This window comes from Rhineura floridana, chromosome 2 (genome assembly GCF_030035675.1).
Source record: "Rhineura floridana isolate rRhiFlo1 chromosome 2, rRhiFlo1.hap2, whole genome shotgun sequence".
Lineage (NCBI taxonomy): Eukaryota > Metazoa > Chordata > Lepidosauria > Squamata > Rhineuridae > Rhineura > Rhineura floridana.
Window position 1 is genome coordinate 67513741 of NC_084481.1, and position 72089 is coordinate 67585829.

Consider the following 72089-nt stretch of genomic DNA (forward strand, 5'->3'; position numbering starts at 1 on the left):
TACGTATATAGCAAATTCAGAACTGCTGAGAAATGATAATTTGACCCCTGCTGGTTATTAAGAACACATACCATATATTTCTTTCCATTTTTGGTGAAAATTACTGATGTACTATATTCTGATTTCTTGCAGAGCAGTTCCTTTCATTGGGTTGGTGCAGTTTTCATCAGCAATTTAAAAGATTAAGGTTTTCTTATCCCATTAAAAACAATTTCATGGGAAACAAGTACTGGATAAATAGTGTTGTGCATAACTGAAAGCATCAGTGAAGCCAACATTTTGCTAGCAGTGCAATATTTGCAGATGGAACTGCCTGCTAGATGCTATGTCCAATGTCTATTCCTGTAGTTATCAAATATCACAGTGTGGTGCAGTGGTCAGATGAGGGCTTGTCAAACTTCAACCTACCCCATATGACATTGCAACTCCATGCACAATCCTGCCTGCAGTAAATGCCACACACACCCTGTTCCACACTGAATCCCCCCCATAGGAGTTTTGTCAGAAGGACAGTGAAGGTTCTCTTCCAGTGTTTAATCTCACAACAGGCCTGTGAGATAGGGCATGTGGAGAGATAGTGAATGTATCCCTATGAGATGCTTGTCATATATTTAACCAGTAAATCCACTAGGGTGGATCACCCCCACAACCACACATATACGCCACACTGCAAGCCCTGGGTTGTATTCAATTAAGTCCTACTCAGAGTAGACCCACTAAAATTAATTAATCTTAGTCATATTTAGGATGGGCTTTACAAGGCTTGTTTTATTGTTTTATATTATTTATATTATTATTTATATTATTTTTAAATTGTTTTTAGATTTTTAAGTGCCTTTTAAGGTTTTAAGGTTGTGCATAGTTTAATGGTATTTTATGTTTTTCTATGTTTTTAACTACATGTAGTTTTATTTGTAAGCCGCCTGAGTTCCAGTTTGGAAAAAGGGCAGGGTAAAAATAAAGTTTCAATTCAATTCAGTGTTTATTAATTTCAGTGGGTCTACTCTCAATAGGACTAGAATTGAATACCACCCCTGACTTCACCCCACGTTACAAACTCCCACTCAGTTCAACAGTGATACAACCATATGGACCCTTCTCACATGGACCCCATCTCACACTGAATCCCACACAACCCATCCTTACAGCTCCCCCAAACACACTCCACTCCCACTGAAATTCTATCCCCACAGTCTCCCCCCACTGCTCCACACTGAACACCCTCACAAACACACAGTCCGAGACTGAAACATCCCACCACCACTGAACTCCTTCCCACACACCCAGCACCATACACAACTATTTTTGGAGGTTCCAGGCACTCCATTCTCCTATCTGCCTTTGGGTGTGTTAACTGTTTTGTTTCTTTGAAAATATTTAATTATGTCTGCTCTTACTTTTCTGGTCTCTTCATGTATAGATCTGGCCTTGTTTAGGGCTCTGAAGGAACCAGGTCTAAAATTAGGCATTTTATCCAAGAGCAACAGAAGTGTCCTAAGCTCTGTCACCTTTTTTCCTTCTCCCCCTTTTTTCTTACAGTGGAGAGTTCTTCAATTGCACATATGAGCCTAAGTGGAATGGTAGATGTGTTGGCCTTAGATAAAGGAGATCTAGAATCAAGGCATGTGATGAAACTCACTGGATGACTTTGGGATCAGTCACTGCTTCATTTCACATATTGCACATTACTTCCTTCCCTTCTCTCTTCCTGTCACCTGTCTGAATCCAGCCAGTTATAGTGGGTGTGAACCAACAATTCCTAGTGTTCCAGCTTGGGACTTCATGGCCTCCATGATGTGATGTGAGCGTGAATCATGGGATGGAGGCGAGGCTGGAATTAATTCTTGCTTTGTTAGAGTAATGGTTACATCAAAAGCAGTGCGCTTCATAGACCTGTCTATGCTAACTCACTAATGTCTCTACCTCAGCTACCTAGGCATGCTCTGTAGTGTGTGGAATAAGTTGACCCAGGACCCCAATCAGAGGGGCGCCACCTTAAATTGGAAAGGTCTTTGCTCATAATCTCTGACTCATAATCTGACTCACGCGGAGCGAGGGGGGATGATCCTCCAGCTGTACCTATGACAGCACAGGCTTGCTAGGTGCCGACTCAACTTCTGGGGCCGGGGAGCAGGTTGGCGGGGAAGCATTTGAAGTGCCAGGTGGGGAATCCTGGGGGGGTGGAGTTGGCATGCAAGCAAGGTCGCTTCCCAACGGCTCTGTTGGGGCGCTTGCAGATGGAGTGGGATCTGTGTCAACGGGAGGGCTGTCTGTGGGAACTTGCAGGCTGTCGGCATCTCCCCCTCCCTCAATGCCTCAAAAGCCTCCTCCTCCTCCTACACCTCTCCCTGGTCTACCTGTGGGAGCTGGGGCTCAACAAGGGCAGAGCAAACCCCCTCAACTTGGTTTTTGCTCCAGATGGAGAAAGGGGTGGTGTGGAGATGGGGGGGATATCACCACATTGTCATGGTCAGACCACTTCCTGGTGAAGTTTAGACTTATGGCTCTGATCCTTCCCTGCAGGGGTGGTGGACAGATTAAGATGGTCTGCCCCTGGAGACTAATAGAATCCACAGGATCTTTGAATGTTCTGGGGGAGTTCCTGGTAGATAGAGCAGGTGACCCTGTTGAAGCCTTTGTCATGCTGTGGAACAGCGAGGCGTGTCGGGCTCTTGACACGGTTGCCCCGGAGCGCCCTCTCTGGCATTGTGGGGCCTGGTTTGCACCGTGATACACCAGTGAGTTAAGGGCAATGAAACAAGGTGGACGACGGCTAGAGCACAAGTGGTGAAAGACGTGCTGTGAGGCTGATTGGGCATGAGTAAAACATCATAACCATGCCTTCTGTGTGGCAGTGAGGGCAGCGAAGAAGGCCCACTTCTCTGCCTCCATCACATTCTCAAGTAGCCGTCGAGTGGAACTTTTCCATATTGTCAGGGGTCTGTTTACATCAACTCCAGGAAAAGGAGTTTTAGACCCTTTGGAGGCCCATTGTAAATTGTTTGCAAGGCACTTTGAGGGTAAAGTTGCTCACCTCTGTAGCAGTCTTGATGCCCCCACATCTACTGTAGTCCCTGATGAGGTGTCCAGTGCAACGTCTGCTGCAACTTCTTGGAAGCGGTTTCAGTTGATGCAGTCTGATGATGTAGATAAGGTGCTTGCAATGATGCGGCCAGCAATGTGTCCTCTCTACCCTTGCCCTTCTTGGCTTATTAAAGCTTTCCGAGGGGGTTTCACCAAGTGGATCCAGGGTGTGGTCAACGCATCATGGTGGGAGGGAGTGGTTCCAGCCACCCTCAACGAGGCAGTGATCTGACTGCTCTTGAAAAGGCCCACCCTGAACCCATTGGTCTGCAACAATTACCAACTGGTCGCAAATACTACCTTCTTAGGGAAGGTGATTGAGACGGTTGTGGCGCAGCAATTGCATGTACTCTTGGATGAAACAGATTATCTTGACCCATTCGAGTCTGGGTTCAGGCCTGGTTATGGGACTAAATCAGCCTTTGTCACCCTGATGCATGACCTTTATTGGGAGAAGAACAGGGGGAGTGCGACCCTGTTATTCTTATTTGATTTCTCAGAGGCTTTTGATACCATTGACCATGGTATCCTTCTGGGTCGACTTGGCAAGATGCGTATTGAAGGCACTGTTTTACAGTGGTTCCGATACTATCTCCAAGGTCATTTTCAGAGAATAGAATTGGGTGGCTGTCTTTTGACCCCCTCGCAGCTGTGCTGTGGGGTGCCGCAGGGTACCATCTTGTCCCCCATGCTGTTTAGCATCTATATGAAGCCCTTGGGAGCAGTTTTCAGGAGTTTTGGGGCAAGGTGTCAGCAGTATGCTGACGATACCCAGCTCTATTTCTCCATAACATTTGAATTGGGAGAGGCCGTGCAAGCCCTGGACCAGTGCCAAAAACTGAGTCTGAATCCTAGCAAGACGCACTGTGGGTTGGTGGTTCTCAAGTTCGGATGATTGGTCGGTTGCCTGCTGTGGATGGGGTTGTACTCCCTCTGAAATATCAGGTCTGTAGTCTGGGGGTGCTCCTGGATTCATCTTTGTCGCTAGAGGCCCAGGTACCCTCAGTGTCTAGGAGTGCCTTTTACCAGCTTTGGCTGGTGCTGTTTCTGGACCAGGATAGCCTGACCACTATTGTCCACGCACTGGTAACCTCCAGGCTGGATTACTGTAATGTGCTTTATGTGGGGCTGCCCTGGAGGCTGGTACGGAAGCAGTAGGTGGTGCAAAATGCAGAGGCGAGACTGCTCACTGGGGCAGGGTATCGCCAGCATGTCACCCCGCTGCTGAAAGAATTGCACTGGCTGCCCATTTGCTACCGGGCCAAGTTCAAATTTCTAGTCTTGGTGTACAAAGCCCTATACAGCTTGGGACCAGGATATCTGAAAGACCATCTTATCCTTTATTTACCCAGCCGATCACTGCGCTCTGCAGGTGAGGGCCTCCTGCAGATACCATCTTATCAGGAGGTTCGTTCCGCACAACATAGGAAATGGACCTTTAGTGTGGTGGCACCTACCCTGTGGAATTCCCTACCATTAAATATTTAACAGGTGCCATCCCTGTTATCTTTTCGGCGCCTATTGAAGACCTTCCTCTTTCAAGAAGTCTTTTAAGTTGAGACCTTATCCCAGTCTGAGTCTGTGTTGGAACTGCTTTTTAATGTTTTTAAATCTTTCTTTAGAAACACTATGTTTTTAACCTTTTTTGAAAAGATGTCTTGAAAGCTTTTAAAAATGTTTTTAAAGATGTTTTGTTTTAATCTATTTTTAAGTCTGTTTTATGATATTTTAAAGTGTATTTAGTGCTTTTGTTTGCCATCCTGGGCTCCTGCTGGGAGAAAGGGTGGGATATAAATCAAATAATAATAATAATGATGATGATGATGATGATGATGATGATGATGATAAAAAAATACATGTGGACAATCATGTATGATCAATAATGATGTCTAAAGGCACCGCTTTCACCCCATTGAGTCCTAGTTGTTTTGCAGCCATAAGTGGTGGCATTCAAAGTCAAAATACTGTGTGACATTCAGCAGGTGGAAGGTGCACATCTATAATTTATTGGATTCCTTCAGGGAACCCAATTCCATTGGATTACCGCTTGCCATGATTATCACAAGCTATTTTTAACACTTTCTAAAATCACCATGTGATCCAAGGTCTCTTCACATTTTGAAGTAAAATTACAGGTTTTGGAGAATATTTTCCCCCTGGATCTGTACAGCAAACACACCTACATGATATTCCTTTGAAGAAAGAAATGTGATAATAGTAATCAAAGTTAGAGCAATACCTGTAAAAGACAAATAAGTATATCAAATCTCTGTAGTTCCACGCAACACACCTCTTCTTGTAACCTGGGTGCTTGCATTTTACTTTCATTATAATTAAGGACACTCATGTGAAGTGTAACAACAGGTTTCTGCCATGTTTTACCCCTAGCACTTGTACAATTAAAATCTTCACGGAATTGTTCACAAGCTTGACTGTGCCTGACATGGGGCATTTTCTTTACTTTTATGGGTTATGGTTGAGTAATCTATGATGTTTAAAAATAGAGAGCCACTGTTGCAGCTCTTTGGGGAAACCCTGCTGGTTCCCTGCTTTAGACAAGAGGATGAAAGGAGGGCAGAACAGAGCAGCATTTAGGCTTAGAACAGTTTAGGATTCTTGACTGTTGAGGAGAGCAGGGAAGGCACATCTAAAACAAGGCTAATGTCTATCCCAAAAAAAGGGTAAAACACTCATATACAGTACTTCACCATTTTCTACTTAACGAGGAAAGTGCTTTCCACCGTGATTTGCCTTATCTGCAACCTTACAGTAGGAACTGTTTTTTATTCAATAGAATAACAGTTTATGGTGAGAGACTCACAAATGCTTTTGCTGGAGTCAGTGGTTACTTTGTATAACTCGTAAGAAAGCTTGCAAAAGACTGAGATGGACATCATCCTTATTTAATAGGGCAGCTTAATTTATTCTTTTGAACGGTGAGCTTCTTGGATAAAATAGGTTTGCTTTCATGGAGTTTTTAAACATTTATCTTGGGAAGGGTCCTCATTTCATGAAGTCATTGAAAAAACAAATCATTTCATGGGTAAACCTCAAAGGTTTGCAACCTCACTTATTTCCATACACTTTCCCCCCCCAAACCTGCACATTTAATAAGCTTCAAAACGATGTCCTACAGTACCTCTAATTTTCTTGTCATGTTTTTAGTGGCAAAGATAAACCACTCCAGCAGATTTGTCTGCATAGTTGTAAGAACTATGGAACAGTCTCCCCGAGGAAGTACGCCTGGCACCGACTCTGCTCTCCTTCCGGCGCCAGGTCAAAACCTTCCTATTCTCTGAAGCATTTTAAGTTATACTGATTTAATTTTAAAAATGTTTACTGTGTTGGATTGTTGCTTGTATTTTAGTATTGTTTTGTTATTTATTGTATTTTTATGTTTTATGTTCACCGCCCAGAGAGCTATTGCTAGTCGGGCGGTATATAAATTTAATAAATAAAATAAATAATAAAAAAAAAATAAAGAATGAAGACAAATTGCAGTTCATTCATTCCAGCACTCACTTATTGTGATGTAGATACTGGAATGGTTATTTACTATTTCATTAGAATGTTAAAACTTTGAATACTGTTGTGTGCACCCCAATCTCTAAGTGGCGTGAGACTTCCAGGGGTTCCTGCACTTACCCAGGGTTTGCTTTTCTTGAAATGAAAGTCAACAGAGATTATTGTTTCTTTAGGATATATGGTTTGTTTCCTCATATATACAGCATGAGCATAATAAGATGGAGGGGTTCACAAGATTAACATCACAATACATTGTGCTTCCGCATCAGGCTTCTAGGGAGACACCCCAGAGCCATGGCTTGGGATTCAGCCTTCATAGAGGGGGAGGGATACTTTCATTTCTATGGCAACACATTGCTCTCCTGGCAGAGTTCCTTACCATTCTTTATTCAGATCAGCCCAACTACAGCCCATTCTGGACAGGGATAACCTGCAGTAATCTATGCTCTGATAACCTCAAGGTTGGATTACTGTAATACACTTTATGTGGGGCTGCCTTTGAAAATGGTTCAGAAGCTTCAATTAGTGCAGAATGCAGCTGTCCAGCTGTTGATGGGTTTGAGGCAAACAGAGCATATAACGCCAATCCTGTTCCAATTATACTTGCTACCTGTATACTTCTGAGCCCAATTCAGAATTCTGGTTGTGACCTATAAAGATCTTTATGGTTCAGGACTTCAATATCTTCTGGAACACCTCTCCCAATATGAACCTACCAGGATCCTTGGATCTTCTTCTGAGGCCCTTCTCCAGGTCCCCCCTCTGAATGAGATTAAGAGGGTGGTGACAAAAGACAGGGCCTTTTCAGTTGTGGTTTCCCATTGGTGGAATGCACTCCCCAGTGAGGTCTGCCTGTTGCCTTTATTGACATCTTTTCAGCACCAAGGAAGGACTTATCTCCCCCCCCAGCCTTTTAATAGACTAAGATGATACTGTTTGTTATTAGTGTACTGCCAAAGCTTTCTGTGGCTGTTATAGGGGTTGTTGCCATTGCTGCTGCTTTTTTTTTTTAATTTTAATGGTATGATATAGTTGTGTTTTAACCATCTTATGCTTTAAAGGTTGAAGGCCTTTGGGTAATAAGCAGCTAACAAATCTAATAAATAAACAAACAAACAAATGATGAAATCCACACCAATGGAGAAAGAAAAATTCTTGCCCCTGAGGGCTCTGTTGATGTCGGGCCTTTGTAGCCAAAAATCCCAATTCCAAAGAAATGGGATCCCAGGGAATGCAGTAATTATCACAATATTGCCTTAATATCCCATGCAAGGAAAATAATGCTAAAGATTCTACAACAAAGGCTTTTATCATATATGGAGCGAGAAATGCCAGATGTCCAAGCTGGATTTAGAAAGGGAAGAGGCACCACAGATGATATTGCAAACATACGTTGGATAATGGAACGGACCAAGGAATTTCAGAAGATAACCACCTTCTACTTTATAGACTACAGCAAAGCCTTTGACTGTGTAGATCATGAAAAACCATGGAACACTTTAAAAGAAATGGGGTTGCCACAGCATCTGATTTTCCTGATGTGCAACCTATACTCTGGACAAGAGGCTACTGTAAGGACAGAATATGGAGAAACTGACTGGTTCCCAATCGGAAAGGGTGTGAGATGGGTGCATTTTATCACCCTATTAATCTATATACAGAACATATCATATGGAAAGCGGGATTGCACCAAGATGAAGGAGGTGTGAAAATTGGAGGGAAAAATAATAATTTAAGATATGCAGACGATACCATACTACTAGCAGAAACTAGTAATGATTTGAAATGAATACTGATGAAAGTTAAAGAGGAAAGCACAAAAGCAGGACTAAAGCTGAATGTCAAGAAGACTAAAGTAATGACAAGAGAAGATTTACATACCTTTACAGTTGACAACGAGGACATTGAACTTGTCAAGGATTATCAATACCTCGGCACAGTCCTTAACCAAAATGGAGACAATAGTCAAGAAATCAGAAGAAGGCTAGGACTGGGGAGAGCAGCCATGAGAGAACTAGAAAAGGTCCTCAAATGCAAAGATGTATCACTGAACACTAAAGTCAGGATCATTCAGACCATGGTATTCCCGATATCTATGTATGGATGTGAAAGTAGGACAGTGAAAAAAGTGGATAAGAGAAAATTCCACTCATTTGAAATGTGAGTAGAGTTTTGTGCATACCATGGACTGAAAAAGGCAAATAATTGGGTTAGAACAAATTAAACCATAACTGTCACTATAAGCGAAAATGATGAAACTGAGGTTATCATACTTTGGACACATAATGGGAAGACATGATTTACTAGAAAAGACAATAATGCTGGGAAAAACTGAAGGGAGTTGAAAAAGAGGAAGGCCAAACAAGCGATGGATTGATTCCATAAAGGAAGCCATAAAGGAAGACCTGACCTTACAAGATCTGAACGGGATGGTTTATGGCAGATACTATTGGAGGTCGCTGATTCATAGGGTCTCCATAAGTCATAATCAACTTGAAGGCATATAACAACAATAACAGCAACAAATTCACATATTACTTGTGAATAGAACACTCAGATATAGAAGAGACTCCTTCATGTGAATAGCTGCTTGGCTATAGGAGCTCCACTTAATCAGGCACCCAGAAGTAAGTCCCACTATATTCAGTGGTCTTTACAAAGGTATGTGTATATAGGACTGCAACCTTGTTATAGCAATAGTGCTCCCCTGACTGGGGGGAAATGTGCATTGAAAAGAATGTACATTTTGCTTATCTTGTGTAACTAGGGCACACCATTTAAAATAATAAATGAGAGCAAGGCTGTATATTTAAGGAAAGCAATTTTATACATTTCAGTGAAATTACACCTTGAAAAATTTATGGAAATATGCATAATGTCACTGGGGTATAATAAATTTAGCAACAAATCTATGCAAAATATGGTTTAAATGTTTGTAGCCTTCCATTCTTTCATCAATTCATGTTAACAAGAATTAATGTTTGCCTTGTACGGTTCTCATGACAACCTCTTCTATGAGAATGAGGTATTAGTCTGTGTTGCTTCTTGTCAAGTGAAATGCTTTGTCCACTTATATTGACAAAGAGGCATAGCCTATTTGCAGTGGTATATGTGCTACCTCTCCTTCATCCATCTTTCAGCAGTGACAAAACAGCAGCTTGTTTTCTCCTTAGTCATAAAGTAAACTTTAGAGAGGAAATGTCAGTAACTACAAAGCAGTGATTGCTGTCATATGATAATTTGATTGCAAATCCATTTTTATTGGCAGGATCTTAAGAAAGCTGCAGTCTTATTGCATTATTTGAAAGTAATGACACTCCTCCTTTTGAACATATTCAATCTGAACAGGGAGTGGCAATTACTGCGTAGCTGTTTTAGGAATATAATGAAATCTGTAAATACATAGTCCAAAGCAGATTGCAAATCCACTAATCCAGGGCTCTCAAACTCTCCACCCCAAGGCTCCAGTTGAGATGGCTAAAAATTATTGAGGCCCACCAGTCACGACCCTGTCCATAAAAGATGAGGAATAAATATTTTCAGGCTGCAACTTTATATGTTTGTTTTACACACACACACACACACACACACACACACACACACACACTTTCTCCAAGGAACTCAGAGTGATGTATATGGTTCATTTCCTCCCTGCATATTTTAACTTCACAACATCCTGGTAAAGTAGTTTAGGCTGAGAGATGGTGACTGATCTAGGCTCACCCAGTGAACTCCATGCCTGAGTGATAAATTTGAACCTTGCTCTTCTCAGACCTGGTCTGATGATCTAACTACTGCAGCACAATGTTTACATGTTTTGCATTTGTTAAAAGTAAACTGTATGATCACCAAAGGTCATAAGCAAGCATGAGGAAGTTCAAGCCTGCTGGGCCTAAGTTGGCCTGATAGGCTGTTTTCCCCAAGCCTTTATTGAATAAAAGTTTAAGGAAAGTTGTGTTATTGTACATCATTATTCATTCAAACAGGTGACAGTGAAGGAGAGGAAATGGAGATGAGAAAATAGCCAGTGCTGGAATTCAGTATCCAGTCAATATGTGGCGTCTTTTCCGGTATCTTAAGAACATAAGAAGAGCCTGCTGGATCAGGCCAGTGGCCCATCTAGTCCAGCATCCTGTTCTCACAATGACCAACCAGATATCCATGGGAAGCCCACAAGCAGGACCTCAGTGCAAGAGCACTCTCTCCTCCTGCAGCTTCCAGCAATTAGTTTTCAGAAGCATACTGCCTCTGACTGTGGTGGCAAAGTAAAGCCATCATGGCTGATAGCCATTGATAGCCGAAAGGTAGCAATTTCTAGAGGGGTATCTATGTTAGTCTGTTATAGCAAAAACAAGACAAACGTCTCATTCCATCTCAAAGACTAACAAATGTACTGTTGACCTTAAAGTAGCCATTCTGGATGAATGAATTTCAAAGGGAAACTCCAGTGTGAAATCACTGAATTAAAATTTATCAACAAATTCAGTTCTATCACTCATGGTTTCAATTAAGATTACATTGCACGTATTGTTTAGCTAACCGATGCTAGAATGTGAATGCTACCTTGTTAACGGTCACTGTTACTTCTTTCCCTTTTACAGAATTGTCACTATCTGCCCATTATACATTTCATTTCTCTCGGACTTCACTTTTCTCCATCCCACCTGATGAAGTGGACTCTCGTCTGTGGTAGCTTGAGCTACAATAAATTTGTTAGCTTTTAAGGTGTCACAAGATTCTTTATTCCTGGATCCAAAAAGTTAAAATTCACTTGCTAGCCATCTAGGAAAGAAATATTAAACAATTTAATATTCTATTTGCCAGAGGTTTTTTTATTATTAAATAGACCAGAGGAACTATACGTATCCCATTTTGTAAGTCATTCAACCTGCTTCAGGAACAGTTTGTCCAAAATAAAACTATAAAAGCATATTGGTAAACAGAAGTGACAAGACATTATAATGATGTAGATGGAGTGCTGCTCACACTGGAGCAACAGGATATTAGATAGATATGGCAATTTCTGACAATCTTCAGTCTAGACTAAACTGCCACATATTAGCTAGGATTTTTTTCCTAAAGAAAACGTCATTTGTACCTTGGGGCAAAAAGAAAAAGAAACAAAGTTTTCTGGGACAGAGACAAACAGAAGGTAAACCAGGATCTTCTATTTGTAGATAGATTCCTTGGTTATTTCCAGTATTTTGTTAAGGGTTTTGACTCCTAATTTTAAAACCATTAAAGGGCTGCTTTTTCAAACTCAGGCTGCTGAAACGAAAAAGCTTTGGAAAATACCCAACGTAGAATTTTCTATGTAAGCACTGTAAGCTCAATTCTGTTGCTGAAAACAAATTCCATGCTGGTGCTGGACCTGCTTCCATCTTATGCAATCTGCTCTGTTTTTTTACTAGAGCCAGAAGGCACAACAGCCAGTACCAGGTGCAAAATAGTGGCTCAAGGTGGTAAACATAATTAGAATTGACTCCAAAATCCACAGTTGGGAAATACCTTTACTTGGACCAACCAAAATGTCATGAAAGTGGCAAACTTTCATGTTCTTCAGAACCTTTAATCAGGGAAGATGTTACTGCTGACAGTGCTCTGACAATGTCACTCTAGGGAAGGAGTTGGGAACCTTTGGCCCAGGGCCAATGTTGCCCTCTGTTTGGCCCTCAGGTCCCTCTCCAGACCACACCCCCTCCTACAGGCCACCCCCTCCTTGACTGCTTTTGGCTGGTTGTACAGTGTCCCTGAACTGTGATAATGTATTTTGCTTGCCTAGAAAAAGGATGGAAAGGAGTGGGTGTGTAGGATAGGGATGGGTCTGTTGGCCAGTGCCGCTTTGAAAGCATTGTGTTGGCCTAACAGGCTGGTATCAATTCGAGTTCGTTCTTTGTCTGTAAGTCACTACTTTTACCAATCTGTTTTTTTCCATTAGAAAAAATATTGATATTAATATTGATGTTTGTGAAGGAAATATTTTAAAAGGAATATCAATATTTTGAAAGGAGATGTTGATAAATTAAATATCAGTAAACTGAAAGAAATCTTGATAAAATATAGATATAAATATAAATATTAGCACAGTTTTTTTAAAAAAAAATCAGTTTGTGAAAATAGCCACGGACAATCACTACATAAAAATCCAATCCGCAGTTACAGTGAATAAGCGAATTAATGGTAAAATCAGTATCAAATCTGAATTGTCTGCAATACTAGCACATCCTTAGTGTAGGAACCTGACTTTTGTATGCTTGTAATTTAACCTACTGTACAAAGTCTCATCCACTGGTCTTCTCACTTTTGCCTCTTTCTGCACCCACCACTACTAGTATGTGACCCCTGCAAAGTAGCCCATGAGGGAATGTAGTCCTCATGTTGAAAAAGGTTCTGATCTAAAGTATTCTGAAAAAAAAATTAAGTAGTGGCTCAGCCCAAGTTGCCACCATACTCACCAGGTATGCCAGCTGTAGCCCATTAGTGTAGGAGACGGCTGTCAGATTCATATTGTAACTAGATGCATTATATTCTATACATGTTCATATTTACATGGCTCTCATTTAGACCTTCGAAGCATCTCTTAGCATCAGCTTGCCAGCTTAGCATGACGTAAATGGTTTATCTCAAAACAGTTTCCAACAGTCAGTAAGAACAGGAAGTATTGATAGGGTTAGGCTTGTGTGAGAATGGAAAAGTACAAACACAGAAATGTGAAGTAAACACTTAGGAACTTGGAACACTGATAGACAGCACATATACCTGATTTCTGGGGTTTAGGCCAATGTCACATGTGGAGAAAGGGGGACAGTCAGTAAGCCTGCATTTGATGTAGACCTTATATGGACCCCATAGTTTTAAGAACTGAATAAGAAGGAATAGAGCAGTTTGCTCAGGGTGAGCATGAATTCTCTTGATCTGTACCTCTGCTCTTATGGAATATGTGGGATCCAGATTAGAAATGTAAGGGATGATTATTTTGTGTCTTCATTCTGTACTTGTGTCATTTCATTCTTTTAATGCTTGTGTGAAGCTGTGCGCATGCATTTTCAAATAAAACCTTTATTAAATCATAATCATATTTGTTCTAATTACACCATAAGTCCATTGAGTGACTAAAAGATCCATGGAGCAGGTAAAAGTGGTAAGGAGGTTTTTTAGGAGCTTTTAGATCAAACTTCTGGTAGCTAATTAATAATCTCCTAAAATTAAATTCCTACAAGGCCCATCAAAGGACCCTCTGTCAACGACTCCTGCAAAACTGGAGATCACCCTGGCTCCAAGACTGCCCAACACTGTCCTAGTGAACTTGGACAATAATTGATATCTGCTCCATTATGCCAACCTAGGAAACTTGAAGGTGAAATAATGAGGTTTAAGCAGTTGATTTTTCCATTTCTGCTTTAATACATATTTCTGTATCCAAATTGTATTGTTATAAAATGTTCAAAGTGCAGACAGACTTAACTGTGCGTGCCTTCATGTCCGCAGCAACCATCACCACTATCTAACAACAATCTCTGTATATAATCTAAGGGATAAACAAAGACTCTCCTGAGTAGAAAATCAGTGGGTTCAACCCTTCCATTTTTTTGTGTGGATTCTCCTATAAAGAAAACTGTGGACATGTTAACACTAGGATTGCAAAAGCTCCCATAGCTTCATGCTAGAGTGATACTTTAAGCACTAAGCCTATCATGCAGGATGTGTATTATTGTTGCTAGTTAACAGCTGCCTCCATCTATGCATGATTCATCAGAGATATCCAGCCATAAGAAAAATAAACCTGGCTGTATCCTAGTAGTTACAGACAGCTGCATCCGATCTAGGTGCTGCTTTAGTCTGTGCCACTGGTGAGGCATCTGCTGGATATACCATCTGGGAGACCATTGACTTTCTAGAGAATGGGATCTGTTAGAGACAAGGGAATCAACAGCACACTGAAAAGAAGGTTTACTATTAAGAGTGCCCCTTTATCTCTCCTCTGTCTCCTGTTTCAGCTTTGTTTCCTGCATGCTGTAGCACCAGTTGTGAATGCTGATGAGACAATGCTTACTAACATCCTCAGGCACTTACTCATCAGTAATTAGTTTCTGTACTAAATACCTTATCTTTATATATTTTTGGTTCCAGATAGATTCACTAGGTCAAGCACATGCACATCTTCTTTAATAAAAATTGCTCATTGTGGGATTTGGATAATCACAAGGGCAATTTGAAATGAATAAGTGAGCCCTTGTTTTAGCCAAATCTTCTCTGTACCAAGAGATGGTACATTAATTGCTGAAATGATCAAAACGGAGCTTTGTGCTGAAGGAAAATGGGATTAGAGTGAATATACAATGAATAGCTGTGAAACAAAGTAAAAATTGTATTAGTTTCATAATCTAAGCCACCCAAATGTGTTTAGTCATACTTCACTATGCAAACTGGACTTGATTTATCTCCTTAACAAATAATCTGAGAAAAGTAATTTATTACTTGTAAATTGTTTAGAGCAGTGGTCCCCAAACTTTGTTTACCTACAGATCATTTGAAAATTGCTGATGGTCTTAGCGGACCACTAAATGATTTTTTCTGCCTGTAGTAGCAATTGTAATGGACCGTGCTAGATGTTAGATGCTGTTTTATTGTATTTTTATTGCTTCTTTTATTTCTCTTGTTGTATTTTAATTTGCATTCCATAGAATTCCAGTTGTAATAGAGGAAAATACAACAAAAGAAATAAAAGAAACAATAAAAGTACAATAAAAATCAATATGAATATTTAATGCAGACATGCCACTAACCACTGAATGAAGGTTATGAACCACTGATGGTCCACGGACCACAGTTTGGGAACCCCTGGTTTAGAGGTTTTATTACAATCAAGTAAATTTTGTTAAATAAAAACCTGATAAGGGAGTGTACTCAAAAGAGCCTATGGCACAAGGAATACGTAAGCTACTGTGGCATCTTGAATACTAACCAGCATATTTGGCATGAACTTCAGTTGAAAAATAATCAAACTTTCAGACCACATGTTTTTAGACCAGGGATAGGGTTTGCTGCATGGTGCCGATCTGCATGCAATTTGATAGGTCATCCTTTCTTTAGCGGGCCATCCTTTTTTTGTTTCCACTTTCTCTGGCACCTCCTGATTCAATCTGCTGCTCACGTTTGTCAGCGATTTGATCTGCAGGTGTTTTTTTCAGGGGTTGCAAAATTTATGTAATTATTTTCGTAGGTACTTATGTAAATGAAGTCATTTTCTGGCGGCTGAGAAAAACATTGCATAATTTTCAGGTTGCTGACATGAATGAATGATCTCAGCGTTCCATGTGGTTTTTTGGCGTTGGGAAAAACATTGTGTAATTTTTAGGTAACTGCCCTGAATGAATGATCGGATCACAATGTTCCATGTGGGTTTGTTGGCGGCGGGAAAAATATTGTGTAATTTTTAGGTAACTGCTGTGACTGAATGTTCCAAGTGTTCCATGTGGTTTTTTGCCAGCGGGGTAAAACATTGCATAATTTTTAGGTTGCTTATGTGAATGAATTGATCACAGCTTAGTGGCCCAGGATTGAAATAAGACACAGACACATATGTTGGGTTAAGTAACGGGCCACTTTATTAACCAAATTCATATTAGAATAATGAACCTGCAGAAGGGGATTTAAGTGTGGGAGCCAACTGATGAGTCAGGCAAAGCCTGCTTGCAGCTATTCGGTTGACCCAAACCCTGCCGGGGCAAGGGCCTGCCAATGTGCCAAACCCTTGCCCCAACCACACCCAGATGGTGCATAGGGAGGCCAACCTGCATCACCTCCCCCTGGTGCCTTAAAACTCCGAGTGGATGAGTCATGTTGGCTCCAAAGGCGACCTGTATCCTGCTCTGGGCTGTATAGCCCTGAGCTGCGGGGATCCGGAACCTCCTACCACCCCCAAAGGTGCCTAAAGGTGTCACCTAGCTGCCCTTCACCTTTAACGTTTCCCGCACTTCCTGCTAAAGCGACTGATTAAGATATTAATACCAAACAGCCAAATCAACCTAATAACCAAAACACTCGTGCTAACCATAAACACCCTTCCATCTAACCACAGTATGGAGTAGGCAAAAGAAACCCGCTGGCAAAAGGCGCAGGCAGGCAAAAAATTCCTAGTCAGCCCTGAAGGGACCAAATTAATCACACTGCAGCAGAGGGGAGGGTGGGCTCCGAAGAATCAAAGAGGGTGTGGGGGAGGCGGGCTTAAATAGGCTTGGCTGCACCTGCATCGTGCCGTGGTGGTACCTCACTGCCCTGGTATGCTCTCCCTCCATCAAGATGGCGGCTCGGGATTCACCCCAGGCTGCAAAGTACACCCCGCGACCCGGTAGGTCCAGAGCGGGATTCCACATGGTATTTTTTCCTATTTTTACATATCAGTGAGGCAGATAATCACCTTTGAGACTGTCTTGCCTCAGGCTTTCTCTCTTTTGGATATGGAATGTGCCAGTTTGGAAGCACTGATATCTCACAAAGGAGAGGACAGTACACCCACCCCTTTTCTGGAGTGAATGATTGATTGCTACTTGCACTGAACTAGTGGTTGGTGGGTAGCACAGTGTGTATGTGCATTGTTCATAATAATCTATTTTTTATAAAAGAAAGGGGGGTCCTGAAGAACCCTTTGGGAGAAGATATAATAACAATAATGCGATAACGAATTTTTTTCATAATATATTATGGACGAATGGAAATCCTGTGGTTGACACAACATCTTAATTACAAAAAAAATACGTAAAATAGGGGGAAGAGTTTTTTAAAAAATTATTGCCGATTACAACCACAATCCGCCACAAGAGATTGGTGCTGCTCCAAAGGAATAGCGAACTAGGGAATTCAGTCAGGATCTGGTCCCAGGTTAGATCTTTTTGAATATTCTGCCCCATCCCTATTTTAGACAAAAGTCTAAAGTCATATTTGGACATGCTGATTATGGTATCAATACAACATTTTCTATTTTAGCGATTAACTTTCCAGAATGATGAATGCTTGAAAGGAAAATATAAAGGAGAATACATTTTCTTCAGTCAGACTAAATTTTGGTTTTGAACTTTCTATTATAGGCTATGCAAGATATAAATAATGATAATGTTGGATATGGTTCATTGCAAAGGCTATATAATCACTAACTAAAAGACAAGAGCAGCAGGAATGAATGGGATGGGAGTGCTTTCAACTTCCCTCCCTGATAAGCATTATCCCCTCTATGTGCTATGTATCTGTAACAACAAGACCTGCTTAGTTGGACTTTGGCTCAGGGATGTATAGTGGTATCCTTACTCCTACGGTTATCCACATCCTTGTGTTAGCCCTTTCCCCCAAATTGCCATTTGTACATGTGGCATACATTCTGTGATAAGCTATTTAATATTGATGCCAGTTCCTAATGTGTCACCATCAGAGTGCTTCTATTGGGGGTGACTCTGAAAGGGTGACACGTAAGAGTTTGTCTTTTTGGGGCTTGCTGTATTTTGAAGTTGCCACACCAACAACATGTCTCTGGACAAAAATCCAATGCTTGCAAATGCCTACATGCATTACAAAGTTCATTTCAAATCTATACCTTTGAAGTTGAAGGCCACAAAAATTGTGTTTGTCTTTGAACAATTTACTTCCATTGTAGAATTGTGATGTTTAATCATTGCTGGCTCTGCCTAATGAGTTTCTCACATCAGATTATTCGTTGTGGGGTGAGAGAACTGGATTGTGGAAGAACACAGAAAAGGTGGTCCCTGACAAAAAATAACAATTTAAATAGCTGTATCGTTTTCCAGATAACTGAAAATTACTCTTTGGGAGAACAGTTTCTAATTTTTGAAAGGGAAAGTAATAACGCCTATTCAGTCTGCCTCCCAAGAGAACTAACAGCTTGTTGTCATTATGCAGTGTGGCCTGAAGAAGAAAAGTAGACAAGTATTTGAAGAGTGCTATCATATCTCCCCTCAGTCTTTTCCAGGCTAAACATGCCCAGTTCTTTCAGTCTCTCCTCAAAGGGCTTTGTTTCCAGTCCCCAGGTTGATTATCCTTGTGCCCTCCTCTGAACTTGTTCCAGTTTGTCTGCATCCTTCTTAAAGTGCAGTGCCCAGAACAAGATGCAGTGCTCAAGATGAGGCCTAACCAGTGCTGAATAGAGGGGAACTAGTACTTCACATGATTTGGAAACTATACTTCTGTTAATGCAGCCTAAAATAGCATTTGCCTTTTTGCAGCCCCTTCACACAGTTGGCTCATATCCAGCTTGTGATCAACAACAATTCCAATATCTGTCTTGCATGTAGTATTGTTGAGCCAAGTATTTCCCATCTTATTCACTAATAGGCAAAAAACCTTGTGGTTTAAGAATGTACCTATAGCCCACAGATATTTCTACCAAACTTTAAAAAGCAGGGAAAATGGGCAGCTATAGTGAATGCACCAGGGGAGCAGGAGACCTGACCTCCTCTCTGAGATAATGTATTGCCCTACAAATTTGTAAAAATGCAAACACAATTTGAATTGGTCTTTCACAGTCCAATCCACTTCCTGTGTAGCTTGAAAGAATTTGGTAATATGCCTCTGAGCATATGGTGTGTGGTGGCAACACCTGCCATCTCCAAAGATGAAGAATTACATTTTTGTATGTTGGTTGGTGTTCTTCTCACTTTGCTTCATTCCCGTGTTACTGCTGTTTCTACAGAGAATCAAATCTAGAAAGTTTTATTTTTCTCATTATTCATCCTAGACACCTGTGTCCAATTTATTTTTTATTAATTTCAAAGCTTTTTTATTGGTCAGTGTCATATGATGGTGAAGACAGCCTTTTGTGTTTCAAATTGGAGGTTATGTTCTATTTCTGTCTTGGGTGCATTAACAGTTGAATCTGAAACTGCAGTTTGATGTAAAATAAGACTGATTACAATATGTTGCTACTTCAGCAATGACTCTAGCTGTTGGAAAAAATGAACTTAGCCTGCCCAAGATGCATGTTTTCAGCCTGCTATGTTTAAACCACTTCATTTAAGGTAAGGTGGGCATGGTCAATTAAAAATATAGAACAAACCTAGAATTTTGCTAGAATATATTTCACCTCCCACTGTTATATCTTGTGTAAACTGAGACACTCCTAATATCCACTGAAGACTATTCGGCAGAATAGTCAGTGCCATTATTCCACAATTATGTTTGGAGTTTTTCTAGTGTAAATTTTGCAGAGTGTTGCTGTACTTCACATATTCACAGAAATAGAAGCAAAAGAAAATGATTTCCTATAGGAAACTTCACTAAAATTGTAAAGTAAATCAGACATATTTAAAGTGACTATCTGAACTATGTCAACTGACTTAATAATGTTGCTTCCTCTCTGCTAAAACAAGATCAGCACAGCACATGTCTTGCTTCTATTATTTGGGCTGATTGCAGGTGTTGCCACCACTCACCATATGCTCAGAGGCACATGTTACCAAAATCTTCCAAGCTACACAGGAAGTGGATTGGACTGTGAAAGACCAACCCAAATGGTGATTGCATTTTGACAAATTTGTAGGGCAGTACAATATCTCAGAGGGGAGGTCAGATCTGCTCCCCTGGTGCAATCACTATAACTGCCCAATTTCCCTGCTTTTTCAAGTTTGATAGAAATATCTGTGGGCTATAGGTATGTTCTTAAACTGCAAGGTTTTTTGCCTATTAGTGAATTTCTCTGCTTTTTAATCTGGGAGGTAAGAAATGGGATCCTGTGCAAGCTTGCTGAGAATGATCATTTGCATGCCTATTGAGTTCAGTGGGATTTACTTCCCTGCAATCATGCTTAGGATAGGTGAAACTGACTACAGGGATGGGGAGGGGAGGAGGAGGGAGGGGAGGAAGGGCAGAGGGGAGGAGGGGGAGGGGAGCAGGAAGGTGGGGGAGGGGATGAGAAGGACAGGTTTGATCATTTGCATGTTTATTGAGTTCAGTGGGATTTACTCCTATGTAATCATGCTTAGGATAGGTAAAACTGACCATGGGGGAGGAGCAGGGGGAGGAGAGGGAAGGAGAAAGGGAGGGGAGGGGGAGCTGAAGGAGGGGGAGGAGGAAGGAGGGGATTGAAGAGGGAGGAGCAAAGGAAGGGGCAGGGGAGGACAGGTTTGATCATTTGCATGCTTATTGAGTTCAGTGGTATTTACCCCCATGCAATCATGCTTAAAATAGGTAAAACTGACCATGGGGAGGGGGAGGAAAGGGAGAAGGAGGGTATTGGAGGGGGAGGGAAGGGGCAGGAGGGAGGGGTTAGGAGGGAGGAGAAGGGAGGGTTGGTTTGATCAGTTGCATATTTTTTTAGTTCAATGGGATTTATTTCTGTACAGTCATGTTTGAAAATGGAAATGGACTGCCTTCAAGTCGATCCTGCAACAGCTGATTGATGTCCCACTTTTCTCCACCGCCTCCCTCGCTTGCCAGTTCACCGCCTGATCGCTTAAGTGCTCGTTAGCCCTCCGCCGCCTCCCTCGTTTGCCTGTTCGCCGCCTTGCTTGTCCCCCCTGACCTCTCCCCCTCCCGCCTGCCTGTTCCTTCCCCCTTTGCCTGTTCACTGCATCGCTTGTCCCCCGACCTCTCCTCCTCCCGCCTGCTTGTTCGCCGTTCGCCATATCGCTTGTCCCCCCTGACCTCTCTCCCTCCCACCTGCCTGTTTGCCATTCGCCACATTGCTTGTCCCTCCCTGACCTCTCCCCCTCCCACAGAGAGGCTGAATGCACTAACGCTGAATCACACTGCACCGACAATACTGTACACAAAATGGCGCCCGATGCTCAGAGGTTGGAAATGTTCCTTGCTTCAACTACAACTCCCATCAGCCCAACTGTGGGAGGAACGTTTTGAAGCTCTTCTGATGTGCTCACAGCGTCGGTGCTGTCTTTGTGGTCGAGGGCAAGCGAGCACGCGTACGATGGAGGCGGCGAACAGGCAGGGGGGAGGGTGAGTGGGTGTGCGTGCGATGGAGGCAGCGAACAGGCAAACGAGGGAGGCGGCGGAGGGCAAGCGAGCACTTAAGCGATCAGGTGGATTGCTGGAAAAACGAAACAAGTGCCGCAAATAAGGGACAAGGTCTAAATTCAAAACCGTCGCATAAACAAAGCACTGTAAAGCAGATCGCCGTAAAGCGGGGCCCTACTGTAGAAGATTGCACTGAAACCAACTGCAGATCATTAGGGGTCAAAATTATTAACTAGATTGAGTCAAAGTGGTGGATTTCTGTTCTGCCAATCATTTACTGTAGCCCAGGAGGGAAAAAAGGTCATAGAGCTTTTTTTAAAATAATAATAATCATGAAGAAGTCACATTTATATGCACTTCAGATACAAAAGAAAGAAAGAAAATGGAGAAGTGATTGGTGCTGGTAAATATCAGTGGCCTTTCTTGTATGCAAAAAGCCATAGGTAATGACCGAGGAGATTAAAACCATTCCTTGGCAGATTTTTGTATGCTGCATTTTCACAGCATTCTTACTGCAAGAGAAACTATATTTAAGGATGGAAAGATCTGTCTGTTTTAGTTCTCTCAGTTTCTCATTTTTCCAATGTTAAACTCAGTTCTCTACATTTCTACAGTGATCTGTGAATTTTTGTTTAAAAAAATCCTCATGAAAATTCTCCACCATTTTAGTGTGAATTTCTTCAAATAAACACATTTTTGTAGGTAGTTTTGACAAAGGTACACATTTTTGCAAGCCATTTCTCATCATATCATGCATTTTTGCATGTTATTTTCACTCATGTATTCATTTTTATGCACACTTTCCCCTAATATATGCATTTATGCAAATATTGTTTAGTTGGCAAACTGCACCCCCAAATTCTAATACATGCAAATTTTGAAGGGTAGCTGTGTTTTGGTTATCATACTGTTTTGGAAATTGCAAATTTGGTAAATTCTGCTTGAAATGCAAACTGAATCAAAATTCTCAGCCATCCCTAACTATATTTGAAAATCTTTATCACAGCATTCTTTACATGCTTTTTTATGAATCAATAGATTCTAGCCTTATTTTTGCCCTCTTTACGTTTTTCAATGTGACATGGGAGTACAATTTTGATCAGCCATGCTTTATATCCTATTATTTTTCTTGTCTATGATGATAATCAATTTCTGACACTGTCTCCAGAAAATTTGCCATATCTAATGAGAGAACAATGATAAACCAAAAGGGAGAACCCCCTCCTTTATTTGTAGAATGGGGCTCTAAAACTGCACTTAGGTAGACTTTCTCCATGTTTTTGGACTAAGCTTTGTACAGGGCCTACATAATTGGGGTTGCAGAAATTCAAGAAAGGTGTATGCATGTAGGCTTTCCCTTGCAGACTTCATGCATAATGTGTGCATGTTCCGGGCTGTGCCACTAGTGCTGTGAACCTTCTCGGGCAGGGGCAGGGCTGCAGTTCCAAATCCCCTTTCTGTGCATTATTCCTTCTTATGTGATGTACACATGAAGAGTCCTAAACTAAATGCTTGGAGCCAGATGCAGCTTATGTGAATTCAGGGTTTGGATGTCTGCAGGAATCTCAATGGAAATTCTCCATTCTGAAGAGCATCAGGGTGTAATGAATAAATGTGTTACAGGATACAGAATGACTGACAGAAAAATAAAAAAGCCCCTACATCAACATTTTCCACTCTATTCTAATAGTGTCCTTTCCCCACCTCCCTTTTGCCCCCTTTATAAACATTCACCATTGAGGCTTCTGCAGCTGAATGTAATCTAGTTGTCACAGCCTTAACAGGAGGTGGTGTATAAAAATCTCCAGAGGTTGGGGTTTTTAATTATTTTTTGTCATTCCATACGCTGGAGATGTGAACAAATAGCTAAGGGAATGTATATTTTGCACCACTTTGAGTTGAGAGATGGAGCTACCATTCTCTGTGACCTTTGCACAGTGTCTGTGTGTGTGGCATTCGGCCATTTGATGTGCAGAATTAGTGCATAGTCCAGAGATATGGGCACCCTTAAGGCTTAACACTGTGTCATTGTATACAAACAAAAGGCTTAGATCTAGCCAGTTATTGCCAAATTAAATAAACAGACATACTGTCATTTACACTGAGGTCAAAGTTAAATTATAGCAACTGGTGAATCTGTCTTCAGAAGTATAAATTCATTGTGCATACCTGATGTCTGATCCCTGCAGAGAAGGCATGTCGGGAATCTTTCCACCTCACATTATGACTTTGAGAGATCAGAGTAATCCTGTTGATAAGATATTTACAAAAAAACTACTCACAGAGTTATAGCTACTTCTAGCATGTTTTCTTTGGGGGAAAAAGCCCCTTTTCTCTCAGTGGGACTTTTGTCTAAGACAATGGTTCCCAAACCTTTCCCCCCATGGACGACTTGAAAATTTCTGAGGGTCTTAATGATTTTATACCTGTTGTAGCAATTGTAATGTACTGTGCTAGATGCTGTACAATTTTAATTGTATTTTTATGCTTCGTTTATTTCTTTTATATTGTATTTTATTATATTTCATAGAATTCAAATTGTAATGCAATAAAATACAATACAAGAAAAAAGAGAACCAAATAAGAAAATACGATTGAAAATCAATAAGAATATTTAATGCAGTGGATGTTCCATTTCCCGTGTTCAACTACAAATCCACAGACATGCTGTGGACCACCTGAGTGAAGCTCTTGCACCATTAGTAATCTACAGACCACAATTTGGCAACTCCTAGTCTAGAGCTACAATCTAATGGTACTGTTGTGCATTGGCCCTCCAGGCTTGCCACACAAGGAACTGCAGAGTCTGCCCAGGGTGTGGCAGTTTTGTTTCAGTTTTGAGTTGCATTTGGCCTACAAGCAGCACCATGCTGTGGGCCTTGTTCTCTTCATATCTTCAGTGATTTCTTGTTGTATATCCTCTGTGTGGCCTTTTCCTTCAGAATACTTTTTACTGGCGATGAGGATGGGATACTGTGAGGCACACCAAGGGAGAGAACATTTCTCCTTAGACTGGATTAAGACATCAGTTTGGGCTTTGTGGAAATCACTGCAAAGTACTCCAGGTCAGTGTGTATATTTGTGAAAAGTGGCCAGCCAAGGGCATCTTGAAGAAATTAACCCTGCATGTCCCAGCAAGTGGGAAAGTTATGCAGCCAGGCTGGAGTTTTACTTGGCAGCAAATGGCATTACAGAGTCAGAGAAGAAGCGTGCTTTTACTCAGTGTGTGTGGGCTGGACACCTTTGACCTAGCCCAGGCCCTCCTAGCACCAACAAAACTTGCTAATACATCTTATGAGGATATCCTGAATGTTTTACAAGGACATTTCTCTCCAAAACTGTCTGAAATAACACAATGTAATGCTTTCTACAAACGAAATCAGGGCCTAACAGAGAGTGTGTCACTGTATGTTGCTGAACTTAGACGCATGGCAAAACACTGCAATTTTCCAAACCTTGAGGAGATGCTGAGTGATTGCCTGGTCTGTGGGTTGCATGATGAGGGCCTGTAAAAGTGTCTGTTTGAAAAAGGACAGCTCATGTTCAAGACTGCATTAGAGGAAGCTCAGGCTACAGAAGCAGCAGCAGCAAGCACCCGAGAAGTGTCCTTGGCAAGAAACTCGCCCTGTTCAGGAACCCAGCAGGCTAAAGATTCAAATCAACAACTTCTAGAGATCCACAGGCTGCAGTGCAAATTCTCATCAAACAGAGTAGGTGCTATGACCTCCGAGATCCAGACAAGTTTCTCCAGTGAAATGTAAGAGCTGTGGCGGATCCCGTGAACTGCGTGCCTGCCATTTCAGAGGAGCAGTGTCGGTATTGTCAAAACGTTGGGCATGTTGAGCGAGTATGCCAAGCCAAAGTAGAAGCAGCCACCCCCAGGAGTGCAGTGGAATGGAAAACACCATCAAGGACACAAAGCGGTACCACACACACTGTACAGAGGTTTTCCACATATGACAATGCAGAGGAGGTGATTAACCACAAGCCAGGGTTGCAGGACTCTGCCAATGTGAGGAAGGTGAAGGTGACAGTCACCAACCAGGGCACTCCATGCACTATGGAAGTTGATAGAGGCTCAGGTTATACTATCATCTCATCGGAAACCTACCAGCAAATATTTCCTTGTGGGGGCCCACAAATTGTCCCTTTCCACTCCAAACTTACTGATTACCAGGAAGATCAGGTTCTAATAAAGGGCATCTGTGAAGTTGGGATGCATTACCAAACTTTCCATGGAACTGTACAGTTACTGGTTGCTCAGAGGCATTGCACCAGTCTCCTTGACTTAGACTGGTTTGAGCTATTGGGCATTGCTCTCATGGGGGTCCACCAGATTGGTGAATCATTATGGGATAGCATCCTAAATAATTTCAAAGCTGCTTTTGATAAAGGTCTTGGGAAATATAAGGGGCCTCCTATTTTGTTCTTGGATCCTACTGTGGCCCCCATCAGTATGAAACCCCATCATGTTCCGTTTGCACTGTGAGCAAAGATTGATGCTGAACTTGATCGCCTCATCGGGCAAGGCACCTTGGAGCCAGTGACACACCATACATGGGCATGGGAGGCACCCATTGTCACTCTATTGAAGGCCAATGGCGACATCTGCATTTGTGGTGATTACAAGTATACTATCAATAAAGCCCTGCATCAGCATCCATATCCAATCCCAGGGTGAGTCATTTTTTGGCATCACTTTCACAAGGATTTTTTTTGGTGAAGTTTGACCTGGCCCAGGCCTATCAGCAAATGTCTGTGGATGATGCTACTGCCAATGCTCAGACTATCACCACTCATGGTGGAGCATTCAGAGTAAAACACCTCCAGTTTGGTGTTTCTTTGGCCCCTGGAATTTTTCAGAGTTTAATGGAGGACATTCTTAAAGAAGTACCAGGTGCCATACCATATTTTGATGATGTCTTGGTTGCCATTGCTGAACTTGTCACACGAGTGCGGGATGTACTGTACCGTTTTGCTGTTGCTGGTTTCTTGGTCAAGCGTGAAAAATGTGTATTTGGTATTTCCCAAATCGAATTCCTTGGCTACAGGTTGCTGGCATTCGACCTACCCTGGCGAAATTTAAAGCGATTCATGAAGCTCCAGTGCCCTGTAATAAACAGGAACTCCAAGCTTTCTTGGGCCTCTTGAATTTCTATCATGCATTCCTGAAACATAAGGCTACAGTGGCAGAACCATTGCGTACCTTCTTAACAAGCATGCTACATGGCAGTTGACAGGCCGGCATGATGAGGCTTTCCGTGCTGGAAAACACCTGTTATCGTTTGACAGCATCTTGGTGCACTACGATGAACGGAAGCCCTTGATTCTCACGTGTGATGCATCTCCATATGGTATTGGAGCTGTCCTGAGCCACCCCCTTGAGGACACTTGTGAGGTGCCTATTGCTTTCTACTCCAGAACATTGTCTTCAACAGAACAGAATTATGCCCAAATTGATAAGGAGGCACTGGCTATTGTAGCTAGTGTAAAGAAATTCCATGACCATGTCTATGGTCGACCATTCACTATTGCAACTGACCACAAGCCATTATTGGGATTGTTTGCCCCTAACCAGCAGACGCCTCAAATATTATCTCCATGCATGTTGCAGTGGGTGATTTTCCTGAACGTATACGATTACATCTTGCAACATTAGCCTGGCAGCACCATTGCCCATGCTGATGCTTTGAGGCGCCTCCCTCTCCCTTCTGCTGGGGTTGATGAAACTCCTCTGCTGGACGTGCTGTTATTAGAGTAGTTACAGGAACCACCCCTCCATGCTGGGAATATTGCCACTGCATCGTCCAAGGGCCAAGTTCTTGCCCATGTTCTCAAGTGGGTGTGGAGGGGATGGCCATTAGGGAAGCTTGAGGAGAAATTCAGACCATTTGTATCCAAACAACATGAACTATCAGTGCACAAAGGATGCTTCCTATGGGGAAATAGAGTTGTCATTCCTACTGTGTTGAGACATCGGGTGTTAGGCCTTACATGTTGGACACCCTGGTATACTGCGAATGAAGGCACTGGGGCGCAGCTATGTATGGTGGCCCAAGATGGACAGCAAGATTGAAGAATGCATCAAGATGTGAGAAGTGTCAGGTTTCAAGACCAGCTCCACCACATGCCCCAGTGCACCAATGGGAATGAACAAAAACGCCATGGTCATGCCTTCATATTAGCTTTGCAGGCCCCTTCCAGGGACAAACCTTCTTGATTGTTGTTGATTCATACTCCAAATGGTTAGAAGTGGTTCCTATATTGTCAATGACGTCCAATGTTGTTATCAAGACCTTACGCAGGCTTTTCACAACTTGTGGATTGCCCAACATCATTGTCTGAGACAATGGGGCCCAGTTCACATCTGCGGAATTCCGCACATTCCTGAATAATGGACTAATTTGGCATGTCACTTCAGCCCCTTTTCATCCAGCAACCAATGGCCAGGCTGAGAGGATGGTCAGAACAACAAAGGATGCATTGAAACGGATTGTAGAAGGTGACTGGGACTGACTCTTTGCAAGTTTTCTCCTGGCATAACACATCACATCTTGTGTCACAACTGGAAGGAGTCCAGCTGAGCTATTAATGAACAGACAACTGATGACTCTGCTTGACGGATGCATCCTGACATGACCGAGGACCGACCAAGGGAGTCCGTTGCTGTTCAAGAACCTGCACGGTGACCCTGTGTATGTCAGGAACTATGGTGCTGGTGAAACGTGGATTCCTGCCACTGTGACCCAAGCCATAGGGCCATTGTCCTACAGGGCTCAAACACCAGACGGCCATGTGTTACATTGACATGTGGACCAGATGAGAGGATGAAACCCAGCTCCATCAGTTGTCTCTGAGGGTGCTGGAAATACTCAAGTGGGAAGGGAAAATGAGCCAGTGGCTGCTCCTGATGCTGGACAAGAGCAGTTACGCGTGGACCCTGAAGTGGACTTGCGTGAACCAGAGTCAAACAGGGAACTAGGTGATGCACTATCAGCTTCAATGCAAAACTGTCGCTGATTGACCCGCATTAGGGTTCATCCCAAGTACCTTCAGGACTATGAGAGCTAGGAGGGAGAGGTGTTGTGTATTGGCCCTCCAGGCTTGCCATACAAGGAACTGCAGAGTCTGCCCAGGGTGTGGCAGTTTTGTTTCAGTTCTGAGTTGCAGTTTGGCCTACAAGCAGCACCATGCTGTGGGCCTTGTTCTTATTTTCAGTGATAATAAAGTTCTTGTTGTTGTATATCCTCTGTGTGGCCTTTTCCTTCAGAATACTTTTTTAAGTACTTACCTGGGAGAAAGTCCCATTGACTGGAATGGGGCTTAGGTCTATGAGTTTTGTATTGGATTGCACTGCATGTGACTATGTTTAGTATTATAGCCACCTTCCAATTTAGGTGCCTATGGCTATAAATCTATGCTTGGGAATAAGCCTCATTGAATATAACTTAGTTCTAAGTTAACATGCATAGGATCAAGTTGTAAATTGGGCTATATGGACCTATTGAATGATTATTGTAGCTGCTGATACATGCATGTCATTTTTCTGTACAATTTCCCATCAACTCTTATCAGCCCTTGTCTGTAATTGGCCTGACCCTGCGAGTCATTACTACCATCAGAACTTATCTCTGTAACAAATTCCTTTGAATCACTCATATTCTAACTAATTAAATGCTTAGGACCTATTTTGTGTTCCTTCAAGAACCCCATCCACCCAACTTGCCCTGCACACTACATGGAATTATACAGCCATGAGAGTGTCAAGCATGGATTTTTCATATTCCACCATGTTAAATTGAAAATACCCCCATGCCATTCTGCTGCTTCCCATGAGCTCATTTCAAAACAAAACCTTATAGTCCTGAACTCGGAAATGCTTGCTTAACAACCCTCTAGGTTTTCATGGCAATACACAAAACACTCAGGGAGAATCCAGAGTTCAAAGTCCAAAACAAGAGTAAAATAATCCAGACCCCTGTTATATGATAGAAATATCTGTTGGCTATAGGTATGTTCTTAAATGCAAGGGGTTTTTATTAGTGAATATTAGCAAGTCACAAAAATAACAACATCTTCATGGCATGAATACGCTCAATAATTCATTCTTAAGAGTGCAGTATTGGATATTAAACAATAGTGTGGTTTGCACATAATGTTAGGTCAAATCATGGCTTAGTATGAGGAAACAAATGTGTAGAGTGGAGATCATAACCACTTTGCTCTCCCTGGTCATTTTGCTACTGTACTGAGCTAAGCTATGATGTGGCTTAGCATGTCATCGAAACCCAGGATCATGATTTAATTCTCTACAGACATATCAAGAGCTGTATCTAAGGTTTGTCCTATGGTTTACAGATCATGGTTTGTCTGGGAGAGCTAAACCACGATCCTGGGTTTGGACAGCACACTAAGCCGAACCATGGCTTAGCTCAGAACAGTGCAGCAGCAAAACTACTGGGGAGGTGCAAAGCGACCATGATCTCTAAGATATTTAGTAAGTAAAACACACAGTAGTGTGAAACAAATTAAAAAATAAATTGACCTAGTATTATATAAACTGAGCAGACTCAGACTCTTTTATTCAAGTTAGAAACAAATAATTTAATTTGTGTGTGGGTACAAGTTGTTTGTAAGAAAATATTTGTTACTATTGTTTTGCATTACAGACCCAGTCTTTCTTACTCTTCAGGGCTTTGAACATTGGCACCAAATCTAAGAGTGTGTCTGCTAAAAAGCCTGCTTTTGGATTATCTTAATCAGAACTAAATTTCATGATGACATGTTCTTGATTTTAAGAAGATGTAAGGGAGAAGGAACAAGGAAAAAACTCTCAGCGCAGCCTCACTGATACATCAAATATTGCTAAGATGTATTTTGCATTTACACAAGTCTTCCTTAGTAAAGCTTTTTTTCACAGACATTGTCAAACAAAGTTACAACCAAAACAGGAAATTAGTTCTTTCCTAGTAAACAAACAAACCCAAAATTTAGCATGTCTCAAAGACACCAGAAGCCCCCCTTCTTTCTTTCTTTTTAATAACAAGAACCATGCTGTGATCCCATTTCAACTTTGCAAAAGGGCTTCTTCATTCCACTTTTAGCCCATATGTCATTTCAAATCATTTCTCTTTCCCATCCCTACCCAGTATATAGTTTTTTACATGCAGGCAAGGGAGAATTGTATTCAGGAAGCAGATCTGGTCTTCATACCTTTTCCTCATATCTGTCTCTTCTTTTTGTGCTTGTAGCTTTAAACTCTTGTACATCTGCTTGGCATGTATCACCTGAACGGTAATGCAATGTTTTATGTAATCTCAAGAATTCACATAGTCAAACTGATTGTCAATAATCAATTAGGTTCTTCACCATGGTTCTTGAAAACAAAGACAATGAATGGGGAATATTTTATTTCACAACTAGAAACAGAAAGAAATGAAGTGCTTAATAATATTTAGAAAGGTCAGTTGAAGAACTAAAAAGCTAAACCAGGACTCCTGAATTTTCTGATCCATGTGAATGCCTTGTGCTCTCAGAAGAGACTGCAGTGCCTTTGCTGCTGATCCAAATGCAATTAACCATTGGGTTAATTCCAAATTTAGTTTTGCTGACCTGTCCAAACCATGAAACTGCAACTGCCATATTGTATTACAGCAGCCTATAAATGATGATGAGGTGAGAGCTTTTGCTAGCCTTATGGATTAATTATTAAAATTGCTATCAAGATACCCATAATATTTCACAGCTGAAATGCCTGAGATCTTGGCATGTTCCTACTATTTCCACCCTGTTCTGGCCTTTGCTGAACTATAAGATTGTGTCTTGTATCAGTGGTCCCTGACCTTCCTTTTAAACTATGGTGCTTTCTGCCATCATACATATTATTTATATTTTCTTTATTTCTAATATGTTCATCTTGCCTTTTTATGAAAATAGTCAAAATGGCTAACAATCTCCCCAAGCCATAAATTAGTAGTAACAACAGTAAAATAAGATTAAGCCAAAATAGATTTATTACAAATTTGTAAGTGCAGCAGCAATCAAATTCTAGTTTACTAACAATAACCTGAGAATGCTTGTTGAAATAAAACTGGCTTTCCTGTCTTTAATAATGTTGCTTCCTCCCTGCTAAAACAAGATCAGATGTCTTGTCTCTATTATTTGGGCTGATTGCAGGTGTTGCCACCACTCAGCATATGCTCAGAGGCACGTTACCAAATTCTTCTAAGCTACACAGGAAGTGGATTGGACTGTGAAAGACCAACCCAAATTGTGTTTGCATTTTGACAAATTTGTAGGGCAGCCCAATATCTCAGAGAGGAGGTCAGGTCTTCTGTTCCCCTGGTTCATTCACTATAGCTGCCCAATTTCCCTGCTTTTTCAAGTTTGATAGAAATATCTGTGGGCTATAGGTACATTCTTAAACTGCAATGTTTTTTGCCTGTTAGTGAATTATATCTGAAAAGACCATGGGTTGCATCCAAAGGAACACTAAGTCATGGCCCATCAGCACAAGGATTTCTGCTTGTGCAATGGGACTTCTCCCCTTTTCTCCTCCTGCATTCCCCTTAAATCTGTTCTATGGTTCCCACAACCCTCTGGAGCAGACTTGGGGAGGGAACAGGGCACACTTGGGGGGAGGAGAGGGAGGAGGTGCTCTCAGAGCCCCAAAATTTCATTGTTCCTTCAGAGAGGTCTTGATGAGTCTCTGGCTCCTAGTATAGAAGGACTGGGGCTCTTCGTATCATTGAGCTATCCCTGGGCTATGGTATAGCTTCCTTCTCTCTTCTCTCCTTCCTCAATTCCTGTAAAGAGTTTTCTGGGTTATAATCCAGAACAGGTTCTTTGTTGGTTTCCGTTGTGTCTCCATGCTGAGGCAATGGTTCAGTTTGTAAATGTCTTTTCCTTTCAAGTGCATGCTGCTACTGAGGCTGCTCTCCCCTTCCAGACTTTTCCCCTTCATAGCGTGCCAGGGAGGGTGAGAGCATTCTACCCACCCACCTGTCATTGATGTCACTTCTGGCCTGCCTGTGTTTACCTGTAAATCTTTTCAGAGACAAGGTGCACCTGTGGCCAACCTCTGACATTGCATTCAGTGCTGGTTTCTGGCTTACTCCCTGATTCTGCCTTTTCTTTGTCCTTTGGTCTCGGCTTGCTCTTCAGTTCCGACTTTGCCATGTTTCCAGCTCCTGGCAGACCCAAACCAGTTAATGGTAATAAAAATCAGAAAACATGATCACATATACCACATTGGGGGGGGGGGATGATTCTTATTATATTAACTGGATTGGCAGCAAAGAACAGCAGCCAAATGGTAGCATTAGCATTTCAGAAATTCAAAAGATAATTGCTTCCCACATTAAATGCCTCCTTACTTTGTGTCTTAAAGGTGTTCCATAGCTGCTGGACTAATATTTACCACGTAGTAATCAAGAATGGAATGCATGTAACAACTTGTAAGCTAATCATCTGGCTCATCCCACCAAATGGTGAGGAAAATTTTACTGGAGAGTTGCACCATCAGAAATATAGGGAAGCAGGATAGTGGCAAAATTGTCCTCACTGCCAGGAAGCATTAATGAAGATGACTTAATTACCAAGTAGATACATCAGGTTGCCTGAATTTGTGATCTACTAAGCTAAAGATAGTCCCACAGGAGCTCAATCAACACATTTTGCTGCCTTCCTGGGACATTGTTAAACAACAGACAGGCGAGAGTACAAGGCTGTTATGTTGTGTTTGACTTGGTGGGTAACAGGTGCTTGTGCCTGTCTGAGTTGCATGCACACTGTGATAGGTTGTAGAATCATAGAATCCAAAAATAGTAGAGCTGGAAGAGGCCTATATGTCCATTGAGTCCAACCCCCTGCTCAAATCAGGAATCCAACTTAAAGCATACCCAACAGGTGGCTGTCTGTCTATATTTACTGTCTCATGATGCAAATTTGGCTAGAATGATACATCAAACATCAGGAATATCATCAAATGCTAAACTATGTTTCCTGGAACAGCTGCATTTTTTTAAAAAACAACAACACTGATATTTCTTTAATGGAAAATAAAGTGCCACACATTAAAGCAATGGCTAAAATCTTCTGTCATTTTCCTGCCCAATGTTTTATTTATTGTTTGCACTCCCACAGAAATCTTGTCTTAATAAATCTCTTCTTGGCCTACCCAGGTGATAAATGTATGTCAACTACAACTCCAGTGTTTATCATTTTTAAAAAACCCTGCAAGTTTGTATACTTTTCTGCTGCCTCTGTTGCTGCTTAGCTTTGAAAAAGCACATGATGTATCATATATCAAGTGAAAAAAGGTTGTTCTTGTATCTATTATACCACTATCATATATCTCTCAGGGTAAAATATGGTGGGAGTACTTTTGGACAACAGAGTCTCTATGATTATCACCTTATTTTTTGTTTATCATCCAGATATGAGGAAATTGAGGGGTAGTTGACATATCTGTGCATGTGGCTATCTGCTTGTGTATTGTTTTTAAAACAGATTGATTTTAGTTGTTATTGTCTGCCCAGATTCTGGGGTGTATATGACAAAGGAGTGATCTAAGTATTGTCACAGTCAGGCAGGCATATGCTATAATTCATTCCACTATTACAAAAACAGTTTTAGAGTTGCTTGACATGACATCTTAAATCATAGGGATTAATCCAATTAAGTCTGCAACCCTTATATCCACTTAGTTGGAAGTAAGTCCCATTGAACTCTGCATAGGAAATGCATAGAATTGTAATGTAGCTCTGCCTCAAACCTCCTGCAGTTTTGTTACCCTCACTTCATATAGCTTGTTTCTTTCATTATATATTAATTTGGAAACATTTTACTGGATTTCTGTGTCATTAATTTTAAGGAGGTATATAAAAATAAACTAATTAAATTGCCAGCTGAATTTTATTCCATAAATGCAGAGATCTAGATTAAACACTTGTGCTGTTAAACACCCTTTATTCTAAATTATTAACACCGTTCAGGAACTTTACAAATTAAAGATAATGACCCTTGTTTAAAGTTGGAAAACTATGTCTTTTTACCCCAGTTGAAATAGTCATTTAGTCATCAGATATCTGTTAAATTAGGAGTTCACCTTCATTCATAAGTTATCTTACCTGCCCCAAGTGAACATTTGTAATCATTAACAAGTTAAAATTTGAAACCAGATGTACGTATTCTCAGTACTTTGTTTTAACTACTAAATAATTAGTTTTAGTGCTACGTGCATTTAAGATTCTCTGTATAATTAATAGTTATAGGGCTAGACTTATAGGAACTGCAAACTTTGTTTTTTAAAAGAACTGCTTTTCCTGTTTAAGCAGAAAGAATCTTATTCAGTCTCCTTCAAAGTCAATGGAAAGACTCCTACTGACTTGAATTACCTGGATAAGGCTCTATAATAGATTGACTCAATTAGTGGAGTCCATCAGGCAGTGACTGGGACTTCTTTGTGTCAGTCTTGCATTTCTTCACAGCTTGAACCAAAACCTGCAGTCAGTCTACTTACTGGGGAACTCTGAAAAAGAAACATCTGCTTCTAACAAACTGCAGAATTGTTGTGAATGTTATTTATCAAGCACTTTCAATTATCGTTTATGTGCAAATTCTCTGTTACATAATATGCATCCTTGAAACAGCTGCTAAACTGCTATGAGTATTTTGTGAAAGAACATTGATAGGGGTGTTAGCAGATCAGAAGACGGCAGTAGCAGTTGACAGAAGCAAGAGAAGCAGGACAAATTGTGGTGTTTGGAAGATATAGCATAACCATATAAATAATGTAACGTAAATAAAGTCTACAGAGAAGAAAAAAAATTAAGTCTATAAAATGGGTACAGCGTTTGCTCTTCTGACAGAGGAGATGTGAAAATAAATTTTAGGTACCACAATATCAATTGTGGCCGAGGGGTGAAATCAGACACGGACACAGCAGTTTGGGTTGAACAAAGGTCCACTTTATTAAACTATAACAAAACCCTTTAAAGTGACCTGCAGAGGGGAAACCTAGGTGAGGGGACTGTCTATAAGCAAGCAGCTTGCCATAAAGCTCTCGGGTGACCAGCCCTGCTGGGGCAAGGGCAAGACCTTCTGCTTACCCTTTACCCTGGCCACACCCTGTAGATGAGCAGGGGGGCCTTCCCACATCACCACCCCCCGGGGCCGTACAACTCCGGCTGGATGAGGTAAGTTGGCCCCAGAAGCAGCCCATATCCTGCCCTTGGGCCGTAAAGCCCTTCCTGGCAGGCCTCTGGAACCAGCAGTCACCTCCAAAGGTGTCTAAGGGGGCCACCTAGCTATCCTTACCTACTTCCCTTCCCATACCTCACCACACCCGTGCACCAACAACCTTTCCCACTCGGGGCATTAACATTTTAAACCTTGCCAAATTAGCTGAATCAGCCAAAACCACATATTAATCACAATGCCCTCTAACTCTATTCTTTCCCACCCTCACAGTGTGGAGCAGGCAAGAAACCTGCCCGCCAGCCAGGGTGGGCAGGATAAAAATTCCTACTAGTCCCCGAAGTGACCCAGATCACACTGTAAAAGAGGGAGGGCGGAGTGGGCATCACGCGCCTAAAGGAGGAAAGAAGGGACAGCATGGGCTTAAATAGGCCCCTGGCACCCCGCCCCTTCATGCAGCATGTCACGCACACACATTATACGCAATGCGCAATCGCTGCCCCTCTCTAAAATGGCGGCCACGGCATCGCCCCTTAGCTGCAACTACGCCCTGCCCGTCCAGGCTCTGCGCGGGCAAGTGGAGTGGGATGATGATGAATACATGGTACATTTAGAAGAGGTCTTTACCCAGCACTAGGCCAAAGCTGCTAATGGTTGTGTTGGTGATAAATATGTGATAGCAAACATGATTGTGTCATAAATGGAAGTCCCATGGGCTGGCTATCTCTTACTTTTCATAAGAACACAAGAACAACCTTCTGGATGAGCCAGTAGCCCATCCAGTTCAGCACCTTGTTCTAACAGTGGCCAACCAGATGCCCATGGGAAGCCTGCAAGCAGGACCTGAGTACAAGAGCACTCTCCCCTCCTGTGGCTTCCGGCAACTGTGTCTGACTATGGTGGCAGAGCACAGCCATCATGGCTTGTAGCCACTGATAGCCTTATCCTCTATGAATTTGTTTAATCCTTTTAAAGCCATCCACATCGGTGGTCATCACTGCCTCTCCTGATTTGGCTAATGATATAATTCTTTGAGGACCTACTTCAGTAGTTTTCACATACTTCAATAGTTTTCAAATGGAAGCAACATTAGATAAAGCATTATAAATTATGAATTTATGAACAGCTTTATGGTATATAAACAGCTTAATGGTATATAAAACAAGGAATTTTCCCATTTGATTAATCATTGTAGTTAATCTACAAAATATTTAATTTCAAACAAAAATTTGCTTTCTCTGATTAACTAGCGAGGCCAAACAAGGAAATTCCTGAAGGATTTATCATTGTTCAGATTACAAACACATGACATGGGATGGAAAAGGTTTGTTTTGTTGTATTATGCTGGGACTGCTTTTAAATCAGTCCCATTCTGAACAGTGATTTCTTTCCCCCCCTACATCTATTTTAATGAAACTAAACTGATACAGGTTTGGGGGGGAGGGAGAGGGAACACAGAAAAAGTAGGAGCAGAAGTATTCAGTTGCCATTACAGTTAATTTTTTAAAGCCCAGTAGCGGAAAGATACTGTACTTTAAGGATTTGCAGGCAAAGGATGATTCAGAAGATTTTGAAGAAATAACAAGACTAACCCAGAAAAGCAGATATTTCTACTCTGAGCAACAGTGGCTCAAAATTTGGAACACCTACGTACAAATACATCATTCTCCATCTACAAGGCAGTACATGACAGTACAGCTGTCAAATAGGTAAAAGAACATAAAGAACCATGTAAAACATACTATAAATATGTGCTTAATAACAGCAAAAGTATGTTTTAATAAATGATCAGACAACTGGAATTTTTGCTATTAACTTTGCAGAGACAAAAGGAAGATAAAAAAACACCTGCATCAGAGAGCTTACACAATGTCTCTGTGTGCATGTTAAATCATTCATTAACATCTAATTTAAAGGTAATGTTATTTCATTTTCATCTCTGCTGACCTTACATAGAGCAATTACTGCACGTGTCTGCAATTCAATGCATCAAAATCCTTTTTTCATTCTTTGCTCAAAAATAAAATAAATTAATTCAATGTTGATATTTGTCCCTCTTTCATGTGAATTAGAAATATAATAAAATGCATCCAATGGTGGCTTTGCACTTCCACTTGCACAAGGTGGGGAGTATCCAGTTTTCACTGATCTACTCCTAACTAAAATAAAGATAAAGATTGTGATGGATTGTATACAGTTAGGATTAACTGCTACATATGATGTTGTGTATACCATGTAGTACTGATAATTTATGGCTCTCAGCTGAATTAAAATAGGAACACAATCATAACAAATAATTATAAGACAATAAATAAATAAAAAATCTGTATGGCATTATTGATTTGATCTTCAGTGGCATACTTTTTTCACCCAAAAGCTAGAATAAATTTGTAGGCCCCTGTTACCAACTCATAGAAATAGTTGTGCAGAGCAGATAATCTTTATTTTATTTATTTATTTATTAGATTTATATCCTGCCCCTCCCAGTAGGAGCCCAAAAGCACTAAAAACATTCTAAAACATCATGAAAACAGACTTTAAAATATATTACAACAAAACATCCTTAAAAACATATTAAAGCATCTTAAAAACATCTTTTTAAAAAAAAGATTTTAAAACATCTTTTAAAAAAAGCTTTAAAAACATATTAAAAAGCAATTCCAACACAGACACAGACTGGGATAAGGTCTCTACTTAAAAGGTTTGTTGAAAGAGGAAGGTCTTCAGTAGGCGCCAAAAAGATAACAGAGATGGCACCTGTCTAATATTTAAGGGGAGGGAATTCCAAAGGATAGGTGCCACTACGCTAAAGGTCCACTTCCTATGTTGTGTGGAATGGATCTCCTGATAAGATGGTATCTGTAGGAGGTCCTCACCTGCAGAGCACAGTGATCAACTGGATATATAAGGGGTAAGACGGTCTTTCAGGTACCCTACTGCCAAGCTGTATAGGGCTTTGTACACCCAAACCAGAACCCTGAACTTAGCCTGATAGCTAATAGGCAGCCAGTGCAATTCATTCAGCAGCGGGGTGACATGTTGGCGATACCCTGCCCCAGTGAGCAGTCTCAGCGCCACATTTTGCACCAGGTGCAACTTCCGAACCAACCTCAAGAGCAGCCCCAGATAGAGTGCTTTACAATTATCCAGCCTGGAGGTTACCAGTGCATGAACAGTGGTCAGGCTACCTGGGTCCAGAAATGGCTGCAGCTGTCTTACCAGCCAAAGCTGGTGAAAGACACTCCTAGCCACTGAGGTCACTTGGGGCTCTAGCGACAAAGATGGATCTAGGAGCACTGCCAGACTATGGACCTGCTCTTTCAGAGGGAGTATGACCCCATCCAAAGCAGGCAACTGACCAATTATCTGAACTCAGGAACCACCAACCCACAGAGTCTCTGTCTTGCTAGGATTCAGACTCAGTTTATTGGCCCTCATACAGCCCACCACAAATACAGGCAGTGGTCCAGGGCTTGCATAGCCTTTTCTGATCCAGATGTTACAGAGAAATAGAGCTGGGTATCGTCAGCATACTGTTGACACCTCACCTCAAATCTCTTGATGACTGCTCCCAACGGCTTCATATTGTTGTTAAACAGCATGGGGGACAAGATGATACCCTGCAGCACCCCACAGTACAACTGCCAGGGGGCCAAGAGACAATCACTGTAAAATTGTAAAACAGTGCCTCTGAAACCCATCTCACCAAGTCAGCCCAAAAAGATACCATGGTCAGTGGTATCAAAAGCTGCCAAAAGATCAAGTAACAATAACAGAGTTGTACTCTCCATGCCCTTCTCCCGATAGAGATCAGTGCGACCAAGGCCAATTCAGTTCCATAACCAGGCTTGAACCCAGATACTTATGGGTCAAGATAATCTGTTTCATCCAAGAGTTCTTGCAATTGCTGTGCCACAACCCTCTCAATAACCTTCCATGAAAAGAGGGTATTTGCAACTGGGCAGTAGTGGTCATAAACCAATGGATCCAGGGTGGGCCTTTTCCAGAGCAGTCAGATCACTGCCTCTTTCAGGGTGGCTGGAACCACTCCTTCCTGCAACGATGTTTCATCCATACCCTGGATCTTGGTTGGAAACAATGTGAAAAGAAGATAATTCCTTCTGTTCAATACTGTTGCTGTTAATAGGAAATCGTCCATTAATTTTCTCGGAAGACAACATCATTCACTGATTCAGTCTACCCTGAATGTATTTCTAGTATAATTATATACAGTTGTGTGTGTAAGTGGGATGCAATAATTTCCATGGGCTGCTATTTCTATTTGCAGTGAATTTTATTTATTTGGGAGACCTTTAAAAATGTAAATTTTCCCCACTTGCATTCTGAAATGATATAGTCCATTTATCTCCTCACTATTCTGTTCCTTGATTTCCATCTAATTTTGCTGCATAAGTAGACTTGGCCTTAGAGTGAAATCCTTGTAGCATTAGAGACAAGTAGGAAATGCTATCCAGCCTTAGCGATTTTGAAGAATTTAGCAGCAGCATGAGGCCAAGTACAGGGGAATTATTTCTTTAACAGCCCAGAGGCTCTTGCTGAGAGAAAAGCTCACAATGATCAGTTTTGCCAGGACCAGAATTCCTAAATCTTCCTGCGGTCTAATGATGAGCTCTCTTGACAACAGACAGTAAAAGCTTGGGTGGGTAAGTCAGATGGAAAAGGAAGGACAAGCTCCTTGGCTTTGCAGAAGCTATGCACAAGAGAAGAATTGCTTTTGAGTTATAGGAGCCACCATTCCGAAAATCCTAACACTCTAGATGCTTGTCAAAGGAATTTAGGATTTCACCCTCTTTGCTGCCCATGAAAGAAGATTACTGAGAAGCTGATTCTTCAGAGGCCATGATATGTATTCCAGAGATTGTACAGAACTATCTAGAGTGAATCATGGTGTTTTCCTCTGCTTATTGTATGTTGGGTCATTTACTGTGTAACACTTACCTTGATGTAACCTTTGTGTGCTCTACACTTCTTCAGTATTAAAGAAACTTCATGCACTTACATACTGTAAAGTCATAGCTCTGCAAGGAAGAAGGAAAGCTTGTCTTCAGTTGGGGCCATGGTTTGGCTAGGTAGATCATGACTTAAACAAGAATTTGCTGACGGGAGAACAACAGCTTCATAAGTCAGTATAATATGTGAGTGTAAACAGCTGGATGCCACAAATTTATATTCTCCCATGTTTAAGGGAAATACAATAATTTCCCCAAGCTTATTAACCTATTTTCATAGAATCATAGAATAGTAGAGTTGGAAGGGGCCTATAAGGCCATCAAGTCCAACCACCTGCACAACGCAGGAATCCAAATCAAAGCATTCCTGACAGATGGCTGTCCAGCTGCCTCTTGAATGCCTCCAGTGTTGGAGAGCCCACTACCTCTTTAGGTAATTGATTCTATTGTTGTATGGCTCTAACAGTTAGGAAGTTTTTCCTGATGTGCAGTTGAAATCTGGCTTCCTGCAACTTGAGCCCATTATTCTGTGTTCTGCACTCTGGGATGATTGAGAAGAGATTCTCTATGTGACAGCCTGAAGAGTGCTATCATATCTCCCCTCAGTCTTCTCTTCAGGCTAAACATACCCAGTTCTTTCAGTCTCTCCTCATAGGGCTTTATTTCCAGTCCCCTGATCATCCTTGTTGCCCTCCTCTGAACCTGTTCCAGTTTGTCTGCATCCTTCTTGAAGTGTGGAGACCAGAACTGGACACAGTACTCAAGATGACAATCTTTTAACAATCTCTGGTAGTCTTCATCAAGTTGTGATTTCTTTAACCATATTAATCAACAAAAATATTTCAGTGGCATAAGTATGATATTAACAAATTAGCTATCACAGTGTTCCAATGTAAAGTAGTAGTGACCTATGGGAGTAGTTGGTGGTATTATATCCTGAGACAAAAGTCAAATACAAAATTATATGATCCTTTAAAGAAATGATTTCACTTGCTTTTTGTTCTGTGCTTTTCAGTTTGTGTGTGTGTTATGTGACTTCAAGTCGATTACAACTGATGGTGACCCTATGAATCAGGACGTTTGCTTATATATTTCGATTAGCTACACAGCCAGTTGAATGTATAATTCACTGCAACTAATTGCATTTTAGCATCCAAAAGTGAGAAACTTTCTTATGTTTGAAAGGTTTTTTTACAAAATCCAGGCAGAGAATATAGAGCTTGAGATATATATTCCAGGGACCAATTATCTCTTCCAAGTAGATATGTTAGATTGTGCCAAGATTAGCCTAGTTTTCACAAATAGTAGATCAGACGGTAAACCTGTATCTTGACTGGATCAATTCAAGGGTTTTACTGTAAAGATATATATGCAGATACCAATCTCTATCTTACCTCCTTTTTTTAATGATATTGGACCATTTGAGACATAATTCCACTGTCTGTCAGGATGATTTTATTGATCAAGATCAAATGGCATCATTTTACTTTGACAGCATATTATATTATGCGCCGACAGATATCAATTTCAGTGCCTCACACAAGAATCTTCAGGGGAAAGCACAAGGACTCAAATATACATTGGGCTAACTTATGCACTCTTAAAAGAAAGGATGGCGGTAAGAGGGAGTAGTAGTCAAAGGGTGCTTTACTTTGGAATGGAGTGAAGAGAAGGAATGGGCAATTCTTTGAAGGAAAGATAAAAGCTACCAACAGTGTTATTAACTATAAAATAAATAAATAAGAAGAATTAGCTTAGCTTGATGACTTTTTAGCACCTACACCTGAGCACATGCCTCCAGGCATACAAAGGTGTGATGTTATATCTCCCTGTTTTCTTGAAATGGCTTCTCAACAGAGAACAGAGACCTCTCTGGAGGAAAATACTAAGTATGCCTTAAAATACAGGTTTCTAAATTTTGTGCTACCATTCCTTATAGAATGATATATTTTACCTAAAGGCCCATATTTCATCTCACACTTTCCCCTTCATTTTTTAAAATGTGATAAAAAGTGTATCACACTTCACAGATGACAAGCAACTCTCTTAGTTTGTCTAATTCAGGCATCACCAACTTTTTTGGACCAAGGGACATATTTCAAATTTTGAGAGTGCTGAGGGTGGCAGTCACATAATGGCTGCCATGGGCATGTGGCATAACACAAAATAGCTGCCATGAGGGGCATGGTATAACACAACATGACTGGCATGAGGAGCGTAGCCTGACACAAAATTAGAGAGAGTACAGTCATTGCTGCTGCTACCCTCCCCGCTCGTTAAGTTCATATTCACCATGGGAAGTCACATATGTCCTGCTGATCCCGATTGTGGAGATACAGCTGTCAAGAACCCTTTTCCCCCAATGCCAATCCTAAACCAAAGACTAAAGTGCCATCCTGTACCCATGGAGTAAGCCCCATTAAACACAAAGAGACTTTCTTTGAAGTAGACTTCCATACCATTGTACTGTAAGTTAACTGTACAGTGGATTTTTAATGTGTTCCTGGACATCAGCTTCTACGCAGCTGGAGACATACCTAAGCCTCTTTACAAAGTTTTCACACTTCGTATTTGCTATTTGGAGAGGGAATTCTTTAATATCCACTTGCACTTATCGTGTAGTAGTATTCACAGAAAATAACTTCTAGCAAGTATCTGATCTCAAATGAACCCACCACAAAAAAGATGCATCCTGGTTGCTAGGTAAAAAGGAAGGGCAGGCTACTGAGATTCCAAGGATTACTAGAAAATAAGACAGTACAAGGAAAAGCACACTAAAGGGGAGGAGAAAACAGAAGCTCTTTTGGATGCCGGGGTTCCTGTTTCCTGGTGTTCAAATAACTTACAACCATCACAGCTCATTTGCTGAACCATTTGAGGGAGATTTTTATGATTCAGAAGAATTAGGGATGTAAGGAGGCAACATTAAGATTGATATCTACATATATCTCCTTGCATTCGCATAATAGAATACTGCTCCATACAGAAACATTCCCTGCATGTAAACTATTATCTTAGCACCTCATCTGATGTTTTTGAGAAATTGGTTACTGATGTCTTATTTTATATGCAAGTTATGACTATTATGATGTCTGCAAAGCATGTTCCCCACTGAAGAGAAAGGAACATGCTATGTGGAGCCCCATTTATTTTTACAAGACCATATATGCTCTCATATAGTATAAGAGCAAAGAGTAGTGTTTTCACTTCACTGCTTGCTGATATTGTTGCAGCTTATGGTCTGTCAGTGTTTTTATTATACAGCCCAGTCTTAAGGGTGTAATATCCCAGCATAAATCACAGGAGGCTGAAACATGGTGCTGTTTATTGGTTCAAGGAAAATTTATTTACTAAAAAGATCAACAACTACTAAGTGCGTATGTTTCAGTTTATCAAATACATTTGAAAGGGATGGCTACATTTAAAAAATGGTTACGAGTACTGGCTTTCTTCCTCTAAAGCTGTCCACAAATTAGGGGCAGTTCACTGCCTATACTGTGGGAATCTGAACCTTCTTCAAACATGTATTTGTGCAAAGAAAGATGACATGTGAACCAAGCATAGTCTTCCTATATAATAATTTTATAAGCATTATGTCACACGCTTCTGTGCAAGGCACAAGTGCAAGGTGGGGTGGCTGTGGTACTGCCCCTTGCTTGAGGCACCTGGTGGTGGCGCTCAAGGCACACAGTGGTGGCAGCAGCAGCACCTGAGGCAAGCAGGTGAGCAAGCGACTGGGGCAGCAGTGGAGGGGAGCGAGGTGCCTGACAGCAGCTGGGTCTCTCTAAGCGTGGCCCTTGGTGGGTGGGTTAGTCAGTTAGTGGGGGGAGGGTGGGGGACTTGGGGAGGGGAGACCCATAGGGGGGAGAGGGCAGCCTATGGGAGGTGACCCATAGGGGAAGGGAAAGAGGGTTGGTGACCTATGGGGATGGAAAGGAGGGGAAGTGCTGGTGGCCCATAGGGGAGGAAGGGAAGGGGAGTGCTAGTGACCCATGTGCAGGGAAGGAGGTGGAAGATCTGGCAACCTGTGGGAGGAGGGGTGGGGAGCACTGGTGACCCATGTGTAGGGGGAGGGAGAGGGAGTGCTGGAGACCCATGGGGGATGTGTGCTGGCAACAGTAGGTGGGGTTGGCGAGCAAAGCAAGCAGGGGTGGAGCCCATAGTCACATATATTATCATCAGCAACTCCTTCAATTGCACTGGCTGAAAATTATTTAGTTCATTTTAATATGCCCAATACCATAAGGGGGTTGCGAGTATACACTTCTAAAATGGAAATGATGTAATAGGGTTTCATAATGCTAAACAGCAAAATATATAGGTGTACTTCATAATCTAAATTAGTTTGTTGTGCCTCTGGAAATATAGGAAAAGAATTAAAACAGCATTGTCTATTCTAGGGACCAGTTCTACATGTTGTAAAACTCCTTTCAGAAACCATTGTGTTATACTGTGAAGTGTCAGGTTAATAATTCTAACTGGACAATTCATGTCTAAAATGTACCCATGTGCATTTAATTGTATCATGTAGAATGAAAAGAAAGTAGGTCTGACGTCTCTCACATTCTGTGGGAAATAAGAGTGTAACCTTTTCCACATTATATGAAGGAGGAATCTCAATGGATTGAGCAACCATGTAGCAACATGGAAAGTAGGCATTTGCCTTCTCTTTCACAGGTACTGTTGATACCCATTTGATACTATACTACATTGATTTCCTCAGAACTCAAAATATACTGTATTGTTTCATGTTATGTTCTCTAAACTGAACCTGCATTGTCTGAAGCTGTAACCCAGATGTGGTGAATCTCTGGCTCTTCAAATGTTGCTGAGCTACAGCTCCCATCTTCCCTCACTGTGCTTGCTGGGTCTGATGGGAGTGCTAGTTCAGTAACATAGGGAGCCCCGTGTTTCCTCACACCTGCAGTAATCTAGGTTGTTGATACATGCATAAGAGAATAATCTTATATGGACCCTGAAGTCTCTTTGTAGCTTTCACTATTGTATTTCCCACAGCTGCCAAGGTAAGATTCAGTCTAGTTTTAAGCTGTTTGCCTAATTGGCTATGGGAATTGCAGCAGTGAACACCATATAAATAACACCCTGACCATGTGGGTGGTTCCCATAAAAGTGAACAAGTCGCTTTTTTGAATCGCTACCTTAGGTTGCACTCTTGAAACCATTTCTCCAGTACTGTTAAGGTGATTTATTTCCTCCTCCTATACAGACATTATGACATTGTTGCGATGATATGATGTGGCTGTTAGGTCATTTTGAATGACTCGACCCACAGCTGATTTTTCTCCAGCAGAATGTTCAGCAGACATTTATGGTGTAAGAAAAGGTGATCAATTTTCTCCCCTTAGCAGCATTCTATCAGGGATCTTAGTTCACTGACCATGACAATTGAACATTCTTTTATTGGAACATATATTTACATAGTTTTCACATTAAGACGTGGTGAGTTTTGATTGCTATTCTGGGTCCCATTCCAACTAAAGATAAAGGTATAATCATTCTGTGCTTCTGCTGTTCCATCTAGTCATCTTCTATACCACATACATTCAGCCAATTGGTATATGAACTAATGATATCTATATTAAGCAAACTATAATGATGATTCACAAAACACATTTTTGTCTCACTAGGCATCTGACTTGTTTTCAAACACTTTTCTAACTTTTCCGCTCCCATTCTTCATCCCCATGATTACTTCAGGCATATCTGTCTCCACAACTATTTTCTTCAGTTGTTCCTGAAGTATGGTGTCTTATGACATCAGACGAGAGCAACCACAGTCACTGTCAAAGGCGTTACTTACCAGCTACCACCACCACATAAATTCCTTTAGCACATTACAATATGAGATGTAGAGTTCTTCTGCTTTTAGGAATGACAAGTAATTCTAGTTTAGAAAAGAGGCTGAACTCCTTAAAATTCTGTAGTTCTTTATAATTGTCTGAACCAAGCATGCGAACTTTCTGGGACAGTAACAGAAGAAAGGTAATTGATTGAGCTTCTATTTATATACTGCAGCAATGCCTCACAGTACATACAGTCCATGGTGTGGGAGATCTAAGGCAAAACATAGTGGAGGGCTGGTGGTAATGGGGTTACATAAACATTTGCTGTAAACTTTCAGTTGCAAGAGCTTATAGAACCATGGTATTTAATGCACACACAAAATTTAATGGGCACTTTTAGTAGTGACATTTAATGGCTTGGGACAGTAAATAGGAAGAATGCAGCACCATTTAGGATTAACTACCATTGGCAAAGTAGACAGATAAAAAGACTCAGCAAGAATGAACAACAAAAAGTGTTATTTAACTATGAAACAAAAACCGAAAACTATGAAATAAACTGTAGGACAGGACTACACACTCTTTCTCTCAAAGTAACTGTAGTATTACATTGGCTAATGTTCCTATAACATTGCAGTCATTCATCTAAATATCCCTTACCTATAGGAATATTGAGACCTTATTATCATAGTTTTGCATATTAAATCTAACAGTGAAAGCAAATGTTCATTATTGCAGCTGACACTGAACTCATTACATTCACATTTGTGTTGTGGGCATTTGTTATAGCTGGGAACTATTAGCTTTGAACTTTGCAACCATTTTAACAGGAGGTGAATAAGACACAGGCAAGAGGAACAAGTGGCATAGAACTCAAACTGGAGGTTAACAATATAGGGGTGGTTTGCATTAGTTTAAGTGACTTGAAGTATCGCTTCATACATTTGCAACAAGTTGGCCTCTGTGTGTACACTTATGGGAAATTACAGTCAGTCCTGATTCCCTGGTGAGCATAGCTGTATTACATAAGACAACAACTGTGTCCTTTTAAAGACATCCAGTGTACTAACATGTATACAGGCTTGGATACTCCTGCCCTCCATATACCCTCTCACTGCTGACACAGTTGCTGCTATGTCTGCAGTCATTTCTCATTTTTACTGATAGGAATCTGTCAGTGTAGGAATTCCTGAAGAAGGTCGGTAGATCGCTAAATGAAAAGTTTTTCAACTGTGCTATCTGTCTGCATGTCAGTAATGCAGGACTGAAGTGATAGCAACCAGTGGTAGCTGGTGCCCATTGAGACTTGTAGGGCAAAAGGCAGGGAGACCAACAGGAGATGGAGGCAGAGCCAATGACAAAACTAATTCTAGTCTTGTTCATGACTGTTTTTCATTAAACATGAAAGTTGGGGATGAACTTTGACCTCTCTTTAATTAGTAGTTTGGCTCTAAGAGGTAAGTATACATTGACTTTATCAGTGGAAGCATTATAAGAATAGGAGAACAAAAAATGGATCTCAAAACTATACATAAGGTGTATCCTAAGCAGGGCCGGTTCTAAAGGGCGGCCAGGTGGGGCACTGGCCCGAGGGCCTCTGGAGCTACAGAGGCCCCTGAGGGGCCCCTCCACTCCATGGATTGCAGGACAGGAGGTGTTTCTGAGCCCCCACCATCCCCCAGCTTCACCTACCTTTCTCTCTGCTGTTTTCTGCAGTGCGCGCAGGGTTGCCATGAATCAAGATGGCAGTCGAGGTTTCTGTAAGGGGCTGAAGCCTCTGCCGCCATCTTGGTTGATGGCAGCAATGCGCACGTGTGCATGCCATCAACCAAGATGGCAACAGAGGCTGCAGCCCCTTACGGAAACCTCAGCCACCATCTTGATTGATGGCAACCCTGTGCGCGCAGAGCACGCAGCTGCAAAAAACAGCAGAGAAAGGTAGGTGAAGCGGGGGGAGAGCGGGGAGATGGCGGAGGGCTCGGAAGCTCCTGTCCTGTGATCCACACTCCTGCCACGGATTGCATAAGGGGAGCAGAGGGGCCCGGGGCAGACTGGTGCCCAAGGGCCCCGGCTTGCCTGGAGCCGGCTCTGATCCTAAGTCTGATCCAAGAAGGCTCATCTTACATATTAGAACATGGACTTGTACTAGGGGACTTTCTGGCCCATTTCTGCACCTAGAAATTAATATTCTTTAAATATATACTCTGTTTAGTTTATTTACAAATTCACAATTATCTATATTTTGGTTTTTCAATATAAACTCAGCTAAGCAGATCTAATAGACCAGTGATAGTGGAATGCTTGAATATTTGACTCTTTTGCTCTAAGGCTTCCATAGATTGGAAGTAGTCCAAAGACAGAATTAATATCTGCACATAGTTCTAAATCCTTGGTGAAATAAAATGTTATCTCTGCCTTACAGCTTTGTCTAGGCAGGAATCAGGACATAAATAAACAGAAGGGGGGAAAATCTGTAACTATGGGTTTTTAAATTTCTGTTTGCAATTTTCTCCATCTTAATATAAGTACATTCTAGGAAGTGAGTTTTGTGTCAGAAACTTTCTCAAACTACAGGTTTTAACTAAATTAAGCAGAACATATCCTGTTGGAATAATTTTAGATTACAACTGATTATAACAAAGATACCTGCTATTCTTTTGAGGGGTGTTGCTGGGTACTTGAGTATAAGGTCCACACATGAGACCTTAATTTTGATCCCTGTAATTTCCATATATGGGATCCTTAATAACAGAGCTCAGAAAGATGTTTGGAAAACCTGAATGAAGATGTAAGTAAGTCATTGCTGACATTACTGGACTAGACAGACAACTAGGCTGTCGGAAGGCAGAGCTGGGGTCCCAATCCCGGGGAGCTGGATCCCGGAGAGTTGGGAGAAGAGTATTCGGATGGATGGCAGAGGGAAGGGGGAGGAACTTCCCCCCTTTGGAGCGAAGACGAAACAGAGGAACTGCCAGTGATAAGGTCGCTTAGCAACGGGGAGCCTGAGCCCTCCCTGGACATTCTCACGCCTCCCCCTCTTTCAGGCTCAGAGCAAGAGGGGAAAGAGGGAGGGCTGCTCACAGCCGAAAAGCGGGGAGGCAGTTTACCATCAGCCCCTCCCCTATCCCCCATCCTGGAATCGGAAACTTCAGAAGAGGAGGGGGTGATGCTTCCCCCCTCACTGCGCACACGCAGACAGCTGAAAAGACAGGAGGGAAGGGGGGGAAGGCGGGCAGTACCTGAGGGGCAGTTAAGGAGGAGCGAAAGATTGCGCGCCCGTTTGGCCCCTTCTTAAAGAACAGGCGGGAAGAAGTCCCTTGCTCTGTCAACTTTCTCCCAATGCCGCAGGACCTGTATCCCTGTATTGCTTCATGAGAAAACGCAGTCTTTGTTTGGACATTACCCTAATAAAACACGAATTAACTACAGCCGTTGGTCTGGTTCCTGAGTCACATCCTGGGCCTGACATAGGCTAATGGAATTTATCTATTTATTTTATTTATTTGTAAGATTTCTTACCCTCCATTAAGTATAGTAAGATCCCAGGACTGGATACAGCAATATAATCATACAAGTAAAAACAAGTAAAAGAGGTGAAATGGAATAGAAGGCAGCAGCTCTTATGTTTTGTTCTTTATTGTAACAAAATACAGCCTTCCTTATCTCTACTGGAATTCATTCCCACATGAATATTCAGAAGTCTGCATAAAGGATACTGTTGTTTTGTTTGAGAGAGTGAAGCTGATCAGAAGCTTCTGATAATGGAGGCTTTATTATAGTGGCATTTACCTAAACAAGTGAGTAAAATATTTGTGATAATTATTTATGGTCTCAAATTCAAATAACATTGTGGCCTTCTCTTGGAAACCAGTTAAACAGACATGGAAATGTGTCTGGTGATCTGTTAGCTTCTATTTTTATAGCATCTCCAGTTTGTTTACAAAAAAAGTGGAAGTGAGTGGTGTTCCACGAGACACAATTAAGTTTCTTATTTGCCATATTTAGTTAATATGAAAGACAACTGTGAGGAGGCCAGCATTCTATATGCAGAGAGCTGGCCCAGTTTCCACAGGAAAAGGACTAATAGGGCAACATGTGAGGAAAGGAGGTCAGGAGCAAAAGAAGTTGTTAAATTGGTGCCACTGTTTCAATATTTTCTTCATGCCACTTTTCAATAGAAATGCAAATTGGATATTCACTGTCTAAATTAATGGTTGGTTTCTAGTTAGACATACTGTCACAAAGGTGACCTATCTAATATACATATATGTCATCGAAGTAAAAATACAAAACAAAAAAAGCTCCCACCAAGTTTTATTTTAAACTTGTCTTCCTGCCATGATAACATGAAAAGTGTCTTGTATTTGTCATGAATACATAGTGATAATGATCCAGTTTCACTTCCGGGCTATATTTGTGTGAAGTGTTTGGATTATTTGTACCTCAGCCAAATGCCAACTACAGATAAACGTTCAGTCATTACTCTGTGCAGAATTCAGCAATCATAGCCTGATCCTTCAAACCAGGGGTTGGGAACTTATTTCCACCTTGAGGGCTGTGTTCCATCATGGGTAACATTGAAGAGGCTGCATGTCAATGGGGGTAGAGACAAGAGGTAACAAAGTGAAGAAGGGGGAAGAGGCAAAAGGGGTCAGAGCCTGAAGGAAAATTTAGAGGGGCAACAAATGTGACTCTTACCTTTGTTAGATAGGCTACTCTCCAGCCACACAAAAGCCACAGATTTCTGCCCCCTTCCTCCCACATTTCCTCATTCTCTATCCACTTGAGGAGGGTGGAGAACAGGTACAGTGAGGGGTGTGGCCTTGGGAGAGTGGGTGTGTTGTGGGGAGAGTTTCAAAGGCCAAATAGAGGTGCCTGGAGAGCTGCCTTTGGCCCATGGTCCAAAGGTTCCCCACCGTTGCTTCACGCTATGATTTCAAATCATGGTTTTGGGATGTTTCTCATTAGCTCCAATTGTAGTTTGCCCAGTTCGGATATCTTGGCAAAGTATGATTATGTAAACCAGGAAACGGAGGAGGAAATCTGCATGCATGAGAAAAGGAGGAAGAGAGAAGGTGGGACTCGCAGAGCTTGGAAAAGTTACTTTTTTGAACTACAACTCCCATCAGCCCAATCCAGTGGCCATGCTGGCTGGGGCTGATTGGAGTTGTAGTTTTAAAAAGTAACTTTTCCAAGCTCTGGGTGGGAGGACTAAGAGCCTGAAGGCCCACACTATTTTCCCAAATCCCTAAATCACAGGAATATACTTTTATGAATCTGAATTGTTGGCCATCTCCATAATTATTTTTATTTGTATACTGTTGTTTTCATATGTCTAAGGGTAGTCATATGAAACCGAGAGCTTTGAAAGTTTTCAGGAACCATCCCTTCTTTTTTTCAGGTGTCTTGTGAAACCTGAACTTTTAAAATAGAACATATTAAACTTTTAATATGAATTTTCTTTTCCAACCAATGCAGTACTTATGGATTCTTTTATTATTGTTTATTATTGTTTATTTTTAATTTATTGTTTTTAATTATGTTTTGGTTGGTTTTTAAGTCTATCATGTTTTTATATGTTGTAATGCCTCCTTGATACACTTCTATGAAAAGTGTGGCTTATAAGTATTTTAATAAATAAATAAAATAAATCTTGCAGTTAAGATTTTTCAGACTGATCAAAGGCTTGCAAGAACACTAACATTCACTGGTCATTACTGGGACTTCTCATCATCATCTAGTTTCACATGGATCTCACCAAGTAGTAACTTCAAAATTGATCATATAATGGGAATAAAAGCAGTGGTCAGAATGAGAAATGTTGTCATTCTTAATCTGTTTGTGGTTCCGTTGATTATGTCCTTTTCATATTTTATTCATATTAATCCATAGATTTGTTTGGGTGCTGAAGGTCTGACTTTCTGCTTTTATTTTTTATTTTGTAGCATTATTCCATGATTGCTGAGAAATACCTTTAAAAAAAAAACCACAAATTTATATTGAAGATTGAAAAACAGATTTAAAACACGAGCCTCACTAATGTCCAAAAGTGGATTGGAAGCATGCTACCCAAAGAAAATGTACACATTTCAGGCAGAGAGAAGATATTGGGTGAGGGGAAACGATGGCTCATTTGACCACACTCACTTCCATTGTCCTGACTCACTAATTCTGTAGTCTCACATTGCCCACCAGTCCAAAGGCCAGGAAGAGTACACCTGTGCAACTACTAAGGTTAATGATTGGTATAATTTATGTATCTTTTTTTTTTGTTTTTTACTTCTGAAGTGCTTTCAGACTTCATTGTGTTCTCCTAAGGCCCTTAGGTAGACACTGAGCCATCATGGCTTCCACTTTTTATGACACTTCTCATATCATGTTATTTTTTTAGAAATACAGAAACAACATCTGAATATATCTGGAGAGTGAGTGAAGCCATGGGGCAGTGGGGGCTTTCCAGTTGAGCTATGTGAAGTTGAGAAAGTCAGAATCAATGAAATATATATTTTAAAATGAATCTCTAATACCTAACTTGTCAGAAAAAAGGTCTACCTGGGTCAAGAACCTTGGCCATTTGACCACTTTTTGTGTCCTTCCAAATGTTCTGAAAAAAAGAATATGCATTCTGGGAGTTTTTTCAAGCAGTACTGGCTCTTTTCTCCATCTAGTGCTGCCTTTCTTTTTTGCCTACCTATCAAGTGGAATTGGTCTACTAAAAGATACAAGATAAGAGGATGCTTCTTTTCCAATAGTTCATTATTTATCATTTGCATAACACAATGGCCTTTCTTCAAGAGATTAATGAAATGTCTGCTGTGATGTGTATTTAATGTCTGCTGCTTTAGAACTTCATTTTCCCGGAGCACCTTCCCCCTACCTACACCTCACGTTCTGTTACTTGCTTGCTATGGTCCTGACAAAGAAAGTAAGTCTGACAAAGGCTTACTAATATATATTTTTCATGTTTTATTTTGCAAAGATCTCTCATAATTTATGAGTCGTATCACTGCAAGACTGAATAAAATATAGAAGAATTAGCAGCAGGGGGTGATTGGCTTCTGTTAAAGCGAAATGTCTTCCTAAATTTTAACGCTTGCAGACTTTTTTTTCAGAGTATACAAACTCCAACAGGTATGGTTAATGTCATGTTGAGAAGTGAGTGTTGAAGCATTCCTGCTGTTGTAGTCACTTGCCAACTACATGACGTTGCCCCACTGCTGACCTATCCATCTGCTGATCTCCTGATATTGCTCTCCCACTGACCCTGTCATCTGTTGCCTGTTTGGCACACTTACTGCCCTCTGCACTTGCCTTAAAAGCACAAATGCTGCTCCTCCTACTGACACTTTTTGTTTCAAAATAACATTCCAGAGCAACAATGAAGTGCAGTTTTTGCAATTTTCACTGCTTTTATTTTGGCTGCATTTAACCCCACATCCCTGTACTTGACACCAGAATATTTGTAAGAAGATTACCATCAAATGAACAATCGAGAGACATATTTTACCTGAACTTCGTTTGGTGAAAAGCGAACACATGGTTCCCAATACACACAGGCTGGATATAAAGGTGCCCTTCCAGATATGGAAGAAATCATTCTTATGTCAAAATTGTTCATTTCAATGCAAATCTAGTTATTTGGCATCAAAAGTTTCCCTTCTTACGCATATATGAAAGTAGAATTAATCTCAGAGTTCTATTACCTGGTAGCACTAGAAATTTCCCCTTTTCTATCCTCTAGTACAAGACATAGGTTACAATCAAACTCAACTTTTCACGGGCTGGGGGGAGTTGGATGCCTCATCCCCCAGCTGCACTGCAAGGTTCCTGGCACTGCTGGCCTCTGCTGCAGCTGAGCCACAGCACCATCAGAAATCTGCCATCACCACTGGGGGTCTCTCAGGGATGGCCAGCCCTGTGGACAGAGGGTGGGCAAAAGCTGTCAAAAGCCCCCAAAATGGGGTGTTAAGGGGGCAAGTTCATGGGGGGAATTTATGTGTGATCCTCCTCATGTTTAGAGCCCTCCCCTGGGTCCTGTTCCATTTGGAATCTCTGCTGGCTGAAAGGCCAGCTCAGTAAAAACATTCCCATAATGGCCTACGGGCAGTGTTTAATCCCTGGAAAGCCCATTTGTGAGAGTCGGCACTTCCCAGCTGGCTCTTGCGTGTGGCTCCCAATGGAGCCAGTGTTCAGCTGTGCTGGCAGCTCCTGAGTGGGAGGAGGATCCCACGGGTCTTTCCACTGGCTTCTCCTCCCCCAGCTCCCCTTCCACTGGCTCCCTTTTATTTGGATTGTTCTGTTAGCCTGCAATCCTAATCTCACTTACTTGGGAGTATGTCCCATTACATTCAGTTGGACTTCCTTCTGAGTAGACATGGTTAGGATTGATCTGTTCAATTCCATTTACATTACTTCGTCAAATAGCAAATCTACACAACCATAAAAGGGAAATATTCAAAAAAGTTTAAAATCCCTTTTAATGTTCTTTCACATTTGATCTTTTCTCTACTCAAATGCAAAATTCTTTAACAAGCACACACAAGTATAGAATTATTATGTATTTGATCAATATTTTAAAGTTATCAAATAGTATTGTAACATTCCAGAAGATTTTGAAGCAGTTAAACCTCTGGCTGATCTACTGTGAAGTAATGAAAGCTTCCCAAAGAAAGAAAATAGAGTTTTAGTTTAATTAAACGTAGGGGGAAAATAGCTGAAGGCCTATGTATAGGAGAAACTCTGTGTTGGTGGGAGGCTGAGGATAGTGGGGAGAAGCAGCTATACTGTGCGGGCAAGAACTTGGAGGAAGCAGATTATCTTGATCCATTTCAATCCGGCTTCAGGCCTGGACATGGGACTGAAACGGCCTTGGTTGCCTTGGTGGATGATATGAGGAGGGCGTTGGATAGGGGCGAATGCACCTTCCTCGTCCTCCTGGATCTCTCAGCGGCTTTTGATTCTGTTGACCACAGTATCCTCCTGGACCATCTAGAGAGGCTGGGTTTAGGGAACACTGTAATGCAGTGCTTCCGTTCCTTCCTCTCTGATAGGTACCAGAGGGTGGCACTGGGGGATGAGGTTTTGGTCCCATGACCTCTCACTTGTGGGGTACCACAGGGTTCCATCCTCTCCCCTATGCTGTTTAACATCTATATAAAGCCGCTGGGAGCTATCATCAGGAGATGTGGGCTGCAATGTCATCAGTATGCGGATGACACACAGCTCTATCTCTCGTTCAAGTCTTCACCAGGGTTGGCTGTGGAAACCCTGTCCAAGTGCCTGGAATCGGTGAGTGGCTGGATGGGAAGGAATAAGCTGAAGCTGAACCCTGACAAAACTGAGGTACTGTTCGTGGGAGACAAGAGAAGGTTGGGGGATGTTAACTTGGTGCTTAATGGGGTATAATTGCCCCTGAAAGACCAAGTCCACAGCCTGGTGGTCATTCTTGACTCCCAGCTGTCCATGGAGGCTCAGGTCTCGGCTGTCAGCCAGTCGGCGTTGTATCAACTCCATTTGATACAAAAGCTGTGCCCCTACCTTCCAAACCATCTGCTCCCATCTGTGGTACATTCCCTGGTTTCCTCTTGCCTAGACTACTGCAATGCACTCTACATGGGGTTACCCTTGGTACAGAATGTGGCGGCTCGCCTGATTAAGGGTAGCTGCCACCAAGACCACATTACTCCAGTTCTGAAGGAGTTGCACTGGTTACCAGTTGCTTTCCGGGCCCAATTCAAGGTGTTGGTTTTGACCTTTAAAACCCTGCATGGTTTTGGCCCAGTCTATCTGAAGGAGCGCCTCCAGCATCATCAATGTTGCCGCCCAACAAGATCAGCCTCAAAAGACCTCCTCTCCATCCCACCAGTTAAATCAGCTAGACTGGTGAGAACTTGGGAGAGGAGTTTTTCAATCATGGCATCCACTCTATGGAATTCCCTCCCAAATGACATCTGCCATGCCCCCTCCATAATGAGTTTCCGCCGGACCTTGAAAACCTGGCTCTTCAGGCAGGCCTTTGGGGTGGGTTAGGTTTTTAGTGTTACTGTTGGAATTTTAAGGTTTTAATGTGAATTGTATGCTTTATGTTGTGCGTCGCCCAAAGTGGCTGGAGAACCAGCCAGATGGGCGACTAATAAATTTAGTAAATAAATAAATAAATAAATACATAAATAAATAAGAACACTGGTTCGCTGGTTGGGAGCCTGAGAAAGGTGTGTGCTGAAAAGCAGGAATGTTATTCATGAACTTGGGAGATTTTATTTAACACAATAAAAACAGCTTTGTACTTTAGCCATAGGGATTCTTTATACATCAAAGGAAATGGAAGCATCTGGAATGATTTGAATACCTTTGCCTGTCTGTTGGAATGCTGTGTTTTTTTCTAAATCAAGCAGTCAATCCACATTTTCCTGATATATTTGGAGAAAGATCACAGCATGAGAAATGCTTTGTTTCTGAAATGTGTAAAAAGCAATTTTCAGAAGAAGAGAACAATTGTCATGAATGCGATAGCAGGATGACAGACAACTTTTACATAGACAAGTCTATAGAAGATTAGATGTACGGACAGAAAGTTGCCTGGTGTTTCAACAAAACATTGTTCTAACTCACAGTCTTCCATGTCGTGATCTGGCTGACATCTTCCCTTGTTTTAAACACATACTTCATTTTTTTGAGTGAGGGTGTTGCATGTAGTTTACAGGTCTTTGTACAAATATAGTTGCTGATTATTACACTTAATAAAGAGTAGCAGGTAGAGATGGATGTTCAGTCTGTTCTGTGGATCTACATAGTGATAGTAATATTATGAGGCTGCAATCCTAAATGTATGTACCTGGGAGTAAGCTCCATTGAACTTAGTGGGGCTTATTGCTGGCTATACATACATAATTCTATACATACATAGAATTATGATGTTTGTTTTGGCAGCAATCCAAATGTTGCTGAGGTTCTACAGAGTGGTAGAGCTACTGCTGAATCTGCACCTAGTAACTCAGTGGTGGTGGCAGGCAGATTGGGCCCAATCCCTGTGCCAGACTGGTGCAGTGATCAAGCCCAATGCTGGCTAGTGCTCATTGTGGGAACAGCTCCCAGATCCAACAGATCCTGAGCTGGAACCGACCCATCCTCAGAACTGCCCACTTCAAGGCTATGTACTAGTTTCTTCCAGTGAGGATAACACCTGCCCTCCCATACATTTTTAAAGTAGAAGGGGGAGATCTGTGTCAGTGGATGATGGGAGGTTGGCTGAGTCAGCAGAAGTGAGTGGAGGGATGCCTCTGCTCAGTCCAGGCTCCCCACAGCCTGTTGCAAAGGAGGGGGTTCAGTTGCTGTCTTAACTGGGAAAAAGTCCCATTGAGCTTAGTAGAATTTATTTCTGAGAAGATACATAAAAAAATCATATCCAGTTTTTAAAACTAGAACATGCATAATTAAAATTTTAAACTAAAAAGGAGTACAACAAATGCTGATCTTTTGCATGCTTATAACAAGTTTGCTTCATCTAGCATAACATCATAAAATGATTAAACTAGACCTGCGGATAGATACCACAACAAAAAATGAAATCAATATTTTATTTTTATATTTATTTAAATAGTTTATATATCATCTTTCATTTTGAGAAAAAATACCAAGTCATTTCACAAACAAATAAAAGAACCTGAGGACCAGCAGCCAAATGTGACCCTCCAAGCCTCTCTATGGCATGTGGCTCCTGGTTGCCCGTGAGGGAATGTGGCCCTCAAACTAAAAAAAGGTTTCCCAAGAAAATATTTACTCAAGAGACACTTTAAACAACTATATAGGCTTGTCAGCCTAACCAAGTCTTCAAGAGACACCTGGAAGTCAAAAGTGAGGATGCCATCCCAATCTCTCCTGGAAGAATGATCCACATCATGGGACTGGCAACACTAAATGCCTGACTTCTGATTGAGACCAGTTGGGCCTCTGTAACACAGGGGACAACTGACAGTGCTCCTCCAGATGATCCAAATATTAAATAGCATAGGGGACAAAATAGTACCTCATGATAACCTGTAGCAGGACTGCTGGGAGCTGAGGTACAATCACCCAATGCTACTGTCTGGAACTGGCCCATTAGGTAGGAGTGGAACCATTAAAATAAAGTGCCCAAAACTTCCTCATCACAAAGCTGGTCCAGAATACCACAGTTGATCATATCAAAAGCCACTGAGAGATTGACTAAGAGTAACAGGGTTAATTTCTCCTGTGCCTCCCTAGATACAGGTCATCCAGCAGGGTGACCAAGGTTGATTCCATCCAAAAACCAGGGCTGAACTGGTGTGACAGTTACCTATTAAAGGGTCCTTGATTGTGCATGCATACAGATCCCATGTGTATTCACTTGGTACACTTATAGAAGTTATACAGTAGGGCCCCACTTCTCGGTGCCCTGCTTTTTGGCATTCCACTAATACGGCGCCAGTGGGGCGATCAGCTGGAGGGGGTACTGGAGCTCCCCGCTCTCCAGCTGATCTCACCAGAGGAGGGGAAGATCAGCTGTAGAGCGCTACAGCTGATCTTCCCCTCCTCCGGCACGATCAGCGGGTTAGGTTCCAGACCCCCACGCTACAGCTGATCTGCTTTTCGGCAGTTTTCACTTTTTGGCTGGGGTCTGGAACCTAACCTGCCGTATGAGTGGGGCCCTACTGTATTGAATGTGTGTATGGCTTAGAAGTGGGTCCTGTGGTATACTTTTGTTCCTTCTTCCATGCATGTTTACTTGTAAAATGTGAAGCTTTATAGCGTCTAAATGAAAAAGTAATAGTATGAATTCTAATTTGCATTTTCTGGGTTTGAGTTTAATATATAGACCTGGTTTACTTGTAATGCTGTAATGCATGGTTTACTTGTAATGCATGGGGTTCCCAGATTGTGGCTGCTGCACTCCTCCCCCACTGATGCACTACCCAGAGCTAAGTCATTATTGGACTTCACATATCTAAATCTTGGTTTACAAGATTTGCTCTTTCTTTATAGCACATAGTTTGTTTAAAAACCACAAACTTGGTTTTAGACAACATGCAAAACCAAACTGAGTTATGTCACAGCAGTTCTGCAGCAGGAGGACCAGAGGAAGAGCACAATGTCTATAATCTCATCTACAAGTTCCCGAGTTTGAGATACTGGTTTAGCATTACATACAACTGATCCATACTTTGTTTTGCTAATTGGTTCCCTCTTGCCATACTGACCAGATGAAGAGGGAAATGATTTAGAGAAAAGACACTGCAGAGACATAAGGCCTAGGTGGGTGTGGTATGCCAAACAAAGCAGGTGCCCCTTGTAACTGGGATACAGCAGACTTGATGTGACAATAGGGGTCATGCTGGTTGGCTAAGTGCTCTGAGGGGAGGATATACCATTCAGTTTATAGCTTATTGTACAAATATAGTTATTGATTATTATACTTCAGTATTTGTGAAAATTCAAGTACAAGACTTGGATGTCACTATGGTTCATATTTGAAGGCAGGCACAGTGCTCTTTGGCCATGCTCTGTTCTTCATTTTATTGTATAGCTGACTCTAGCCGTTCAGGCTGGTCTAGGTTCTGAGCTCTTAACAATTCTGCAGCTTCAGTGTTGTCTGTATTTCACTAGATTTTTGGAAAGTGCTAAAGTCCCAGTGTGGGTGGAAATGACCAAATGTCCCCTCATTCTATTGTTGAGAACTTTTTACCCTTTATCATGTGCTTCTGTTTTCAGTAGGGAAGCACACAGAGGACACTTCTACATGGCTATTTATTGTGGACTCAGTGTTGTGTACGTATCTTGGTTTTTTGCAGAATCCACATGACACCATCTCATATCCCTCCCCCCAATTTTAAACTGGATTTATTGTTTCCACATTTTGTTTCACTTACTGGATTTTCTGCAGAAACAGTAAATCCAGATTAAATGTGCAAATAATATGGGGTAGCATTTTCATGAGGATGTTCCATGTGGATGCTGAAAATTGAGTGGCACTGAGTCCACAGCTGTGTGGGAACACCCATCGTCATATCATGTTACTAATGATTAGTTACTAAAGTTACTAATATTTCTTATGAGTTATGTGTAGTAACAAAAGAAAACTCTCATATGAAATTGGCTATCGAACTACTCATAAAAGCATGCTGATTCTTAGCACATAAATGCATTAAACATTTTTGCATAACCTCATGTCAGATACTGCAAAATCAATTAAAAATTGACATCACTCAAGGAAAGGGCCTTGTTAAGGGGTGAAAAGCTTTTGGAAAGATGAAAGATGCTGTTTCTTATGGAGAACAATTTCTGTAGCTACACAGCCACCAAGACAGGTTTTATATATGATCACAGCTAGGTTTAAAAGGTGGTAGTGCTCTGTCTCAATATATCAGCATTTTAACAAGACCTCACCATATGAAACAACAATGTTCAAAACACACTATAAATCATCCTTAACAATACAATAAGTTCTCAGAGGAGCTGTGATGGGTGTCAAGTCTTGGCAGAATACTTCATCTGGAAGAGTAGGAGAGGTGGGCAGAGAGAAGAAAGACTTGACTACCAGAGTTTGCACTTATCTGGGTGGGAGAACTGCGAAACGAAAACACCATATTGTGCTTGACCCAATTGCTGACATATCATTCTTCAGCCAGAACTGATTAGTTTGAAGTAGACCTACAAAAGCTCATGCCACAATAATTTGTTAGTTATTAGGGTGCTAGAGTAATATTTGTCATTCAGCTACAGTTGTGGCTTAAAGGTCTTGTGTCTGCATTTTAATTTGCATCAGATGCCAGCAGTATACAGTCATACTGTTCACATCTCTCTCTCTCTCTCTCTCTCTCTCTCGTTAATAAGCTTCATGTAATCCTCAATATATGATGCTCAGTAGTAGCATTTTATACATCTGGATTTAGTTCAGTTCAGTTTAATTTGCACTAGTATATGAAAATAAAGAGGTTTAGGAGAAAACTAGAGGTGCATTCAAATGACAAAAATAACTGTTTTTTAAAGAATCATATGTGCCATGTTTGAAAGTTGTTTTTCTGCAACTTGCATGTATGCAGTTTTCAGTGTGAGCTGATTTACTAACCACTGCCTTCCAAGCTATAAATAGAAACAGTAATGTGAATCTACTCAATGACTTCCAAAAAAGTTACATTAATTAACAATTGCACTGACTGATCCCAATTGCATTTTTTTGCGAAGTATCCACAAATATTTCACATGGATTGAAGCTAGTGAATTCTATTGAAGGTGAAAACCCAGCTTGCACATGCAAGCTTTTATATACCCTGCAGATCCTAACAACTTCCACCCCGTCTCTAATCTCCCCTTTCAGGGCAAGGTGATTGAGATGGTAGTGGCTGCTCACCTCCAAGTTTTCCTGGACGAATCGGACTATCTAGACCAGCCTTTCCCAACAAGTGGGCCACCAGATGTTGCTGGACCACAACTCCCATCAGCCTCAGCCAGCATTGCCAATGGTCAGGAAAGATGGGAATTGTGGTCCAACAACATCTGGTGGCCCACTAATTGGGAAAGGCTGATCTAGACCCTTTTCAATCAGGCTGCAGGCCTGGCCATGGGACAGAGACTGCTTTGGTTGCCCTGCTTGATCACCTACGCTGGGCATCAGACAGGGGGAGTGTATCCCTGTTGGCGCTGCTGGACCTCTCGGCCTTCGATACGATCGACCATGGTATCCTTCTGGACTGTCTAGCTGGGATGGGATTGGGAGGCACTGTTTTACTATATATATATATAGTATTTTATATATTTTAATTGTATTTTATGTATTTTAACTTTATTTTAATGTTTTTGTGATTATACTGTTTACTATTTTATTATGTACATGTTTGATTTTATTTTTGTAAGCCGCCTTGAGTGCCCTGTTATAGGGTAGAAGGGCAGAATAGAAATATTTTAAATAAATAAATAAATAGAAATATAATAGAATAATATAGCAGATTGCATCATAACACTGATGTGAGCAGCTCTGTGTCTACATCAAACCACATACATTACACCGAATTGTTCTTTCTAATTTCTAACTGTGCAGTACTGAATTAAAAGCTCTGGAGTGGGTACCACTTCATCTCAAAAAACATTTTAAAAGCTATTACTTTAAGTACTGTGTTCATTTTGTTTTGACTATTAAAGGAAATGGATGAGGGTACTACACCAAAGACATTTCCCCTTCTGGGTATATTATTTGCCATTGTTTATAATGGAAGAAAATATTTTCTGAGATAAATTCAACCCTAAATTATAACTATGCTCAAGAAAAGCATTGTTCTTTGAGTAATTACTATATAAAAGGAAAAATAAGCCATGCACTGATCATATCCTTGGGTGATGCAGTTTTTTCTCCTTTTGTGGAACAAATTGAGTGTCATGGCTAGGAATCAAGTTCAGTTGGGGGGGAAGTATTATCATTACTATCCATGCACAACTATGGTGGCTTGCAAAAAAAAAAAAACTTACTTGTGACACACTGGGTATTTTAACAGCTGTAAAAGATTGTCTTATGGACCAAATAATGGAATTCAACCAATGTCCATTAAAGACCTGTAAATTCTGAGGGCTCTCATTCAAAATCATTGAAGACTATTTAGAGTAACTAGGCTGTCAGCAGCAACAACTTGCCATCCTCTAAACAGCAAGAGGTTGACATTGTTTCTTTGTTAGAAGGTAGGAGTAGACTGAGGTGAGTTCTTAGCTCTTTGTTTAAAGTTTGAAGAGAAACAGAGATATTTCTAGGTTTAGCCAACCTTAGCCTTTACAGGTGAGTGTGTTGTATGTTGCTGCTGAGTGTGTGAACACCTCTGCACCTAACTATGTGCATAGTGTTTATGTAAAGAGAAAGAGAGAGAGAGAACACACTTCTCAGGACCACTTCTTAAAACTATGCCAAATTGTTTCACCAGTCACTGGAGAAGAATGCTGGAATTATGTCCAACATATTTCTCTGAGTTTTTGCACAATTGAACTCTGTTGAATGATCCAGTGAATTAATAGTATTCTGAGATTTGTAGCGCAATCACAGACTGTCACTCCCAGGGATCTCAATGCACGCACAGAGTTTTGCATGCTTCTCTGCTCTCCTGTATCAGCATCAGAATAAGAGGTCCCAGAGGATGGTTTGAAAGCATATGATGCAGCCACCTTGCTGAAACTAAGTAGTTCTGATGTCTGGTCAGAGCCTTGGAGACTGCCTGGGAACTGCATGTATGCCATCTTGAGTTCCATAATGAAAGAAAGGCAGGATATAAATGTATTAAATACATAAATAGAAAATGTCTCTGTGTGTTTATAGTTTTCTAGGGAGAGAACTCTTCATTATGTGTAAGGTTCCCATGTGCAAAGAGATTTTGCCACTTTCAAGCAATCATCCATGTACATTCTGAACTCATTCAATTGCATTCACCCTTAGTTTTGATTCAGTTTAAGTCTACTTTAGTCAGGATAACTGGTTTGTTTAGATAACATTTTCTGTTAGCTTGTTATATTGGTTTGTGCCACCCCATTTGAGTTAAAATGTAAGTAAGGGATGGTTGCTTCCACCTAACTTGCCCCCACTCTCCAGCTTTAGGAGCTTTCAAAAGGGAATGTTGCCAGAAGAACTGTGAGAATTTTTCCTGAACTTTTGAATCTAGGTGTAAAAGATTGTGGGTGTTGCTAGGCACTGACCTGCCATTAACCTTGGGGCTACTTGGAGGTACTGGATATTGTTAACTAACCTATTGTTAAGCCAGCTTCGCTAGCCTGGTGCCTTGCAGATGTTTTGGCACTGGGTTGGTGAAGGCTGTTTCAAGCTTTATGTGCACTTTCTTTTTTTTTAAAAAATGAGCTATTAATTGTTGAATGATATGTGTTACATTGTAGTGATTTTTTTGCTATTATTATGTATGATGGTGATTCTACTTTTATTATATTTAGACTGTTGGTTTTCTGTGCACCATTCTGAGCACAAATGTATTTGTGGAAAATGTGGTATATAAGTAAGCCAACTATGACTGTCTGAGGTTAATCTATTGCTGGATCCAGTCTTGCTTTACATGTAGAAAGAAGTTCCTCAAGTATACTATATGTGAGTACCCCAAATACTAATGTCGAAGAGAATGATTGACAAGCAGACTCTTTTCAGCAATCCTAGTTTGTTATGTCCAAATGTGTGTTTGAGCCTAAGGACACTATATACTATAAAATAATAGTTTTAAAAGCTTTTTGGCCATGATTTCTACTCTCACCCCGTCATACTATCAAAGAACGAGTATTTATATATCTTCATGTCTGCTACAGATTTTCTCATAATTCTTTTGTCCATGTATTTTCTTGAATAAAATTCTCTGTGATGTATAACTGGATTGTGACACTCGGTTTATTCTCTGTATTCACATCACTGAAAGAGATGGTCTGCTTTGCCTTTGATGTGATACAGTGTAGTTTAAGGCTAATTGGCTTGGAAGGGAACCTGAAGGAAACTGAGCAGTCGAGCAGCCTTTAATGATTGAAAAGAGCATTGATTTTTGTTCCAGGCTTCCAGAACACTATGTTCCAAGGGGAGTGTTTTTGGTGGTAGTATTTGTGCCCAAGACATATATACCTCCAAGGAGACAACCTATGAAGGTTCTTTGCAGTTGCTTGGAAACAATGTAGAGACAAGATAATCTTGCTCAATCTGACACTTTTTCTATGTGCTTGGCTCTCATTCTGGTTTGTTGCTGTTACATATTTACAAGTCTTAAAATTTTTCAGTTGTCCCCAAAACTGAATTGTGGTAGGTTTTCATAAAAATAAGTAAATTAATTAACACAGAAAAGATGGCACCGATTAAATTGCTGTGGTGCAACCTGTATTAAGAATTGTTAATCACTCATCTCAAAACTAAAAGTAGTTACCAGCATTTTAATAGTACTTAACTATGAGAAATACCATCTGGTATATTTTGAAAAGAGGCAAAAATAATTATTCTTATCATTAAGCCAGTACAGTATTTATATTTCATTAACATTGCTCTGATCAATTAAGACTCTAATACTTTAATTATTATTATATCAGACATTGAAATTGTGGGCTCTGTGCTGGACATTTTGCTGTTTTAAAACAGTAATTTGTTATATAACAGACAAAAATTGATTATTTGACGAATAAAAGAATTGGGGGGTGGGTTTGGACATTTTTTAAAACTTAAGCCACAATAGCCAGAGGAGATTTAGGTTCTCTTTTAGGTCATTATCCATAACGGTAACAGAATTATTAACCAATCTGCTGCTTCAGAAGTCAAATTATGCTCCCAGTGCCCTCTGGATAGCCATTTTCAAAAGAAGATTTAAGAGAAAAGTGCATTAGCTAACAAGGCTTTGAAAAGCTCAAGAACAATAGTAGTGTCATTAAAATTCAGGCTCCTGTCTTGTATTTTATCCTTTTATACCTTTACAAAATGAAAACCAAAGGTGGAAAAGCCTTTCTATGCTGTTTTGTCAGAATTTCATCATCAAACACACTCACTTTGCTCAGCTGTGACTTCCACAGTATCAAAATAACAATTAAAAGAAGAGGACTATTTCAATTATATTCAGTGCTGGGTCTTGCCTATACAGTAGGGCCCTGCTTTTTGGCGGCCTGCTTTTTGGCATTCCACTAATACGGCGGTTTTCAATTAGAGTAAGGCCCCACTCATACTGCGCTTGTTCCGCTTTTACAGCATTTTTCGGGCATCGGGCACCATTTTATTGATGGAGTTCCACTTTTAGGCGGGTTTCGCTTTTAGGTGGGGGTCTGGAACGTAACCCACCGTATGAGTGGGGCCCTACTGTATGATGAGTTTTGTTTGATGACAGATTTATTTATTTACACAATTTCTAGTCCATAGTGAACAGGGTGGTTTCCAACAGATTTTAAAATAATATATCACATAAAGCAACAGTGAAATTCAATAATTAAAAAACAATCAATAATAACATACAACACCGTAGAATAAAACCAGAGCCTTAAACAACCCCAGCTAATTTCCTCTGAAGGCTTGGGAAAGCAGATAGGAACAGACAATATACAAAGCATCTGTTCTACCATTGAGTTTATGGCCAAGTTAGCTTAGAAATCCAACAAGGTTGTCACCATCCACATCTGCAAGACAAGAGATTTGTATATTTGAAGTACCCCAACAGAAAAGGCCCTATCCTGTATTACTGAACTGTGAACCATGCTTGCTGGTGGGACAGCAAAAGGGTGCCCAGCTAACAACAGGGTCTTGATAATTTTTGTGTGTATTGCTTATAGGGGCAGGGGTGTCCAAATAACTACATTTGGACTAAATTGTAACAAAAAGTCCAGTTTCTCCACCTGCAGAATTCCCCCATTCCTTTCCAAGTTTTCTCAATGATCCATAATGATCCAGGTGCGGTGGCTCCGGGAGAAGTATGGAGCCAATGGAAATGAACACCTGCAAAAGCCATATTGAAGCAAGCGTCTTTCTCCATCCCCACACCTTTAACAGTGGTATTAAAAAGGGTTGAGGTTGCAATTTTATCAACATGGCAAGTTCTCTGGAAGATGATGGGACTTGTCTGAGCTACCGTGCATAAAATCATGAATGTGGTGTTTCCAGCTACCCCACTACCTCCAGCCTTTGGAGGGCTTGCAAGAAGTGGCTGCAGGAGTGAGACTGCGAGTATCATCATGGGTGGGGTGTTTCTAGGAGCAAAGCTGAAACTGTCTTAATTTTCTTTTATTTTTGCCATATTGCTAAGAGGTGCAATATGGTCTGCTAAAGACTGTAATATTATACTTAATAGTATTGAAAAGGTTTTTGTGTTTGCTGTGACATTTGTTATTGTTTTATTACTGCTGTTGTATTATTTTATTATGAAATTGTTTTTGTAATTGTTTGCTTTTGTTGTAAGCCACTTTGAGCACAATTTTTTTGTAAGTCGGTTTGAGTTCCGTTTGAGTTCTAAGAAATACAGATTGTACAGAGACATGAATTTACCAGTATTACCCACTGAATGCTTAGATCTAAAGAGAAGATATAAACTTTTAATTAAGACGAAAAGAGTCTGGCTCAGAAACAGCTTTGGCAGTCTCTGATACAAGCTTCTAGATCTAAGGACTCAGTCACCTTTTGGAGGTTGGTGGCTAGGGGCTGGCCCAAAACCTCCACCAATCTGGACAATTACATTCCAGTGTATTCCTGGGAACTGCATTTTTACAACATTTATGCTAGAGGCCAAGTTCGTTCTCATTTTGCTGAAATTTCTATAAAAGATCTTCCTGAATGGCCTCTGGTTACAACTAAGGAAGTTACTACATTAATTGCAAAGCTGAAGCCGGCTAAGGCTCCTAGGCCCGATAATATCCCCCCAGAAGCTTTTAAATCAAACACTGAATGGTACCAGTTCTAGCAGTGCTATTTACGTATATCGATCGCACTGCTGATATTCCTGATGACTGGGGCTCAGCAATTATTATTATCCCAATTTTATTTTTATCCCAATTTACAAAAAAGGTTCCCGTTTAGATCCCGCCAACTACAGACCTATTAGTTTGTTAAACATCATCAGTAAATTATACGCCAGCCACCTATTGGAAAAACTACAAAGCTGGCTGGACCATGAAAACATTTTGGCAGAGGAACAAACTGGACAAGATCCTCCATGGCGCAGAGTGGTAAGCGGCGGTAACGCAACCGAAAGCTCTGCTCATGGCCGGAGTTCGATTCCAACGGAAGGAGGAAGTCAAATCTCTGGTAAAAGGGGTCAAGGTCCACTCAGCCTTCCATCCATCTGTGGTCGGTAAAATGAGTACCTGGCATATGCTGGGGGGTAAAGAAAGGCCGGGGAAGGAACTGGCAATCCCACCCCATATATACGGTCTGCCTAGTAAACGTCACAAGACGTCACCCTAAGAGTCGGAAACGACTCGCACTACAAGTGTGGGGACACCTTTACCTTTAGGGAGGAGCGTTCCACTATTGATCATGGTCTGGTGCTCCAACACTTGGTGGAAAAATACTCAACCAAATCGGGAGGAGCCCTTTACGCCGCCTTCATAGATTTTAAATCAGCTTTCGATCTTATTCCCAGAGATAGGCTGTGGGAAAAATTTGAGGCCACAAACATCGACAGGCGTCTGCTATTACTTATTCGGCGGCTACATTAAAATACTCACTTACGCATAAGATGTAACAACTCTGGTAGCCTGACTAGACCCATTCCCACTTTTAAGGAAGTTAAACAGGGCTGTATCCTGGCTCCCTCCCTGTTCAATTTTTACATCAACTCCCTGGTCAGCAGCTTGACGTTGGTCTCCTCCCATCACCCGACTCTGGCGAATAAGCCCCTGTCAGTTCTCCTGTATACTAACGACACAGTACTTCTGTCTCTAACAAGTATTGGCCTGCGTCGCCTGCTGAGGGCGCTTGGGAACTATTGCAAAGAAGATCTGCTAGAAATTAACCAGGCCAAGTCAAAGGTAGTGGTGTTTACCAAAAAGAATCTGAAGCACCGCTGGCTCTTAAATGGCTGCCAAATTGAACAAGTACCATCGTTTATGTACCTGGGAGTAATTTTCCATTCTACGGGATCATGGCAACTACAAACTAAAACTGTCATTACTAATGCACAGAGGAACATTAAGGCTCTCCTGTCCTTTTTTTTTCACGAAAGGTGGGCAACATGTTCCCTCTGTCATACAAGTCTTTGTTGCCAAAGTTATCTCACAAATGACATATGGCTCCCAGATTAGTGTATACGATAAATACACACCATACGAAGTGGTCCAAACCAAATTCCTGAGGACGATTTTGGGCATTCCATCCTGCGTCCCTAATGCCTACCTTCCCTGGAAACTGGGCTTCCCTCGATAGAGGCCTGTATATGGACACTTAAGTTTAAGTACTGGTTAAAACTCCTGTTTCTGCCTGTGGGTCTGGTCCCTCTTGTCCTGTCCGACATTTTCCAGTCGAGGTGGAAGAACTTTAACTATGAAACTTTCCAGTCTAGGATTTTCGGCTACTGCTGTGCTTTTGTTAGGGCATACCAAGGCGCTGGAGGCAATCTCTCAACAAATCCTCGATGCTGAACTCCAAAATCATCATTCTCCACCAGTGCCCAATTTTGGAGTTATACCTTGCCCTGGACCCTTTACCCCTGCATGTTACCTGGCTTCCCTTCCTACCCCGAGTCTCCAGAAAGCATTCACGATGGCCAAGTTTAATGTACTACCCTTGGCCTTTTTAGATGGCAGATTTCAAAAAATTCCCTATGCCGAGCGATTACGCCGCTGTGGAGTGGGTGCCGTAGAGACTGTGGGACATGTTCTATTGGACTGTGCTTTTTATAATGATCTCCAACACACGATGATCACCCTGATCACACAAAGTCTCCCAGGCAGGGACACTGCTTTCCATGTTAGATATCTTTTATCTGACCAAATTTTGCAGGGCACAATTAAGGTAGCGAGATTTTGTGCTGCTGCTATTTCACTCCGAAGAGCACAATTAACTCAACTGCCAATACGGACCTGAGTTTGGGTTTTTAGTGACTATTTTTATCCAAAAAATGTGTGTCCTGTCATAATTATCTGTTTTATGATTATTTGACCCTGAGTGTATTTAGTCTGGTCTTTGATCGTAATAAACTACTACTACTATTTTGGAAAAAAAACGACTAATAAATATCATTAATTATAAATAATAAATAAATAAATAATCCCTAAAAACAATCACAAATGTGGTTTGCCTGTCTGGAACAGAGGAAGGAATAAAGTTTATACTTTTCACCTTTTCCAGATATTTCCCTGGCCCAGCAGGTGCTGTTTCTTCCCTATGTGCTGTACTGAATGAACCTTCAGGATCCTTTCTACTTGGATGCTGAGCCCTTCACCCATCTACACCCCTTAACTTTAAAAAGGCATAATTTGAGATGTTTGTGGTTTTTGTTGCCTCTGTTCATCTTTAGTTGAAGCTGATCAGGAGGTCCTTCCGCATCAACAGCAACTATAAATATATTGAACTAAGTTAGGATTGTTAACAGTATTTGCCTCAGCATAGAAACATCACTGCATTATTTTCTTTTATGTAAGTGCTCTCTCTCTCTGCTCAGTGGCAGAGCCTCTGCTTTGTATGCAGAAGGTCCCAGGTTCATCTCCAGGTAAGGCTGGGAGAGAACCCTGTCTGAAATCCAGAAGAGCTGCTGCCAGCCATTATAGACAATACTGAGCTAGATGGAGCAAGAATCTGACTTGATATAAGGCAGCTTCCTATTTTCCTATGTTCCTACATCCATCTGATGGTGATTAGTGAGCTGAGAGTGTTATCACGAGAAAAGTCAAGGCAGTGGCACTGAATTATAAAAATAGTGCATTCCCCTGTCACATATGCCCAGTGGTGCTTCTGACTTTTTCCCTTTGAAGGCTGGCCTCCATGTCATATGCACAGACTGTTTTGAAAATCCATTCATTTTCACATAAGGTTTGCTGTTGTTTAATTTTTGTACCACTTTTATAACAAAATAGCTTCTTAGTGATTTATAGGTATAAAATGTAATATAGCATGGCTGGCTGCTAGTTATGAAATACATGTCCAAAGCATTTTTGGACACATGGATTTCCTCGTGTGGTTCTTTCGGTCCCAACCACTGTCTGTAGTCTGCGTAAGCTTTCATTCAGTCATTCTATGCATATCATGAACACACTGGTTCAAAAGGAAGCAGCTACAAACAACTGAGGCATAGCTAAGAGAGTTTGAAGATATAGAGGCACAGATTAATAATATACTGTACTAATAATTATGTTGTAAAAGCAAATTGGAAGGCGGGAGAGCTTATTTTCTCCAGTGATAACAAGTGATTATCTTCTGTATTACATTTTGCTTACCTTCCACCGTGTTCAGAATAACATCTTATCTTTGGGTATCTTGACAAATGTCCAGAGCTATCACTGAAAAAGATAATGTATGAGGAAGCTGTTAATTACTTCAGATGGAAATATTTAATGGTGATATTAATAGATAGTAGCTAAAAGTTATGAAAGTTGTCTGACTGGAATCACTGATAAATATATTATTGTTGGTTTTGATTTGTTAAGTTATGCTGCGTTTCTGAGCATGTATACATTCTTTAATTTGATTCTAACAACAACAAACAACATGACCCTTTTTCTTTCACTGACCTCCAAGTGGAAGTGGTGAAGATAACAGAAAACTGTGGCTGAGATAAGATTTTTTTTCTCAAATGTATTCCTTAGCATATTTCAAATAAAGCACTTCTCCATCTTCAAGATATTGTAGGATTTAAAAAAGGTGGTATGGTTTGTGACTTGAGGCAGCTTGAAATCGATCTGCTTTTTTTATCCTGATCTACTTTTGTTGTCTTCTGTTAATACTGACTTGTAAAAAAGTAGCCATTACACACCAAGTTCGCAACTTGCCTATTTGGTTTTCACATGAGCAGTTCATTCTGCCTTGATTTCCTTTTGGCAAGATATTGAATTTACATCTTTCATTGTTAACAAAAGAAATCTTCATTGTTAACAAAGA

General features: G+C 41.1%; 1 long non-coding RNA gene across 1 annotated transcript; it reads right to left on the reverse strand.

Moving 5' to 3' along the window:
* Window positions 1-30239: 30239 nt before the first annotated feature.
* Window positions 30240-33059, reverse strand: LOC133376539 (uncharacterized). The gene is made up of 3 exons (XR_009760512.1): window positions 32961-33059; window positions 32624-32774; window positions 30240-30872 (listed from the first exon to the last, which is right to left on the reverse strand). It is a non-coding gene; the product is annotated as an uncharacterized LOC133376539 (long non-coding RNA).
* Window positions 33060-72089: the final 39030 nt, after the last annotated feature.